Below are 72,089 nucleotides of genomic sequence, written 5' to 3' on the forward strand. Positions count from 1 at the left end.
AAAAACACATTTACAATGGTAAAGGTAAAATCTGCTTCAGAAAAGTGAAATCAGTTCACAAAGGAGGATTATTTTCATTTCTTTTCTTCTTTTTTTTAATGAAGAAATTACCCCTATATAAACTCAAAAAGGCTCAAAACCTTTTCATTCATGTCTCATTCACTCTTCATCGCCGAGCTCCCTAACCTAAAAAAGCAAAAAATCTCTTTCCCTAGGAGAAATTGGCCAAAACTTGAAGGCGTTGTGCGTAGATACACTGCGCTGCACCTTGGAGGAAGGCACTTCGTGTAGGTGAACTGCACTGCGCTTTGGCGTTGCGCGTAGAAGAACTATGTTGCGCGCAGGACAAAGTGCCCGAAACTCACCCAAATTTTCCCAAATTTCAAAATTTTTGCTTTCAAACTCGATCAAATTGCTTTCTAAGGCTGAGGAACAAGTAAGTATATCATTTCCCTCTATTTTTTCTTTCCCATTTTCATTCCATGTCAATAATTTCTCAAGCTAGGGTTTGTAGCAAAAATTCCATGGGAAATGCTAGGGTAGAAATGGTCATCACAATTTTTCATCTCCTAAACATGTAAATTGACATTCTACACCTGCACACATGTATGATGAGTCATTTTGACCAGTCCATCCACCTCCAAACCAAGTTTAAACACTAAAAAAACAAAACCCTAGCTCATTCCTAGAGTTATTTTGGCCAAATCACATCATAAACCTTCTTGGTCTCACTTACAAGCAGCCACATTTGTTCACTACTTTCCTCACTCATTTCCATCAGTTTCTCAAAGCCATCTCATCTTTCACAAAACCCCTCCCATCATTTTGTCAAAATCCCTCACATATCACTTCATTTTCATACTCACCTCACATCTATTTTCACTTCCTACATCTAGGATTTTGTTTCATCATGGAGATTGATTCTTCACGAGAGAGAAAGAGACAACACAAAGGAGGGAGGATTCTCAAATATGAACCATCAAATTGTAATCAGATCAACTCCTATCCTTTCATCAAACAATGATTTGAAGATGTTCACTTTTTGGAATTTTGGAAAAGAGTAAGTGAAGCAGGGTTTTATGAGCAGCATTTGGTAGCTACACACGTGAAAGGGGAGATTGTTGTCATTGCTGGTATTGAGTTTAGCTTCTCAGTGGCCTCCATCTCACTAGAAACTAGTTTACCAGACAATGGCAAACACTGGTTCAAGGGAATGAGTCTAGATCTTGAAAACTACAAGCCCTTCTTAAAGACTCCATACAGAGACACACATACTCACCTTATGCCTTTCAGATATTTTCTTGAGAAGTATGCCCCTTTAATGAAGACCATCATGAGGTTATTTACTTGTGAAGGTGGATTCTCAAGGTTGTATTCATGCCACATTCACCTCTTAATGCACTTCACATGTCAAAAGCCACTCAACATGTGCAATTACTTGTTCAGGAGTATTTCAAAAATGTCTGAGAAGATACAGTTGAAGGATAAAGAGCACTATCCAAGCTTGTTTCATCACAATCTCGTCAAAACCATTGTCCTTCATCAATTGACAGAGAGGGGTATGGCTTGGGAAGCCTTTTTAGAAACAACTTTAAAATGGCATGAGGAAAATGCAACATCGTGGTCCCCAAGCACACCAAAAAAAAAAAAGAGATGGGGTCATCTAGCAAACCAGCAGAGAAGATTCAGCTACCTAGGCCAGAGGTCACCAAAGTGTATAAGAAAGGGCAGAGGCTTGTGTTTTCTTCTCACAAAGAGAAAGGGGCCAAGCCTTCTTCATCGACAAAACAAGTATCGACAGCAAAGGATAAGAAGACTTTGAGCATGAATTAGAGATTATTGATTTAGAAGACGAAGATGAGACTTCAATCATGAAGTAGACTATCAAGGACAAGGACTACCAAATCAAGGAGCTGGAAATAAATATGGAAAGAGAAAATTTCATTATATCATTCCTTGAACAAGAAAACAGTCAACTCAAAGCAAAAGAGTTGATCTTAGAAAAGGAAAAAGCCAAGTTATTGCAGCAGGTTGGAAAAGGCAAGGAGATCATAGAATCAAGCGAGCATGAAGGATCAAAAGGTACAGGAAAGAGGAAAAGACCAAGAACCAGAGGTCCCAAGGAAGCTTTGCAAGAGGAACAAAAACAAATATTGCTCAATGAAGACCTTGACCTAGAAGAGAGGATTGTCCTAAAGGTACATCAAGACAAAGAATATTGGCTCAACAGGGTGAATGAACACTTGGAGAAGCTCTTGGAGAAGGCAAACAAAGATAATCAAATGCTCAGACACATGGCACATCACTATCAAGCTCAAAACATGATCGCCAATTTCAAAGTGAAACAACTCAAAAACAAGCTCAAGGAGACCAAAAAAGATCAAAAGGATGAGGGAAACTTGGAGATGCTTGCTAAAGCATCCATGAAGCTATTAAGAACTCATTTTTACACCTTCCCTCCAATTTTGAGCCAATTCTGAGCATTTTGAGTTTTTGGGCAAATTTTGGTCTAAATTCAAAAATTTGACCTTTCTAGAAGCAACGCTGCGCTTTTTCCTCAGGAATCCATTTGAGGAAAGGTTTACATTTTTAGAAAGTTCTTGGCATCCTATAAAAACCCATTTGCCCAGATTTTGCAGAGGTGGCTTAGTTTGGGAGAAAACGGCAAAAAACTAGCATTCTAGACCATTTTTTATAAGCGCTGCACTTCTAGAGTGACCTTGGGAGAATGGATTTGTGAAGGTCTTCCCGTGCTCCAAATTCATAAATTAAAACTATTCTAGAAACTAGAATTGAAGGGCTAGTTGACCATTCTCTCATATTTACATTTTGACCCCTAGAAGCCACCGGAAAATCAGCGCAAAATTGGCATTGTGCTTCTGCACTTTCTGTGTTTTTAATTGTAAAATTTCACTGTGTAAAATTTCTAGTTTCTAGTCTGACTTGGTCAAAGTCAAGATTCTCTATGTAATGGCACAAGTTACGAGGATAGGTGATGTAGGAATGAATAAATGCATATCATAGGTTGTTTTTGATGTTCATTAAGCCTCATAAAAGAAGAAAACTCCTAATCAAACTCTTCATGAGGTGTTTGAGTTGCACCTTCTCACTCTCACCTGTTGGTTGAGAGAATCTTGGAGTCAGCTCCTCCACCAAGGAATTCGACTGTTGAAGGTGGGTAAGTGGTCTAGGAGAGTCTATAAGTATCATTTCACTTTAGGAGAAGAGGGTTGAACTTTTGTGAAGGAGACTTGCATTGTAATCATCTTTCAGCTAATACAGACATAGGTTGTAGCTATTTTCAAGGAACTCTAGCCCAATGAGTTCATGGTGCTTGTAATTCATTCTTTTTTTTTTCTCGTGGTCTAAACATCTTTATCTACATTATATCTCTTCTTTCTATGAATTCCTTGTGATAAAATACTCATAATTCTTGTTTTACAAGCTCTGTTATCTAGTTTTCATGGTTATGTGTTTTGTCTTCCTAAGCTAATGAAATCATGTTTATTTATGCTCGTTAGTTTTTCCCACATTATATCCTCTATACTACAGTGAAAAATACTCAAAATACACCATGGCTTCTGACATCTAGCTCCTTCTTATGCTTGCTCCTGTATTCCCACAACTTAGACCTACTTGTGGCTCCAAACACTAAGTTCAAAAAACCCTTTAAAAAACCAAATTTTCACAAACAAATACACATATCTAGCCTAAAATTCATTTTCTTTAAATTCATATCACTGATAAGAGATTTTAGAGAGATCCCTCTCATGCTCAGTATGGCTAGCTATTGAGCTGAAGTGGTTTGAGGTTACCCTTGTCGATTTCCTTTTCAGCGTAGGAGATTGTAAGGACTAAAATTTTTGGCGTCGTTGCTGGGGAACAATTGTTAAATTATCCCTGGGAAAAATCTTAAGAGATTTCAAGAACTGGTTCTGTACCTCTCAGTTTCCAGTATTCGAAGATAGGCTGAATTCATAAATCTCATCAGTTTAGGGTGTATACATTCTGGCTTCCAAAAGGCATACCAGGTCAAATCCTGACCCAAATCCACCCTTTATTGTTGAAGACCCTGAAAGACTGCTCAGAAAAATTAGACTACCTATCACTAAAAGCGCAGTTCAAAAAATTAAAGGAACAACTTCTATGCCTAAACACCTATTCGCCTTTGAGCAAATTCCATTCGAAGAGCAGGTAGAATTATCACTTACAAGGTCTAAGTTTGACTCCTACATCTCTTATACAACACTAGAACCTTTAAAGGTTGAAACCCACTCTCTTTCTTCAGAATCTTTGTCTACTAAGACTAATCATGAATTGTGGATAAACTTTGATAAGCTTCAAAGCCTTGCTAAACAACTCCAAATCACAACCAAAAAAGCTTTTGTTCAATACCAACTTGAATACTTAGCCATAGCTTCATCCTCTTTTACACCTACAAGCTCATCTGCCACATCTCCTAAAGCTTCAGTTTCATCATCTTTCTTGCCTCCTTCGTTCGTTCCATCCTTGCCTCTACAAACCATTTTAGTAGTTCCATCATCCTCATCACAACCTGTACTTACACAACCCATACTTACACAACCCATTGTAACACCTTCACTTTCTCTAGCAGTCATGGCAATATTTGCACCTATTTTACTACCTACTCAACTTGTTGCTTTGCCTCAGAACTATGGTCAAATACTTCCTTTGTTTGATGGAAGTGCAAAAATTACAGCGCAACAGCATGTTGACAAGTTAACAGACTTCATTGATTTAGAATAAATTGATGAGGAGAATGCTAAAATGAGGATTATCGCTCAGAGTTTCTCAGGAGATGTTAAGAAATGGTTTCAAAGTCTAGTTGCAAATTCCATTAATAGTTCTCAAAGATTGACTGAATTATTTGTAGCTCGTTGGCAAGAGAAGAAAAATCCATTACAGATATTGGCTGAATATAATTCAATGAAAAGGAACCCCAATGAAACAGTTCAAGAATTCACATCAAGGTTTAATATAGTGTACAATTCTATACTTGATCATATGAAACCTCCTCCTGGTTTGGCTCTTCTTCATTATCCTAATGCTTTCTATCCAGAGATGGCCTATCAGCTCAATGAAAGAGACCCAACTACCCTTGAGGAGATGCAGCGGAATGCAATCAATGTTGAAGCCAATTTTCTCATTAAGAAGTAAAAATCAAAGCCAAAGAGGGTAGAAAAGAGAGTTGTTTTCAGAGAAGAACCTGCATCATATTTTGATGCAAAGCTTGACAGCCTAATAAAAACTATGGAAAGGATGAGGGATAAAATATCTATAACTGATCGACAAGCTGAACCATCAGTGAGGAATCCTAACTTTTGCCGACAGCAGCAAGAGCAGTTCAGAAATCGACAGTGAGAACATCGAAATCAAGATCCTCAAGGTCAAGTGAAAGCTCCATTTCAACAAAACTATACTGAAGGCTAGGAAGAATATGAAGAAGAAACTGTAGAAGCAAACCACTTCTTTCAAGAAGATGAACTGCCTACTTTCCTAACAGAAGAAGATCAGTTTTCTTAACACTCTTTTATACCAGATGACCAAAAATTTGTACTTGCAAGCGAAGATCTGTGGGTTGATAGGACTGAAGAGTACCAAAGAGGATATCAGAATGCCCTCAATCATCTCCAAAAGCAGTACAATTTAAGAAATAGAAATGTATCTGTTACTATAATTCATAAAAGACAAAATTTTCAAAAGGATGCACCAAGCAAAGAATCCCCTCCTAAAGGCCAAAATAAAGATAAATCTATTGTCACACAGAATCGGGATAGAACTAATGAAGCTTCCACTAGCAATGTGAGTAAGGACAAAGAAATGCAAACTGAAAGCCAAAAGAAGGAAACTCAAGCTAAAGGCCAAACAGAAAGGAAGGACGTCACTTCAAAAGAGGTAGAAAAGAAATCTAATCTTTTTAGTTTGGAAAATGAAATTTCTAAATTAAAGATAGCAATTCCCCTCACTGAATTAGTAAGGAATGAAAAATACAAATTCCATATTGCAAAAATGCTTAGGGTTGATCAGATGTCTGATACAGTCAATGTAGTTGATGATGAGCCAGTTATCCTCTTTGGTCCAGCCTTAGAAGGAGCTCCTGAAGATTGTGAAATTCCTCCTTTTATCTGAGTCTTAAAATTCATGACCTTATCCTTTAGAATGTTATGCTAGATTCTAGCACCTCTCATAATTTGATGCCTAAAGCCATCATGGATAAACTAGGACTGAGCATCACCCGACCTTACCATGAGCTTTATTCTTTTGATTCTAGAAGAGTGAAATGCCTTGGCCTTATTAAATACTTGGTAGTGTCCTTAGACCAAATCCCAGCCAAAAATGTACTTATGGATGTTGTAGTGGCTAATACTCCTCCTAGGTTTGGCATGTTATTTTCGAGATCTTGGGGAGCAAAATTAAAGGGCACTCTGCAGCTTGACTTTTCATACACCACTATCCCTGTTTTTGGACAGCTCTGAAAACTTTATAGAGAAAAGAATATGAAATTTATGATCAACAGTAAGGAAAATCCAGTCAATCATCCTATACATGCTATTCATACTGATCTTGACTCTTTCATTCTATTTAGTGATATGGATTTTGTTGATGATGAAAGTCAATTAGTAGAAATGTCAGAAGTTCCCAACCTAATGGGCAGCATACATGAAACTATCATAGTAGAAAGTAAAGAGGTTGGTGCGGAATCTAGACAGCCTACAAATCCTATTGACGAGATTCAAAGAATAGTGCAGAAAATAGAAAGTTCTGAGCTAGCCATTCAAGATCCTAAAAATCAAGAAATTCAGTCTTCATAAATTCTTTTTCCAGATGAACAAAATGGTCTTTGGACCATGGAGTTTGATGGTGCATCAGGAAGAGAAGGAGCGAGAATTGGTGTTTGGATACTTGGGCCATTGCATCAGCCAAACAAAATCCCTCCAAATAGGAGAATGAGTTCTTACAAGCTGGCATTTGAATGTTCAAATAACGAGGCAAAATATGAGTCATTGATTGTTGGCCTCAAAATTCTGAAAAAGTTGGGAGCAAAGAAGATTTCTATTTATGGTGACTCTGAGTTAGTGATCAAGCAAGTCAAAGGGGAATACCAGGCCAAACACCCAAGAATGAGAGCTTATCGCAATGTTGTACTTGATATTCTCAAAACTTTTCCAGAATATACATTATCTCTTATTCCTAGAACTCAAAATCTCATAGCTGATTCACTTGCCACTACAGCCAGTATGGTGAAAATTCCTTTTCATTCTAATCATAAATACTCCATCCATGTTAAGCATCACCCAGCTATCCCAGATAACATGAGGTTTTGGCAAGTATTTGGTGATGATAAGCAAATAAATAGTTTTCTGCAGTTGGAAGGAGAGTTTCATAATTCTCACATTGATGATGCATACAATTTTGATGATTCCCACATTCATTTAGCTGACACTGAAGTATTACAACTCAAGGACAACAACATTCCAAGAGGCTTGGTGCCTTTGGAAGAGTTATTTGACAAGGATGATATCGCCAAGAAGCCCACCATGGTTCCTACTGAAAAGGGAGTAGAAGATGTTAACATTGGCACAACTGAGAATCCTAAATTGGTCAAACTATCAAAGTCTCTATCTCCTGAAAAAAAAAAAAAAAAAAAAAAAAGGTAAGTACATGTCTTTAATGAGGGAGTTTTCTGATGCATTTTCTTGGGATTACTCTGATCTGAAATTTTATGATAAGAGTATCATTCAGCACATCATTCCTATAAAGCCGGATCATAAGCCATTTCACCAGAAATTGAGAATAATCAACCCCAAGTTGTTGCCATCAATTGAAAAAGAGGTAAATAGACTTTATAAGTCTCGAATAATTGTTCCCATTCGATTTTCTGAATGGATGTCTAATCTAGTGCCTGTGAGGAAAAAGACCAGGGAAATTAGTCTATGTATTGATTTCAGAAATCTCAATAAGGTGTCCCTGAAAGACAACTATCCCCTGCCTAAGATGGATCACATACTTCAGGAAGTGGTGGGATCCTCTAGGATGTCATTGCTTGATGGATACTCTGGGTACAATCATATTCTGGTACACAAACACGATCATCTCAAGACAGCCTTCACAATGCCATGGGGTACATTCATGTATGCCAAGATGCCTTTTGTGCTGAAGAAAGCAGGAGCTACCTTTCAGCGGGCTATGGACATAGCATTTGCAAATGAAAAAGATATATTTCTGGTTATTTATCTTAATGATCTAACAGTAGTTTCAAAATTTGATGAAGATCACTTGCATCGGTTGAAGATTTTTTTTCAAAAATGAAGAAAATTTGGCATGTCACTTAACCCAAAGAAAAGCTTGTTCACCATGGAAGAAGGTAAGCTACTAGGACACATCATCTCTAAAGATGGCATCCGCATTGATCCTACCAGAGTGGAGGTAATTCAGCAATTAGACTTCCAAGGAAAAAAAAAAAGAGATTCAGTCGTTCAATGGGAAAATTAATTTTTTGAGGAGATTTATTCCTAATCTAACTGAGCACTTGAAAGAAATGACAAATATGTTGAAAATGGACAGCGAGGTAAAGTGGTCTTTAGAGGCTAAGAAATCATTTCGTGTGGTAAAGTTAGCATTATCTACTACTCCTATTCTAATTAGCCCAGATTATACCTCAGATTTCATAATTTTTTCTTTTGCTTCTGAGCACACATTAGCAGCAGTCCTAATGTAGAAAAATGAGCAGCCTATATCATTCTTTAGTCGCACTATAAGAGATGCAGCATTGAAATACAATATCATTGAAAATCAGGCATTGGCATTGGTAAAAGCCCTCAAGGATTTCTGAGTTTATATTCTACATTCACATACTATTGCTTATGTCCCTACTGCAGCGGTGAAAGAAATTCTTGTACAAACAGATCTAGAAGGCAGAAGAGGAAAATGGATTGCAACAATGCTAGAATATGACTTGGAGATTAAACCTACAAAGCTCATCAAAGGACAAGGGTTAGCCAAGCTTATGGCAGAATCAAATCTACATGCACTGGATATTAATTTGATGGCTGCATTATCAGAAGAATCAGAAGAAAAGGACCCTTTCTTGCAAGTGTCTGATATGTTCATGTCTTCACCTTGGTACTCTAACATTGTCTACGTCTTGCAACACTTGAATCCTCCTCCGGAATTTCCCAAAGGTAAAGTTAGAAAACTGAAACTCAAAGCTTCAAAATATTGTATTCTAGATGGTGTTTTATTTTGGAAAGATCTTGGAGGTGTGCTGCTAAATTGTTTAATAGAAAATTAAGCTAAAGATATAATGAAGGATTTTCATAAGGGACGTTGTGGAGGTCATCATTTTTGGAAAACTACAGCAAACAAGATCTTAAGAGTTGATTTCTATTGGGCCACCCTCTTTTCTGATACATACAAAACAGTCATGAGCTACCATGAATGTCAGATTTTTCAAGGAAAGAGGAAACTTCTACCATTACCACTACAACCAATTTTGATTTTAGCTCCTTTCCAGTAGTGGGGCCTTGATTTCATTGGCAAAATCCATCCATCATCTTCAGCACAACACAAATGGATATTAATAGCCACCGACTACTTTACAAAGTGGATTGAAGCTATCCCAACCAGGAAAGCTACTGATTCTGTCATCATTCAATTTCTGGAGTCTAATATCTTGTCTAGATTTGGCTGCCCACAGAAAATAATAACAGACAATGCTGCTGCTTTCAAATCAAAAATAATGGTGGATTTTTGTGCCAAATATCATATTGTGCTAGGACATTCCACTGCATATCATCCACAAGGGAACGACATGGCCGAATCTTCCAACAAATCTCTGGTCAACATCATCAAGAAGGTCCTAGAGGCAAACAAGAAGAATTGGCATAAAAAACTCATCAATGCTTTGTGGGCGGATAGGATCAACACCAAAAAGTCAATAGGTATGTCTCCTTTCCAGCTGGTATATGGATTTGACACAGTATTTCCGTCATCTCTTGTTGTCCCAGTAATGAAAATCCTACAAGAATTGGATAGTGAAACTAATGACATACAAAGGAGAATAAACCAGATGATTCATTTACAGTAGACAAGAGAATAAGTTTTTCAGAACACATCCAAACTCTAAGAGAAAATCAAAAAGATTTATGATCGCAAAACCAAGGAGGACAATTTCAATTTGGGAGATGTAGTCCTTCGGTGGGATGCTAGAAATGAAGACAAAGGCAAACATGGTAAGTTTGAGAACTTATGGAAGGGACCATACAAAATTTCTGCATTCAGAGGAAAGAATGCTTTCTTGTTGGAAGAGATGGATGGAAGAGACTATTCAGGAGGGGCGACCAATGGTAGGCTTCTCAAGCACTACTATGTCTAAAATCCAGAAAAGTCATCATCATTGTACATACTAGTGTGTATTTTAATTCTAGCATTTTAGATAGCTATCATTAGAGTTTGAAGCCCGAAGTGAAGGCCCTAAGGCTCTTTGAGTCAGTACTGTTTTCATTTTTTTTATTTTTAGTTCTTTTGTCAACAAAAGAAAATCAATTTTTATGCATGTTGATTCCATTGCCCAATGAATAAGGCTACTTGGTCTACGGAGTTCTTGACACCTCCAAGGATCTACCGTCCCCAGTTGGACCCAATGTTAATGTCAGTCCTGTTAGCCTATCACCTGGATCAAAAAAATGCTTTTTCCATGATCTTTTCAGGCTTTTATCATCAAATTTTTTTGTTACTAGGTTTACACAACAAATTTGGTCATTGCATGGTCAGTCCAAGATGGAGTCATTGTCTGAAATTTCACTCATGCTGGTTGCTCATCATACACCATGAAAATGGGTCAAGTCATCATCATCATTCCATTAGGTCTTAGGTCATCCGTTAGGTCACAAGGGTCTCCAAAGTCCACCATTTCTATAATAAAAAAAAAAATATCAGAAATAAGTCAAACATGACAAAGCAAAGATTTGAAGAATTGAAACATGATTTATTCACATTTTCATGACATCAAAGTTTCAAAAGAAAGAAGCACCAGCACTCAAGAGATGCAAAAATCACATTTACAATGGTAAAGGTAAAATCTACCTTCAGAAAAGTGAAATCAGTTAACAAAGGAGGATTAGTTTCTTTTCTTTTCTTTTTTTAAAAAGTGAAGAAATTACCCCTATATAAACTCAAAAAGGCTCAAAACCTTTTCATTCATGTCTCATTCACTCTTCATCACTGAGCTCCCTCACCTAAAAAAGCAAAAAATCTCTTTCCCTAGGAGAAATTGGCCAAACCTTAAAGGTGTTGCGCATAGATACACTGCGATGCGCTTTGGAGGCAGGCGTTGTGTGTAGGTGAACTGCGTTGTGCTTTGGCACTGCGCGTAGAAGAATTGCACTATGAGAAAGACAAAGTGCTTGAAACTCACCCAAATTTTCCCGAATTTCAAAATTTTTGCTTTCAAACTCGATCAAATTGCTTTCTAAGGTTGAGGAACAAGTAAGTATATCATTTCCCTCTATTTTTGCTTTCCCATTCGCATTCCATGTCAATAATTTCTCAAGCTAGGGTTTGTAGCAAAAATACCATGGGAAATGCTAGGGTAGAAATGGTCATCACAATTTTTCATCAACTAAACATGAAATTGACATTCTACACTTGCACACATGTATGATGAGTCATTTTAACCAGTCCATCCACCTCCAAACCAAGTTTAAACACTAAAAAAACAAAACCCTAGCTCATTCCTAGAGTTATTTTGGCCAAATCACATCATAAACCTTCTTGGTCTCACTTACAAGTAGCCACATTTGTTCACTACTTTCCTCACTCATTTCCATCAGTTTCTCAAAGCCATCTCATCTTTCACAAAACCCCTCCCATCATTTTGTCAAAATCCCTCACATATCACTTCATTTTCATACTCACCTCACATCTATTTTCACTTCCTGCTGCTAGGATTTTGTGTCATCATGGAGATTGATTCTTCACCAGAGAGAAAGAGACAACACAAAAGGAGGGAGGATTATCATATATGAACCATCAGATTGCAATCAAATCAACTCCTATCCTTTCATCAAACAATGCTTTGAAGATGTTCATTGTTTGGAATTTTGCAAAAGAGTAAGTGAAGCAGGGTTTTATGAGCAACTGACAGATTGGGTAGCTACACACTTGAAAGGTGAGACTATTTTCATTACTGGTATTGAGTTTAGCTTCTCAATGGCCTCCATCTCACTAGCAACTGGTTTACCAGACAATGGCAAACACTGGTTCAAGGGAATGAGTCTAGATATTGAAAACTACAAGCCCTTCTTAAAGAATCCATACAGAGACACACATACTCACCTTATGCCTTTCAGATATTTTCTTGAGAAGTATGCCCCTTTAATGAAGACCATCATGAGGTTATTTACCTGTGAAGGTATATTCTCAAGGTTGTATGCATACCACATTCGCCTCTTGATGCACTTCACATCTCAAAAGCCACTCAACATGTGCAATTACTTGTTCAGGAGTATTTCAAAAATGTCTGAGAAGATACAGTTGAAGGAAAAAGAGCACTCTCCAAGCTTGTTTCATCATAATCTCATCAAAGCCATTGTCCTTGATCAGTGGAAGAGAGAGGTATGGCTTGGGAAGCCTTTTTAGAAACGGCTTTAAAATGGCATGAGGAAAATACAGCATCTCAGTCCCCAAGCGCACCAAAACAACAAGCAGAGATGGGGTCATCTAGCAAACCAGCAGAGAAGATTTAGCTATCTAGGCCAAAGGTCACAAAAGTGTATAAGAAAGGGCAGAGACTTTTGTTTTCTTCTCACAAAGAGAAAGGGGCCAAACCTTCTTCATCGACAAAACAAGTATCAGCAGCAAAGGATATGAAGACAGTTGAGCATGAATTAGAGATTATTGATTTAGAAGATGAAGATGAGACTTCAATCATGAAGTAGACTATCAGGGACAAGGACTACCAAATCAAGGAGCTGGAAATAAATATGGAAAGAGCAAAGTTCATTATATCATTCCTTGAACAAGAAAACAATCAACTCAAAGCAAAAGAGTTGATCTTAGAAAAGGAAAAATCCAAGTTATTGCAGCAGGTTGGAAAAGGCAAGGAGATCATAGAATCAAGCGAGCCTGAAGGATCAAAAGGTACAGGAAAGAGGAAAAGACCAAGAACCAGAGGTCTCAAGGAAGCTTTGCAAGAGGAACAAAAACAAATATTGCTCAATGAAGACCTTGACCTAGAAGAGAGGATTGCCCTAGAGGTACATCAAGACAAATAATATTGGCTCAACAGGGTGAATGAACACTTGGAGAAGCTCCTGGAGAAGGAAAACAGAGATAATCAAATTCTCAGACACATGGCACATCACTATCAAGCTCAAAACATGATCGCCAATGTCAAAGTGAAACAATTCAAAAACAAGCTCAAGGAGACCAAAAAAGATCAAAAGGATGAGGGAAACTTGGAGATGCTTGCTGAAGCATCCTTGAAGCTATAACAAACTCTTTTTTACACTTCCCCTCTAATTTTGAGCTAATTCTGAGCATTTTGAGTTTTAGGGCAAATTTTGGTCTAAATTCAGAAATTTGACCTTTCCAAGGCGCTGCGCTTTTTCCTCAAGCATCCATTTGAGGAAAGGTTTACATTTTTATAAATTTCTTAGAATCCTCTAAAAACCCATTTTCCCAGACTTTGGAGAGGTGGCTTAGTTTGGGAGAAAAAGGCAAAAAAGTGGCAAAAAACTAGCATTCTAGACCATTTTTTGACAGGCACTGCGCTTCTAGAGTGACCTTGGGAAAATGGATTTTTGAAGGTCTTCCAGAGCTCCAAATTTAGAAATTAAAACTGTTCTGGAAATTAGACATGAAGGTCTAGTTGACCATTCTCTCATATTTGCATGTTGACCCCTAGAAGGCACATGAAAAGTAGCTCAAAGTTCGCACTGCGCTTCTGCACTTTCTGTGTTTTTAATTGTAAAATTTCACTATGTAAAATTTAGTTTCTAGTCTGACTTGGTCAAAGTCAAGATTCTCTATGTAATGGCACAAGTTACGAGACTAGGTGATGTAGGCATGAATAAATGCATATCATAGGTTTTTCTATGTTCATTAGGCCTCATAAAAGAAGAAAACTCCTAATCAAACTCTTCATGAGGTGTTTCAGTTGCACCTTCTCACTCTCACCTGTTGATTGAGAGAATCTTGGACTTAGTTCCTCCACCAAGGAATTCAGCTCCTTAAGGTGGGTAAGTGGTCTAGGGGGGTCTATAAGTATCATTTCACTTCAGGAGAAGAGGGTTGAACTTTTGTGAAGGAGACTTGCATTGTAATCATCTTTCAGCTAATACAGACACAAGTTGCAGCTATTTTCAAGTAACTCTAGCCCAATCAGTTCATGGTGCTTCTACTTCATTCTTTTTGTTTTCTCATGGTCTAAACATCTTTATCTACATTATATTTCTTCTTTCTATGAATGCCTTGTGATAAAATACTCAGCATTCTTGTTTTACAAGCTCTATTATCTAGTTTTCATGGTTATGTGTTTTGTCTTCCTAAGCTAATGAAATCATGTTTATTTATGCTCGTTAGTTTTTTCCACATTATATACTCTATACTACACTAAAAAATAATCAAAATACACCATGTCTTCTGACATATAGCTCCTTCTTATGCTAGCTCCTGTATTCCCACAGCTTAGACCTACTTGTGGCTCCAAACCCTAAGTTCAGCAAACCTTTTAAAAAGCCAAATTTTCACAAACAAAAAAACAAATATACATATCTTGCCTAAAATTCATTTTCTTTAAAGTCATATCAATGGTAAGAGATTTCAGAGAGATCCCTCTCATGCTCAGTAGGGCTAGCTACTGAGTTGAAGTGGTTTGGCGTTACCCTTGTCGATTTCCTTTTCATCCTAAGAGATTGTAAGGACTAACAGGAACAACGGGACAAACAAACAACTTAAATGGAAAAGCATAGAAACATGGTCCACCACTATCCCAATCCATCAAAATCCATGAAATATAAAGAATAAATAATTGGTTCATTTTCACAAAGCCTTAAAGTTTGATCCTACATATTGTATTGAGGTGTTCTTCCATTTATTGAAGGTATTAAGTGAAAATGGAAAACTCAGAAAATAAGATGGCAGTTTTAATAGAACCTGAGATACAATTCCATATCCCTTTTATTATACTTCATAACTTTGAAAAAATGAATGAATGGAAAATAAAGGGGTAAGGAAAATGCGAGATAAATTAGTAACTAAAGCAATTTTGCATGGTGATGCCAAGGAGAAAATAAAGGGAGGAAAGTAAAATGATGTCAACTTTAAAATGATAAGTGGGAAAAAGGGGGAAATCTCTAATTTTTGAAGAAATTAATACACTGCATACAAAATCCTACAACTTGTGAACAACTTGGGCTATTTTGCATGGTGTTTCAGGGATAGGGGCAAGGGGAAGGGTTTCAAGGATGGCTAGAAGTTAACCCAAAATTTCAATGGGACAACCAAAAATATTTTTAAAAAATAAAATTTTAAAGAAATATAAAATTTAAAAACAAAGATTCTAGAACATAGTTGTATAATATAAGTCAATAAAAGTAACTTCCATAGATAATAGATCTAATGTAACTCAATAAAGTAACAAGTCTTAGATAATATATCTTAAATATCTTGTCTACATAGATATTATAACCCTCCCAAAAGAAAGAGTTGATATAGGATACACAAACCTACCAAACGTGGGAGTCAAAACTGTGAAGGAATTAGCCATCATTACAAAAACATACTGCATAGTATTCAGGCATGCAATGCATAGATAACCTTTGTCCATGTTTGAATGTAGAACAACTGGGTGAATATTTTTATTTGAAAATTAGAACCAAATGGGAACTAGTTTCGATAGTGGGTATTCAAATGTCCTAAGAACCATCCCAACAGATCTCCCAAAACTCTCTGTTTTTGGAAAGAACCATCTAGAGGATCTAAGATAAGCCCCTAAAACCATCATAAGACGTCTCCCAAACATCCCATTTTGTGGAAATAAGTATTTATACAATGTGGGAGAGGATCACATATCCTCAAAGATGTCTCATTCAAAATAGGGAATTTCCCCTTGCAATCCCCAAGGAGGGGAAAATCTAGAGGACGCATCCTAGAAGTAGGGACAAGCCCCCCTATGCAACATAGCCTTCAATGCATAATCCACATGATACACTATAAATTGTTCTAAGAGAGTGACACACTAACATATGAACTCATGACCAAGTGTAGAAATTGACCTATATATCCACAAGTAGAATGTATGTAAGGAAAATATGAAATCATTCCACACATGCATGGAAGATGATGTCTATCATATCTAATTAAATTTTAATACTAGCATCCCTACAATTGGAGGGCCTAAATTAAGGAAACAATGGGAAAAAAAAAAAAAAAAAACTTATGATTAGATATATTTATTGTACTCCCTACAAAATGCAAGCAGATTATGGATTAAAAATTTACAACCATGATTACATAAGAACTAATTACAAGTTTCAGGGGACCCATACCCATGGGCTTCGGAGAAGTAATGAAATGTTTTAAAATTTCCACTAATGGTTTTGAGAGCATCCAAAACATTCCAACTGCTCCATTCTCAGATTCACACCACTCTTTTGGGTGCTTCTTGCAAACTACCAACCTTAGGGATAGTTTGGACACTGCTTACTTGCATATCCCTACATGTGACACCACTATTGGGCATTTAAATGCTACCTACAATTGTTGTCACTAAACCCTGCAAGTAAATTTATTAATTTCCTACTGATAATCACAAAAGTAGGTCAATGGAACTGAAGAAGAGTGCAATCAATATGACTACAATGTAGGAGTGCAAGTGCATAACCTAGAAAAAATTCAAAAAATAACATATAGAGATAAAGAAATTATTGGTAATGTTGTTGCAACACATATATAAGAGACCGTGGTATAATACAAAATAATCAATGGCCTGCTAAAAAAGAATGAGTGAGTGAGATGGTAAGGTCTTGCAATGGAGCTAGATATGTCAGGGGCTCCTGAGTCTAATGATTGATGGCAAGGAAGGTGAACTGGGTATAGGTGCACTGTCAAAGTGCCCTCGGGCCAATAGTGGATCTGATTGTATGATCCTGGGGGGGGTGTATGAGCAAGGGATACTCCTAGCATCTGTGGTCAAAAGGAAGAAACTTTGAATAGGTCTCTGGCCACTCCTATGGGATTGGGATGTAGCCAGACATGTCAGGAGCACCTTGTTGGGGAATTGTATGGATTTGATCCCTCCGATGCTCTAAAAACCTATGAAACTAATGTATGATTCAACATCATTAAACTAGTCTCAATAGTATTTGTCGATCTCCCCAACAGGAAGGATGAGAAGGGACCCAAGATCTCACCCTTTTTAATGTCTAGAGAATTTTGAACCTCTACTTGTTCTATGTACCTCAAACATTACAATAGTTATTCACATCACACCTCCACCTCTACTACCCAAAGAGGTTCCTTCTGATGCCACAAATGTGCATTGTTTTTTAACATTTTTGGACGTCTCAAATCACATTTTCTTTAAATTATTCCTTTTAAATTTAGTTTTATTTTTAGCATGGTACCTCGTATTACTGTGCTTTTTTCTGAATGTTTCAGGTCTAGGAAACATTCTACCATATGTTTTCCCATTTCCTAGTCAGATAATTTTAGAAATATTTTGCTTGTTGTTGACAGTGATGTTTGTGTGGAAAAAACACTTTCCACTGAATAAGTAATCTAGTGCGCAGTTCATGGAATATTTTGTTAGGAATATTTCTCACTAAAAAATCATATTGATTGTTTGCATATTCATTTGCAAGGTGTTGCAAAGATTTTTCTTATGAATGGAATTAGGTATTCCCTACTACATTGGACTTTTTGACCGCTTAGAAGTATTATAGATTCATGAAGTCATAAAGTATCACCTGATGAGATCATATAAATGAGTGAAATCATCATTGTTGACTAATCATGCCACTCTTCTTTATGGAATACCAATAATCTAATGGTACTGCTATCCATTTTGTATTGCTTGATACCACCTGCATTCTTCCTTTGTTACGGACAAATTTAGCCACCAAATCTTCTATTGTTGGTGGAACAACTGTTATTGGATATGCCATATGAAGGATAAGGTTTTTCCCTTATTAAAACTAGTGAAATCTAACTGCAGTTTCAATCTTATAAACCTTTACAATTTACCTTCATTTTTCTTCAAATTCTATTATTAACATCAAATAACTTGTAAATGCCACTTGCCTTGGACTTCTCTTTACTTGGTTCTTCTAGCCTTTCATCATTACTAACTTGTCCACAAGTATTAATATTCTAATATTTTGTGTAATCATGAATGTTATTAATATGTAATAATTTGATATGTATTTATCTATGGACATTTCATGCGATGGGGACATGATATGGGCATTAAATCCCAATTTAGATTTTTTGATGACTAAGTATTTCATCACAAAACAAAATTTTGGCATGCACAACGTGCATATGTAAAAATGTAATTTTCACTACACTTAATGGAAATTACGATTTTCCTTCAGGAAAAAAAATGTAACAAGGTACATACATGGGAAAGATATGTTCCTATGTATTTTTTAATTTCTTTCCTATTTTTTGGATTTTTTCTGTATTTAAAAAAATAAATATATATATATATATATATATATATATATATATATATATATATATATAGATTGCCACTTCCAACCTTCCATTCCCTTGAAATTTAGACAAAGCCTCTAAATATTCCATATGCTCATACCCATATCGCTGACATTCCCTCATTCTAGAAACTTGTACAACTTACATTATGGCCCATTTCCATATTGTAAATGCAACCACCAAGAAAACTGTCACTGGAGTGAGGTCTCTAACAAATCTCGAATGGCTAGGAGGAAGGGGTGTTTTTCCTTTTTGGGGGGGATGAGATGGGGTGGTTCCCACGAAATGAACTACCATATACCCCATTATATATATATATATATATATTCTACACCTTATCATAGAACCAATCTCAATCTCTACATAGTTCTTCAACATGTGGTGACAACATAACAAGCGAAAACCACTGAGTGATTCACCGCAATACTATGCTACTTTCATATGAGAAGGATGTGGATTTAAAATTAGATATTTCCATCATAAATAACATTGTGCCATGGTATATAATGCGATCTCATCTTTAAAAAAGTGATTCAAGAATATATGAAGTTACTTTTTGTTCCAAATAAACACTTTACATGCTTCCTATGCCCTCTTATATACTACTTCTACATCTTGCCATAGAAGCAGGCTCTACATCTACATACTTGAATATATATACATGCAACATAAAAAGGGATAAGATTTAATGAATACTATGCTAGCTTCATACAAAAAATAAGGGTATGAAGTTGCAGTTGAAATTTTCCATGATAAAGAAGTTTTTGCAATAGCATATAGTATTATATTGTTTGACAACAAATGATTGTTCGAAACATATGAAGCTGCTATCTATCCTAAATAAACATCTTGTATGCTACCTTTAACTTTCTACTGGATAACCACAATGCATGAAGGCATTTTGATGAGAAACTTATATAGTCTCTTAGTTTCATAAGCTAATGACCTATTAATGTAAAAATCATTAAAAATTGTCCCATTAAAGGAGAACAAAGAAAGGATACTCCAAATCCTCAAGTGACTCAGATCCCTCCTAAGGATGAGATGATTAAACTTCACTTTAACATAGCAACCAGATGTAACCTTGGGTTGGCAAGGGTTGGTGGAGTCCCTAAAGATAAAGAGGGAAGAATATTTATATCTGTTAGGAACTCATTTTCTTTCTACACTACCTCCCACCACTCTTCTTCCAGTAAATTCAAGTTGAAACAACCCTCTACCTGTTTCCTTGCTACCACAGTTGCACAAGAATTGATCTTGTGGAAACCAACTTTCAAGAGAGAATTAGTTCTAATAATTCTATAAATTTTGAACCAGAGTTAAACCTTGCTCTAATACCACTTGATGCATGATATGGTTCTATAATTCCCTAATACAACGATAGAACTATATTGGCACTCGCAAAGTGCAATGACCACAAAAGTAGTGTACTTAAGCAGTCACAATATATAGATGCTACAAAACTAAATATGATATAATTAATAATGGAAATAACATAAAACAAAAGGACAACCTAACCCCTTATTGAATAATATGTCGATTTGGGCTTGTGAAATGCAATCTGGAGGTTGTAGTCTCTCCACAATTCATACTGTTTGAGACTAGCATGATCAAACTGCCAATCAGTCTTAGAATTCCCTAAACATGAGATGGTATTCATTCTCTTCTTCTTCTTTTAGTTTATTGGAGATGAACACCTTCTTCTATTGTAGACCTACAACTAAACCTTCTTTTCTCCCATTGCAAATTGTTGGAACTAAGCTCTCTTCAGTTAATTCACTAGATTTACAACTAACCCTCAAACCGTTAATTTCACATGGTATTCCAACAATCTCAGTGTGAAAATTCCTACACTCAAGGAACCCCTACTGCAGCAAATTTGAATCTACTTCACCTACTTGATTTTAATATACATTATCAAGTTATTATTTGAATACTGAAGAAAATTACTTTTGCAGCCTACACTTATTTGATATTTGAATACATGAAACAAAAATGAGCAAAGAAAAAGATACATAGGACACACTTATTTTTGGACACAACAGTCCCCGGAAAACCCAATGCGGGAAAACCGGTGCAGCAGTTCTGATGGTTTATTATTATGCAGGAGAAAGATCTAAATACAAATCTAGGATGCTCCTCTAGCAATCATTTACAGAGAAAAATACAGGCAGAAAGTCTGAGTGAATTTTACCTCACTTCACCTGGCATAATTTCCGCTGATCTAGCACAAAACTAGCTAACCCTGACTATTTTTGTGTTGGCTCTGTAGAAGCCCTGTGTCACCTTCTCTTCCCTCTGCATAAGCTCTCCCAGTTTTTCCAGAAGTTCCTGGCAATTCTCGATAGTTCCGGCAATTCTGATAGTTCTCAATAGTTCCTGACATTTCCCGGTCGTTCCGATAGTTCTCGACAGTTCCAAATTCTAAGTTATAGGAAGCTTTTCTGCATCAGCTCTCCTAGCTACTACATTGTCTCTGGGTCATCTCTCTCAGCTATTCTGATTACCAATAGTTTCGGTTGTTTTGACAGTTCTGGATTCTGCATCAACCCTATGTCAACTTCTCTGCTCTCTGCGTTGGCTATCCTGACTATTCTGGTAGTTCCTGGTAGTTCTGGCTTCTGCGCTACCTCTCTGCAAGCTCTCTTCGCCTCTCTGTCAGTATTCTCTAGAAATTCCTTCTCCTGGATTTTCACTGCCCTCAGCTACAAGATCTCCCCAATCGATTTCCCTCCTGAGAACTTCTCACCTCATAAAATCGATTTCCTCATTCTCTCTATGTGTGTTTCCAAATTAACCCCAAGCCTCCATTTTATACTTTTCCTGTTGAGTCTTCAACAGCCGAGATTAAGTCTCTAATAAATGGGTAAGATTAAAACATGACTTGATCTGCCTTCTAGATCATTCTCACCCATATTTTGATCAATACCCATTAATATTTTAATTTCCCTAAGTTTAGACTTAGGGACCCCATTAAAAATATTAATTATTTTAATAAAATACAATCCGGGTGGAATTTCACTAAATGGTTTCTGGATTCTTTGGAACTCATGTGCCTTAGCCTCTCCGCCAAATTTCAAGGCTAGAGCAATTTCGATGCTACCAAAAACTAACACTCAGTGGCACTTCACCTCCTCCTGAGTTGTCTCAATGAATTCCCAGGGGTAGTGCATGGTGAATCTCCCTTTGACTGTCTCAATTAATTCCCATGCATTTGTCTTTAGCAATTCTATAACTGTGTGTCAATTCTATAGCAACATGTGATTTTTGTGGAAATGCATGGATCCAAAAAAGTTTTGTAGCAGAGGCAACTTGTTTATTACTCCTACTAAGAAAATTAACTAAACAATGAGAAATTCAAATCAGAAGATAATATTTTGATACTAATTACATGAGCCCAAGGATGCTAACTTTATGTGGGATAAACACCTCCAACAGGGATTCTCACATTCTATTGTTCATCTTCTTATTCATCCTATTGGAATTGGGCTTTGATTCCATTCATCTTCACAATGATTCATCTGCATCATTCTATGTCCAACATTCCTCATGATTCTCCTTTCCTAGTTCAGATGGATTCTCCTCGGGGATGTTTTTGGGGTTGCTCTAATATCAAAACTGATGCAGTTTTTCTGACTGTACAATACACAAATTTAGAGCTAACTCCAAATGGGTGTGGATCCTCTAGCTTCTACAGACACATATCTGAAAATGTGTAGATTTACACACCTTTTTCTAGCCCACAGGTAAGTCCAATAATACTCTCAAGATATGAAAAAGTGTTATTAGCAACTAAGAAATACACTTTGGCACACAACATTATAATTGGAGGAATCAAGAGATATTTAACACCTAATTCTAGCAGATCATCAATGAACATGAATACACAACCTGTGGCATCATAAACACAATCTCTTTATTTATTAGCTCCTCCTCTAATATTTAATGCAACATATAGGTCAAACCATTATTTCCAGCCAATGATTAATGCCACAGGCATACTAAGGCCCCTCTGAGCACATTATCTCTCTATCTTTGTTACATAGAGGCAAGTTTGTCCCCTTATACATAGACTACAATCATTATATCCTAAATTTCCTGAAATAAATACATCTAAACCCCCAAACACCAACGCTTTCACATTTTTTGGGTGTTAGAGACCCACTACACAGTGAATACAAAGAAACGACAATAAAACTTTACTCTTTTAGGCCATTTCTATGTGTAACACATCACATATAAAACCATCATAAAGATGATAGAAACAAGGCTGAATCCAATTCTAAGCAGTTTGATATTGGAGTATAAGGGAGGTTTTGTTGCAAGGAGGAAATCGCAGACAATCTGTTTCCGGTACAAGAATCCACCCATTCTATCAAGGTTAAGAAAGAAAGTGACCTGTTATTGAAAATGGACCTGGTCAAGGCATCTGACATAGAAGTGGGATTTTCTAAGGGAAAATTTGCTAAAATTTGATTTCTATTTAGAGTGGGTGAATTGGGTACTTGAGTACTTATCAACTAGATCTTTTAATGTTCTCGTAAATGGAGGCCCTTACAAATATTTGAAGCAATCAAGAAGTCTAAACCATGATTTTCCATTATCCTTCTTTGTTTCTAATATTTATAGAAGCCATGGGAAAGGCCTTATCACAAAAGCAAGAGAACTAGGGAGAGTTAAGCCTTTAAGGTTTCCTCCAAAATAAAGCCCATGACTCATGCTCAATTCATGGATATACCCTACTACCAAGAGAAGATAATTTTTTGGGAGGCAAGAAACATACTAAGAATTCTGTAGACTTTCAAATATACATATGGTCAAAAGATAAAGTCTTATAAAATAAAAGGTTTTTAGGATCATAGCCAATCAAATAATTTAGATAAAGATTGATGAAATTATGGGTTTCTAAAAAAAATGATTTGCCAACAATATATCTTAGTTTTCCCCTCTAACAAATTGTAGAACATGGGAGTGGGCACAAATTGTTGATAATATCATACTCATGTTGGATCCATAGATAAACAAAAGTCTATGTATGACAAAGATATTGATTCTTATCCAATCGGTATTTCCAATGATTCCAGTCTTTCAAAAATTAGTTTTAAATTAACACTTCCAAACTCTAAGGGAGGTCCCAAAGTTTCCCGCAAAAATTCAACATGTTTTCTAACTCCGATTAAAAAGATTTATTTGGTGGTCTTGTTGTTAAGATTCTGACTTGGAATATCTATCACATAGGCACTGAATTGAAAAGAATCCATAAGGGAAAGGTTCATTTAGAAAAGCCTGATATTGTAGTTATTCATGAAACAAAACTACTAGAACTTACGAAGCAAAGAGATTGATCACATCATTTGAATCTTTTGTTTGTCATCATATCTACAGGGAACAAAACACCACTGCAGACCAGCTCTCCAAAGAGGCAGCGCACAGAATAGGTGAAGATTGGTGGATCCAAGAGGAAGTTGGCGACACTTTTTATCAGTACTATCATCGGCCTTTTGATGAACATTTGGAATGATGGGCTATAAAGCCTATATACACATGCAGTTTTTTGCTTATTCCAGTATGTAGATACAGCAGAACAGTACATCTTTTTGTTTTATTTTCAGCAGTATATATTGCTCTCTGCGAAGAGCCAGCCATAATTTTGAACATAGTTTTGACTTATTTTTGATGCTCCCTGCGTGGAGATTTTGTTTATAGCAGTTTAAAAAATGAACTCGACAGGCAAAAGCCTGCATATGGATATGCTTCGGCATCTGCAAAATGTAATTTTCTTAACCTTAATGAAAATTACGACTTTTTCCCAGGGGAAAAAAAAACTACTAGAACTTAGAATGGATATTGTGAAATGTTATGTGTGCGGATAGGCAACATGAATATACAAAAATTGGCTAGGCAATCGAGTGGAATATCAATATGGATGAGTCCTAGGTGTAACATAGAGGTTATCTCCAAGGAAGGTTTTGGATCACACCACCTTATCTTTCTCTAGAGTGTGGTATCTTAGTTTCTATGTGACAAATGTGTATGGACCTAATTTGGTGCTTCTAGGAGCCAAGTGATAGCAACTTCTTGCAATGGAAAGGGAAAATATCCCAAACCTACCATGGACCTTGGCATGAAATTTATTAGGGGTGCTCATAAAAAAAGGAGGGTTGACAAGAAAAAATAACTCATTATTAGAAGATTCCATTAAATACAAATTCCTCAGTAGATGCGGAACCAAAGAATGTTAAGGAATAACATAAGAAAAGGGTAATGTTTTGTGTTGGAATGATTGAATAGATTACAAATAAGTGAAGATTGGCATGATTATAAATTTAAAGTTGAATCTTTTAATCTAAAGGAAGCATTACCATCTCAGGGGAAAAAAAAAAAAAATGTTTTCAAGTTTGTGAATATGTAGTTCACCCAACCTGATTTGGAAAATAAAAATGCGGGAATGGTGGGATGAGGAAATAATAATATTGTTCATGGGATTAAAAAAAAAAAAACTGCATAAAAGCCATTAGAATCTTAAAATAAGGGAATAAGCAGACTTTCGGAAAGATCTACAACAAAAAAGTAGAACCCGAGGTTGAGATAAATCCATGAAAAAATAGAAGAAAATAAGGTTTGCTAGATTAAAAAAATGCTCTAAAGTAAAATCAGACAATATATATCAAAGGGAGGAAGATTTTTGGAGGCAGAAATCAAGAATTATGTATCTCAAGAAAGGGGAGAGAAAAAAAAAGTTCTTCACAAAGCCGCCCAAAGCAGAAGAATCCATAATAGAATCTCCCAAATTATCAAGGAAAACAACAGTGTGATTAAAGGACAAATATGTAAGGACATGGGTTTTTTAAGAATTTTTTAATGGAGCCTAGTGACATAGCCCCTGAAAGAAATGTGGTATGTGAAAACATATCCCAAATCTTATGAGCATCGAGATCAAAAAAAATCTTAGGGCACTCATCGTTGAAGAAGACTATAAGAAGTGATGTTTCATTACAAAAAAATAAGGGAGCAAGCCTTAATTGATTTTGAGCTAACTTTTATCAAAACATTAACACATTATAAAATAACTTCTTCAGGTGCACTAGAAGAATTAACAAAATTTGGGTGACTTCTCAAAGCTTTAAGCTCTACTTTTGTTACACTTATATGTGGCAAAGAATTCACAGGAATCTTGGTTCATGGTCTTGTTGTAATTTCTCTTCTTGCCATTTGGTTCCAAAATCCATTCCTAGTTCCTCATGATGTGCGTCATGCTCTACTACCCCTGCATCGAGCACAAATCTATATAGACCCGGGTCTGAGACTCACTTCCCAATTTGTGAAGCTTGAAGTTGCATATCCCCTATTTCAATATTTCAGAACTCAGTGATTTGTGTGCATTTGATGGATCCTCAAGCTTAGGAACCCCCAGGTCAATATCAAACCCAAATCTAAATGGGTGTGTGCAAACGTCATATTCATGCCGTCAATGCATTGTCTATATTTAATGTCCCAACACGTGTACATACAAAGACTACAATGCCCACCCATGTCCAGGCTATTAGCATGGACCTCAACTCTTTCTTAATGCAACTAAGGTGGATGTGATTGAATTTCCATCTCTCCAAACGTACACAGTAAGGATTACATCAATAATCTTTAGCACTATCTGTGAAAGGATAAACTACTAAGGACATTGTGGCATAAACATATAAATGTAAAAAAGATGAAGCTTCAATAGAAAGAATTCAACTTTTCATCAGGAATAGAATCTATTCAGTAGAGGTTGAATGGGGCTCCAAATTACTCATTGACATTCTGGTAGGCAAATCCATGGGAAACTAAAGTGATTAGTTTATAAAAAATAGGATAACCTAACTTGAACAAGATAAGGCTAGGATGAACATCTCTTTTGGCCATAGTAGAAGGTCAACCAATAAAATTGTAGATTGGATAGTTAATAAAGCCACTGAGAGGGAGAACCTTAAAATTATTAGAGCTGATAAAAATCATTCAAGAGGCATTGGTGGGAGATCCAACTGGTCATCCTCTCCAATTCATCTTAAGCCATGAATTATCAACTCCATCCATCCATCCCTCACTCCTCAAACTTTAGGAGAGGATGAAGCTACCAGTAATTATTAAAATTATATTATCCCAAATCAGGTGAATGTCACTTGACGTAAAAGAGTTGAAGGGTTTGCAAGGAAAAATTACATACCACCCTATGTGTTCTCACGATCCATAATTTATTACCAAAGCCTATAAGAAATAGGTATCATCTCATGGAGAACTTTGATCCACCCTCATTCTTCTATATAAGTATGAGCTCCAGGAGAATGATGAAAACTTCCTCTCAGCACCTTCACAGTGGTAGATGGCAGAACCAACCTACCATAATGTTGGATCAATTAAAGGAGTAAAACATATTATGGGTACATTGTAGAGATGTAGGGCCCTACTTAGAGGCTATGGAGAAGTAGTTGAAGAATGTAATCATGTCATTGATGTTGGTATGAAGCTGAACTATGAGAGACATTTGTGGTCCTCCAGAGTTTGGAATTAAAGTAAAAAATATAAGAATAGAATAGAGGACAGAGAATAAAAAATCTCCAGTTTTAAGAACAGAGATCTAAGAGTATTTAAACTCTCAATTTGAAGGCAAATTGAGGTTGGGAGGTGACCTAAGAGAAAAAATTGGAAGAGAATTTAAATCTAGAATGACAAGTACACATATATATTGAAGAATAAATAGTTTGGATGATAAATGTCACCAAAAATTAATTAGTAAATCCAAGCATAAAACCCACCGTGGGGATAAAATGTTTACTTGGCTTTTCAAATTTGAAAAAATGATTTCAAAAGATGGGATCCCAATATCTAGACTCTAAAGGATATTCATCGAGGCCAAAAATTGAAGAGATGTGATTTCTTCTATATCAAAATCTTAGAATGATAAAGCTCCTTAATTCGACCTCCCTGTCACCCAGAAGATGTAATAGGAGGATGAAATTATAACTCTATAGTTTTCCATCTATAATTTTTTGTCTTCCTTGATGAAGTAAAGTTAACACTATTTCTCCTAGATTTATTGGAACTCTATTAGAATGGAGCAGGGAGAAGTATCAAAAAAATGGGGGATGGAAGAAGAAGCCTATGTCTAAAATGGCTAATTCTAGGAAGCCATATCCTATGAAAAAGAAAAGGAAAAAGTCCTTTTTTTCCCATGAATTGGAGCAATTACACAAGTCAAGTCTTGATAAGGCTTTGAAAAAAGACATCAATAGATGCATAAAATAGTGACTTTGGGAAGAAACCTACCACAGAAATCAGAGAAACTACAATTGAGGTGACCCCAATGAATCCAAGCTAGGTGCAACATCTATAACTGAGGTGGTATCCCAAGACAAGAAAGCAATCATCAAGCAATAGCAAAGGTAGGAGAAAGGATGGTCTAGATGAAAAATAAGGGTTGCGCATGACAAAATGAATTAGAAGAAGATAGATGAAATGAATGATAAGCTTCACAAGAAATAACTGGACCCAACAAATTCCATTTAGTCAACCATATTAGAAAAAAAGTGACTTAATTGTGTGGAATTATGCCTCTTTATGTCACAAATACATCTGTGAAAGACCTGTCTTTGGGTGGTAATGTCATTGTCTCTAATATATTTTTCCATGTGACATCCTTTTGTAAGAAATCAAAACTAAATCACCACTATCACTCCAAAATAAGTTGATAATGACATTGTTGTCTACCCAAGGAGGTCATCTCCCATTACCTCTATTGACTTGGTATCATTCATGCATCTCCTTAGAGATGTTCATTCACTATCAATATCTATTCACATTCATGGTCCTAGTTTAGCTAAAAAGTATAATTACAGAGTTTTACTCATTGAAGATGGATATTTATCCTAGTGAAAATCTAGATAAGGAATCCACAATAGTAAGTTCCTCCTACTTAAAATTCAACCATCTATTAGTAAACATGACTATCTATGATAGGATACACTTCACAGTACAAAATTATCTTGATATGGAATGTAATTATGTTTAATTAGCAGTATTTAAGAGGTCTGAAAGGAAAACTCCCTGTAAAGATCATTAACCCTCATGGGACTCCATCTTTTTATGGTGTTGAAGGAACCTTCAATTTTTTCATGCAAGCCAAACCTTATCTTTTTAGCTAAAGCATAAGCAAGCATGGTGAGATCTCTATTGAGAAGAAAAAAATACCATAGGATGGCAAAAAAAATAATCAATATTATATGAATAGGTTCTGGTTATTTCCTTGAGAGTTCAAGCTAAATACTATGGCAATATGTTTTTTGTTTGTCATGAGTTAATTAGCTTCTAACTATTTTTTGGGTGTTCCTATTTTAAGGGTTACTTTCCATTATGATATTTGTTTAAGGAAATTCATATAATGTATGGAAAGAGTTAAATGGCATACCACCATAGAAATCCAAACCAAAGAATCACCAGGCTCAAGTTGAGGCTATGCAAGTAGCAAGGAACTGACATAGTTGATTTCCCAAAGGCATCAAGCAAGAAATAGCTAGAATGGAGAAGGAAATTAGGACTAAGAAGAGGGAGGAACCCACCTTTGAGATATCTAGTTCGAGTTCCAAACTACTAGTCTAGAGACACAAGTTTTCTAAATGATAGAAGTGTATATGATTAAAAAATCCCTTGTTGTACAGGATGTAGAGGGAAAGGGTGAACAATAGTAGGCCATCATCTAGGACTTGAAATTTCTATATAAGAAAATTGGTGCAGTATGCAAGATTGTTTAATTTGGAAATAATGGTTCTAGGTAGAGAAACAGACCAACAAGCTCTAGTTACAGCCAAGGAACAAACTCCTACATTGGAGGGAACCTCATCCAACCCCATCAAGTTGTATGAAAATTTGAAGCCTTGATTTTGATCCAAAAAGGGTAGCTCCTTTTTAGGTATTCTGAACAATGACGAAATATACTCTTATTTCACTTTCCAATAGTTATAGCGAGTTTTTATAAATATTTTCCAAATAATATGTATAACCTGTCAAAAGAATACATAACACACTAATGTTGGGTATCATATACCCTACAAGTGCTTCACTTAACTAAACTTGGCTTCTATTGATAAAAACTATTTCCTGAGCATGCCAAACTTTCTCAGTCTCATCCTTAGCTCTCTGACACAGATCTTCTTTGGTCTCCAATCTCACAAATTCCAAATATCTTATTGCTCTAATACAGTTTTGTGAGATAAAGTTAGCAGATCAAGAAACAATTTGATGCCTCATTGTGCAAAAATAACCTATAAAGGGGCTAGAATAAGAAAGAAGAGTGTAAAATAACATTAGTTCTTTATTCCAGGTGATTCTTTGTTGATCAATTTTCTCAACAAATGTAAAATTTAGAAAAAAATTCTCATATTTCAATAAGAATCATGATTTCTAGATACACAAGATCATTGAATGAGATTTGGCATTTTGGTCCTTAGGTGCAACCCGCTAGGGGAGAGTCCAATTACAACCCTCTAGAGGAAACTCACATAACTTTACATCTTTGCTCTAATTTATAGAATTTAAGAATTTCCTCACTTTCGAGATCAAGTATGTCTCTCATCAACTCTTTGTTGATGACACAATTCAACTTGGACAAAATCTACAAACAAACGCTAAATGTTGTCCTTATAAAACCAAGATGGATTTGACTGATAAAAATGCCACTATCTATGCCTGAAATCATCTCCATTGCTAGGAGAGAAACTTGAAAATCTAGGAGATCCATTTAAATAAGGCTCTAGGAGCTTTCAGATCTCTAGGAATGCCTATCCGAAACAAAGTAAAAATAACTGCGAAGCAATAGTATAGAAAAAAAAGAGTCAAGGACTCAACCCTTACAAAAGAGATGGTTGTACCAGGGAAGGGTGCTCCATATCTTGAATGCATGTTTCAGTGCATTCCTTATCTTCTATTGGAGAATCCATGTACCTCTAAACATGTTCTTTAAGAGATAATAAAGGTTCTTAGAGAAGATTCCCGTGTAGAATTTAACAAGAGGAAATAGTAATCCATCATTTAACAAAAACTATGAATGTTTGGGAGTATAATTGACCATTCAATATCTAATTGTACATGAGGGTAAAGGCTTGTGTTCTATTGGAGTTGAGGTTAGGAAGAAGGTACTTGAAAGTTTGACTTCCCCAAACACCAAAAGATGTGTCGAATTGTAGTTCCATATAAGATTTTTCATACACACATTATAATTCTAAGTTAGACCCTTGAATCTAAATTTTGTAGAAGAATGCTTACCCAAATAGATATTTATGTTAAAGGCTTGGAGTTAAATGTTTTATATGATGAGTTCCCATCTTGCTACATTCCCATGAAATATTTATTTTCATTTTTTCTAATTGATATTGACAGACAGTCTTAAGTAAGTGATTCATATTCCATAAAAGAATTATAGAGATGATTGAACCAGGTTACAAGAAGTCATAGTTCATTCCATTGATCAAAAGAACAAGTTCTTAAGGAGGCATGGAAAACTTTCATGCTTAGAATTGATGCGTGGGACCATCTAAGTAGCAAAGGTGCTTACATTCAATTTCTGATATTGGAAAGTTTAGCCAAACTATATTCTGAACTGAAATCAAAGAATTATCACCATTCTATTGCTATCATTTTCTATTGTCATTTCTCATGACTGAATTATATTGCCACATTCAGAACAATATGTTGTTTTGATTTTAATTCTCTATGCTTCAAAATTTTTGCAAATAAAGATGCATTGATCTAATGACATCCAAAATTTTCCTAAAAATTAACTTAAAATCCCTTAACAGAAGAGAATTAGCATCATTCATAGAAAAATAACTTGATTTTTTGATCATCATTGCAACCTATTCATTGTAGTAGTAGTATTCCACAATAATGAAAACTAAGGTGACGAATAAAATTTCCCAAGCTGTAAATAACTTTTGACTGTGGGAATAGGAAAATATCTGAACTAGTCCTTATTTCATGCTTTACATGGAATTATTGAATGACCTGAAAATCATACCTTTAAAAAAATTGAACTCTAGCTAGCCACAGTTGCATGATATAAGTTACAAACCATCAATCCAAGTCTCCCTCTCTTGCTTTAGACATAAGAGTATCACCATCATCCTCTTCCCTCACAGTAGCTAAGTTGTTCCCTTGAACATCATTTCCCTCGTCTGGTCTGCTAGAAACAGTCTCTCCATTGTTTGCAGGACCGAAGCTTGTTTCAACTTGAGCTTGCTGAGTTGTTGAAAAGGAAGCCTTGAATGGCCCCACAAGAGAGACCTCGAAGTTCCTTCTTGTCCCTCTACCACTACCATTGATATCCATATATTCTCATCAACAATCATTTTGAAAATCCATTGGGTTCTCCAGGAGCTGGTGATTGTGGCTCATCTGTAGCATCCATGTTGGGAGTGTTATGTCTCATTATTGATTCTAGTCAGGTGCCACCTCATCCAATTATTTTCCTTTTTAATGGTGCAGAAGAGATTTTCTGTTGGCATCTCATGGATTTATGAAGACACATAAATGGAAGGAAACAATCAGAGCTTTTATAAATGTGGAAGCATTTGGCATAGGAGTACTTGATTTAGTTTGTCAATCCGGTCCTGGATCATGGCCTTCTTTGGTCTACACCAAGTCAACAGTTTATGATGCACAATGCAACACAAGATATTTTTCCTCTGATTATTGGAGATACAGATTATCAAATATTTGTTGAGGACTATGGGGATATCCCAGGATTAGATATTATATTCATCATTAGAGGCTATTTCTATCACACTAGATATGACAAGCCGAATAAAATTTTTCCTAGAAGCATACAGGTTTGAGGGGAGAACTTAATCAGCTTATTGAAAGCACTTTCAAGTTCCTTCTAGTTAAGAAATGCTTAGGAAAGAGTTGATCTCATGGTTGCATAAAATAGCACCCAAGAGGATCAACCAGTTTTCTTCAACTATCTTTCATGGTTTATGGTTATTTATTCAAAGAAAATAGCCAGGATATTACATGTTTTGCCTATGATCTTTATTCTTCTTGCTCTTGTATTTTCCATGTCTTCCAATTTCATGTGTCTCTCCTAGCTCACAGGTCTTTGGTGTATCTTTAAAGATATGGTGTTGCATGTAGTGGAGCGTATTTTAGCAGTAATTATACTTGTATGCACATTCTTGCCAGGCAATTCTTATTGCCAAAGGAAATTTGCAAAGACTCATTAGCTAATAATATGCCTAACATTGATAGGCTTCTAAAGAGGAATGGGTGAGCCACTGGGGAGCAATCACCTTTTATGCTACAATTACTTGTCTACTTGTATACTGGACTTGGTTGGTGGGAAGTAATTTTTGTTTTAACATGGCCATTTTTCACTATCTCTGAAAAATTCTTTGGTCGAAATTTTCTTAGGTCACTCATGGATTACATTATTCTAGTATTTTTGCCTATTTCATTTTCTCTCTACTTTGGTGGAGTTTTTTTCCAATTTCTAATTTAAAAGATGGGAATGTTTGGTCTGTGCCAGAACCCTATGGATATATTGTTTTAGTTATTATTGTTGGCTTTGTGACTAGAATTATTGTTGGGTGGTGTGTTGGTCTATTGATCCCCATTGTGGGGAGTTGGTTATCAAATCTTGTACCACTACAGTTGCTTGTACACTTAGTTGATCCCTGATGTGGGGAGTTGGTTAAAAATCCTGTACCACTACAATTTCTTGTAAACTCAGTTGATCCCTACTATGTGGAGTTGGTTAAAAATCTTGTACCACTATAGTTGCTTATACAACTAAGCGTTGTTGAAATGTCATTATCTTCTCAAGTTTTCCCATATAGTGTTGTTGGTCAAAAGAGGCTTATTTTTCAATGCATGTTCCAACTATAGGGAACAACTTCTTACATTCTTTGTATGACTTGGGAATTATAGATGCTAATACATTGCTTTTTGTATTGAAAAATGCACCTATGCTATCTGATTTTGAGGAGAATAAACTTGGTGGAACTACAAAAACATTAGCCTTTTCTAATTTCAGTGAGGAACTTGTGGTTATAAAAGGTGGCCTCATTGATGGTAAAGTTATAGGGTTGACAATGGATCCAATATATCGATAACAACTAGGGCAATGGCTAGCTACAATAGGATTCTTTCTAGAACAGAAGTTTGGTTGCCATTAGGACAGGAAGGATGCTTAGCATAAGGGATTTTATACATCACCTTGGGGGGGATGCTTTCTCCTTTGAAATGTGAATTCATAACTTGCAGGATTTATAATTTACTTCTGCAAGGTGGGTACAATATTAGGTTGGAGAGAAATGAAACAAATATTGGGCTGAAGTTCAGGTAATAGAAATGTCAGTATCCCATTGTGGTCTTGGGATCCATGGATTTTATGAGGGATGGTTTCAATCATAGTGTATTTCTTTGCGGTATCGCAGAGTGTGACAATAATGTTAGTTTCAAGTTTGTTAGAGAATTCTACAGGCATATTTGATATTCTGGTACTGATATTCAAGTTCTAGATTGCTTGATTGAAAATAATATTGAGAAGGAAGGACTGTAATGTCCCTTTCCAAATGACTACTTTTGGTTGAATGACCTGAAAATCATATCTTTAAAAAAGATAAACTCTAGCTAGCTACAGTTGCATGATATAAGTTACAAGCCATCAGTCCAAGTCTCCCTCTCTTTCTTCAGACATAAGAGTATCACCATCATCCTCTGCCCTCACAGTAGCTAAGTTGTTCCCTTAAAAATCATTTCCCTCGTCTGGTCTGCTAGAAATAGTCTCTCCACTGTTTGCAAGACCATATCTTGTTTCAGCTTGAGCTCATTGAGTTGTTGAAAAGGGAGCCATGAATGGCCCTGCAAGAGAGACCTCAAATTTCTTTCTTATCCCTCTACCACTACCATTGACATTAGCTTCTTCACAGGCAGGAAATAGAACAACAACACCACCACCAAAACCTTCTGGTTGATTTGGGGCAATAATACTAGTACCAACCATGGTATTTCCAAATCTCATTTTAGGCCCAAAAGATTCATTATTACTGTTATTTGATGTTCCCATAATACCCCATGAAGAAAATCCATCAATATTTCCACCTTGCCCATCTGATGTGCCGCCAGAATTCTAAACCCAAGGAGAGATTTTCCCACGGGAGCAAGCTTGCTCATACTCCATGTCATCTATGGGCATCTCATATTGAAAAACTAGACAAGAATTATGTTGTTCAAGCCACGGAAAAATGAAAACAGAATGGTACATGTGTTTATAGGGCATCTATCTTACTTCGGTGCCCACTTCAAATCCTTGCGTACTGCACACTGTGTAGAATCGGTAACAAAAAGGTATTGGGTAATTTTAATGGTGGGCATTGTTCCTATGGAAGCTTTAGAGGCGAGAGGTGTACCATACCTTTTGTGTTCATTTTATGCCAGTTGTTGTATAAGCTTATCCAAACCAATCCCAAGGAAATAATCCCCAAATTTATTAGGTAATCTGCTCAGTCGCGCCCCTGTGCTGTTATCAACAACGAATTCCACATTCCCCCCACCCAGACCCATCAAATTCTGCATCATTTTACCATGAGTAAACATCATAGGATTGAACCCACTGCGAGCCATCCAAATTCATACCCCTCCTCCGCTCCCTCTCCACTCCTCATCTTTGGCATTACTATTGTTGTTTTTTTCATCATCATTCCCATGTTGGAAGAAAGCAGCAAGGGATTCCATCATTTGGGTTATGCCATGATCAGTTGTAAGAGTTGTAGAATGACCCCCAACAGGACCTGGTCCAGCTTGCCATGGCTGGAATCACAATCCCCCTTGCTTCTGCCCCTGCCCTCCCCCAGGTGTATATGGGTGATACCCAAAATTTGGTGTTGGTCTCTCCCTTTCTTTGACAAAGCCTCCATTGCAATGGGGGGAAATTATTCCCTCCTCCCATGTATCAATTCGGATACTCCTTTGGCACTGATGACACCAGTAACTTTTCCCCTCACTTCTGGATGACATCCTTATCTATTAAAATTGGCAACTAGGGCCAAACTCCACATAGGTCATCTTATTTATGACAGCTGATATTTTTCTTGGATTCCTCTCTCCAAGAGGTGTAGGATTTATCTAAAGATCATCCAATTCTGACATGTACAAATGAAGTTACGAATTTATTTTGATTATTGTCAAATTTTCAAGGTCGTCCAACAAACTTATGTAGGCTCAGAAGACCAAAAATCACATCTATTCATCCTCAACGTTGCATATAAAGAGAAGGCGACTTAGCCTCATTTGGACACACTCATATTCACACTTCTCTCTCTCTCATCATTGATTAGGTACAAATTTTTGGGCCTGTCTATCTCCACACGTCCGAAATTTCAGTAGAGTGAAATTTAAGGAAGCCGAAATTTCAAGAGGTCGAAATTTTAGGAGGCCGAAATTTCAGGAGACCAAATTTCTAGAAATTTTGACCAAGCATTGACCAACGTGTATTGACCTCCTTTGACTGCATTTTTGTGAGGGATATCTCTGTTTTGGCAGGGTGCATTTCTGGGCACAGAAATCGAGGCTAAACAATGATTGTTGACCAACGTTGGCTGCAAGTAGGGTTGACCGTAGGTGGGTTGTTTGACCAGACTTTGGACTGGGCTGAATTTAACTATTTTGAGGGTTGTTTTATCTTGTTGTTTGGAGGCTGAAGCTGAGTGAAGTTGATCGATTTGCTGAGGGTCAAATCTACCTTATTGACCAACGTTGACTTTTCTGGTTAGGGCTCTTTTTCTGCTATTATAAATTATCAGATTTGTAAATTGTACTATCTCTCTCTGCTGAACTATTGAAGACTAAAAGAATATTAGTTCAAAGGTTTCCCCGCATTGGGGATTGTCCCTGGCTAACGCCACATCTTGTGTCCTCTTGTCTTGGCTTGTCTTCTACTATTTATGTTTATGTTCTATCTGCATTTTAATATCATGTTGATGCAATTGATAATCTGAATATTGATACTAGGCTAATAAAGAAATTGAGGTAAAATTTCACTAAATCATAGAACATACCATTTTTGCCTAAAATTAACATGGTATCGGAGCTGAGGTGAAGACAAAGCCCAAGCAAGAGTGAAAGATAAATCACCAAAGATAGTTGGACAAGGACAAAAGTTTCAATGGGTTCCTCATCCTACTTCCCGGATGAAGACAAGCTCCATGATAAATATGACTACAATGGATGGAATATGTCTATTGATTTGACCTTGGAAGAAAAAGAAGTGATGAAATATGTGCAAGGTAAAATCCCTGAACCTCCTTCAAATGCACAGGCTACTGCGAAGACCAAGTATAATAGCGTTGAATTCAAAGAAAAGAAGATTATCAGGGATTCCATGGACAAGCATATGGTGGCCTACATCTCTGAATTGAAGACCTCCAAGGAGATCTACGACAAGTTGGTCGACTTGTTCAAGGTTAGTAATTCTCAAATTCTATTTCTCAATAATAAGTTGAAGGATATTAAGAAGGGCAAGGACAAAGATATTCAATCCTATTTCTTGAGGATTACTGAGATCAATAATGATCTACTCTCGATTGGAGAAGCCATTCCTAATAGGAAACTTACTCTCACCACCCTTGGAGGACTCCCACCTCAGTGGTATGTATTTAGAACCATTATACTCAACAATGATCGAATTCAGGGTTTGAAGAATTGATGTCGAGATGCATTCAAGAAGAAACAAGAATGGTGGAGAAAGAAATGCTTTCTAATAGAAGAAACCCCATTGCATTCCCCACTTATGCCAAAAAGGAGAAATAATGCAGGGTCTAAAGGTCATTTTTGTGGAAAGCCTCGATCTAAGGGAGGAAGGAAGGGCAGGTGCTTTGTTAGCAATAAGTTTTGCCACTATGCAAGGGAGTGTCCAAATAGAAGGGACACATCACATGATGATGATCACAATCATTCCAGGGGAAACTTCAATAATAACAATCAAAGGAGTGACAAGTCCAATGACAAAGGAAAAAGGAATGCGGGACATCAAGGAAATGGTCAACCCTCCAAGAAATCAAGGAACTCCATGTATGAAGAATCAAATGTTGTTAACAATAAGAAAAAAGAGTACTATCTTATATTAGCCCTCTCCACTGCCTCTCCTCCAAACACTTTGGGAAATTGGTTGATTGATAGTGGTACCTCAAGGCACTTCACCGGATACAAGGAATCCCTCTCTAATCGGATAGAAAAGGAGACAAACATGGATATCATCCTTGGAGACGATGCCACCTATCCCATGAAGGGAGTAGGGAATGTTACCCTTTAATTGAATCAAGGTAACACTATTCATTTGCAAGAAGTACTATATGTACCTGATCTCAAGAAGAACTTGGTGTCCATTTTAGGCATGGAGGACAAAGGATTCAAGGTGGAATTCATCGATGGGAAGGTACGTGTTTGGAAAATAAATTTCAAAAATTCTTTTTCTCTTTGGTTCAGGGTTGACACTTTGTATCAAGTTGGAGGAAGTCCAATGGGAGCCATGTCTTGCGACACATCTCTACAATCTAAACTATGGCACTGGAGGTTTGCCCATCAATATAAGGCCCTACCTGATATGAGACAGATGGTGATAGCTATGCCCGAGTTCAAAGTAGAGCATGAAGGTGTATGTCCGGGATGTGTCGAAGGAAAACATACAAGGGGACCATTCCCCTCAAGTAATAGCAAGACCACAGATATATTGCAATTGATCCACTCTGACATATCTGGTATGATGGCCATAAACTCTTTGGGATGATACTTATATTATCTCACCTTTATGAATGATTATTCTCGCAAGACCTGGATCTACTTCATGAAGAAGAAGTATGAAGTGTTCACTTGATTCTGACACTTCAAAGCCTTGATCGAAAACCAATTCGAGAAGAAAATCAAGATATTGAGGACTAATAATGTGACCAAGTACGAATCCAATGAATTCCAAGATTATTGCAGGGAATCTAGCATTAAGAGAGAAACTACAATGCCATACACTCTTGAGCAAAATGGTGTGGTTGAAAGAATGAATCGCTCTATTGTAGAAGCAGTTCGTGCCATGCTTCAAGATCAAGGCCTTTCGAAGTTCCTACGAGTTGAAGCTGCAAATACTGCCATGTATGTTCAAAACGGATGCCCTCATCAAGCATTGGAATCCAAGACTCCCAAAGAAATGTTTACTGTTAAGAAACCAAATGTCTCTCATTTTAGAATTTTTGGAAGTCTCATATATTTTGATGTGCTGAAATAGAAAAGAAGAAAATTGGGTGCATCTGGGAAGAAAGGAATCTTTGTGGGCTATAGTGAAAATTCTAAGGGATATGGAATTTATGTGGCTGGTCAAAATGAAGTTGAGATAAGTGATGATGCCACCTTTGATGAAGTTATGTCCCTCAGAAAGATCAACAACCTTCCTATCATAAGGAAGGACAAAGAAGATGACACAGGAAATCAGGGTGAAAAAGAGGACGAAATGATGCCTGATGTTGATGAACCTATGGATCCTATTGATCCACTCGCTCATGAGCCTTCCTTCTCCAAAAAGAGACCCTCATGGCTTAGGGAGACTCTCTAAGATGCCAAGAGACACATTGCACCAAGGGGGACTTTTCGTGAAAGCAAGAAGCCGAACAAGTATCAAGGATATTTGATTGCCATGAGCACTATCATTCAAAATGATCCTTCATCATTCAAACAATCCTTGAAGAATCAAGTATGGAAGGATGTTATGAATGAAGAATACGAGTCAATTATGAAGAATTATGTCTAGGATGTGGTCCCTAGACCCCAGGATAAATCGGTTGTCACCTCTAAGTGGCTCTACAAAATCAAGCATGGAGTTGATGGAAGTGCATACCCTTTCATTCACAAATGTAAGAGGGAGTTGGCCTCTAAATTTGAGATGAAGGACCTAGGACCGATGCACTATTTCCTAGGGTTGGAGGTATGGAAAAATCCAATTGAAATTTTCCTCTCTCAAGGAAAATATGTTGTGAAGATATTGGAAAGATTTGGGTTGGTGGACTGCAAGCCTGTGACTACTCTGATGGAACTTAACTTGAAAAAGTCATGTGGTAGTGCTTCCGGACCTAAATTTGGAAATGCTTCTGAGTATTTTCAACTCATAGGAGCATTGATGTTCTTGGTGAACTCTTGTCCGGACATATTTTTTGTAGTTAACACATTGAGCCAATATATGGTTGAGCCTCATCATATACATTGGATTATTGCCGAGAATCTTTTGAGATATCTTCGGGGCACAATCACTCATGGACTGAGATACACTGTCGGAGGTGTGAGGCTACATGATTATTCTGATGTTGATTGGGATGGAAGTGTGGTGGATCACAAGAGTACTTCTGGATGTTGTTTTTCTTTGGGTTCTGCTTCGATATCCTAGATGAGCAGGAAGCAAAAATCAAGCATGGAGTTGATGGAAGTGCATACCCTTTCATTCACAAATGTAAGAGGGAGTTGGCTTCTGAATTTGAGATGAAGGGCCTAGGACCGATGCACTATTTCCTAGGGTTGGAGGTATGGAAAAAGCCACATGAAATTTTCCTCTCTCAAGGAAAATATGTTGTGAAGATATTGGAAAGATTTGGGTTGGTGGACTACAAGCCTGTGACTACTCTGATGGAACTTAACTTTAAGAAGTTGTGTGGTAGTGTTGCCAGACCTGAATTTGGAAATCCTTTTGAGTATCATCAACTCATAAGAGCACTGATGTTCTTGGTGAACTCTTGTCTGGACATATGTTTTACAGTTAACACATTGAGCCAATATATGGTTGAGCCTCATCATATACATTGGATTGCTGCCAAGAATATTTTGAGATATCTTTGGGGCACAATCACTAATGGATTGAGATACACTGTCGGAGGTGTGAGGCTACATGGTTATTCTGATGTTGATTGGGATGGAAGTGTGGTGGATCACAATAGTACTCCTGGATGTTGTTTTGATTTGGGTTCTGCTTTGATATCCTAGATGAGCAGGAAGCAAAAATCAAGCATGGAGTTGATGGAAGTGCATACCCTTTCATTCACAAATGTAAGAGGGAGTTGGCTTCTGAATTTGATGAAGGGCCTAGGACCGATGCACTATTTCCTAGGGTTGGAGGTATGGAAAAAGCCACGTGAAATTTTCCTCTCTCATGGAAAATATGTTGTGAAGATATTGGAAAGATTTGGGTAGGTGGACTGCAAGCCTATGACTACTCTAATGGAACTTAACTTTAAGAAGTTGTGTGGTAGTGCTGTCGAACCTGAATTTGGAAATGCTTCTGAGTATCGTCAACTCATAAGAGAACTGATGTTCTTGGTGAACTTTTGTACAGACATATGCTTTGCAGTTAACACATTGAGTCAATATATGGTTGAGCCTCATCATATACATTGGATTGTTGCCAAGAATCTTTTGAGATATCTTCAGGGCACAATCACTCATGGACTGAGATACACTATCGGAGGTGTGAGGCTACATGGTTATTCTGATGTTGATTCTCGATCCAGTAGAGAATGGTATGATACATTCTCGATCACTTCTTAGTCTTCATAGTTCAGCAGATCAGAGTAGTGCATTGATGGCAGAGATAGTACAGATTGGTGGATGGATTAGCAGATGGAGTTCTCCCTAGTTGAGAGTGAGTGTTAAAATTGGCAGTTAGGGCCTGTGGTGAAGTAAAATTCTAAGTGCGGACATAAACAATTCATCTAGCCTGATAGCGGATCTAGCCACAAACAAAACATTATATGGAAGGTTTCCTTAGGTTAGAACCAATTAAGAGGGCCTACCTCTTAGTACACTTATCCCATTTGGTGATGGCCTTTCTTGCTTGCTCCAGCTATCTCTCATTTCCTTCTTCGAACACCTGAAACAGGTAAACAACAACAACCAACAACCGTAATAATAGACACATTGTAATTCAACCTACTTAACAAGTCAAGAAACATTAAGTCATAAACATGTGAGATGACACATTATGTAGGAAATCAATCGATAGCTGCATATATATTAAATCAAGAAGAGATTACAACCATTGTCTTGACGTTTTTGTTCTCCTCCGACAAAACCAGGTTCCCACACACTTCCGTTAGCATTCCATGATGGCCTCAACAATGATAGTTTTAAGGTTCTTCCCTCTAGTCTTCACATGTCTCCCTCACAAACAACTAGAGAGCTACAATTATGAATAGCTTGTTGTTTACTCCAAACTTAATTAGCACTAGCACACCAACATTAACACTAGCTTGTGCTTGGGAAAAAGGGAGGTTTATATAGCATGAATGGATGGGAGATGGTTCCTCTTCTCATGGGAGAAGGTCTTATCTCTTGAGGTAGTTCCATCCTTATAGGGGAAAGGAGCCCAAACTAACATCCTCGACTCCATCTAGCCCAACCATTTACCAGACTTCCATTACGAAGCTTCTAGAGTTGGAAGCTTCAGCTCCTTATTTAAAAAACTTTCCAAAAGAGGATCGGCATGACTGGAACAAGGCTTAGTCACTCCGGTCGGTGCTAGGGATAGTTCTAATCCCTACATATCAGCGCGAGGAGGACACTAGTCATTAGCATCGGTCTTGTAAACTGGGAAAAACAAAATATTTTTGGGAAATGATGCAAAAGGGAATTGTTTTGCTCATGAAGAGGGACACAATGGGACTTTCTTCATGAAGAGGAAGCATGTAGGGTTCACTATAGAGGTCCTCCAGGATCAAGGAACAAGGAGTACAGGGACAGTGACAAAATATTGTGTAACAGATGCCCCCTAGAGCGTGAAGGCCGAACTAGAGTGAGGGATGAAATGCTTTATGAATCAGTGCGGGGAACCAGAGTCTATCATTGGAAAACCTGTAAGCAAGTACATATACATATACATAACTAAAAATTTTATCAAATGATACATGAATCGTGGTATGGATGCAGCCATTCATAGAATGATCATGTAAATGGATCCAGGCATAGGCGCAGCCATCTGATAAATAGGATCATGTCGAAACCAAGGCATGGTCACAGCCATCCAATATTGAGAGAGACATGTATATCAACATGATCATGTCACACCGCCTTGCAACCTGGACTTTTGTAATCTAAGCCGAGGGTCTTGTGCTCCAACATGACCCGATCAAAGTACAAATACTAACATGTGAATAGATGTGTTGACGTCGGACATGTTAGAAAATCACTTGATTACTAGCGGATGATGTGAACTGTTAACAAGTGCGAGAGAAACCACCAATAATGAAAATGGTCCTCAAGGTACTATCAGCACAATTCACGGAATGTGAATAGAGGAACTGAAGTTGAACACCCATGGAATCACCTGATCGAAAGAAAATGATGTGAACTTTTCGTCGAGTGTGAAGAACTTTCCATTATGACATGCAAACTCTAAATTACTAGAAGGGAGTCTCTCGTTCAACTTCCTGGATAATGAGCTAAAGTCAACAGGAAGCAACCATGTTGAAGGAGGGACATAATGTATCCCACATCATGCAAAACGATTTTGGATGATACAGAGAATGAGGAGTAATTGTAACTGCAGAAGGACAACTCTTAAACATATCGGCGACACGACTAGAAGTTTGGCAGCTTTTGGATCTATAGGATCAGTGGTCATGATGACATGGCAGAGATCCAATGGAAGGAAAAAATGAACGGCCCAACCTTGGAAGGTCAACGAAAAAAGGAGCATATCCCATCCCGACATGAAACAGAAAGTGTCATGTTCAAGAGTGAGTTGCCGACATAACTGATTAGATTTCCGAATTTCCCCCCACCATTTCTGTCAGGAACCCCAATTATTTTTTAATCGCAATCTTGAATGGGATAGCATATGCTTTCACTGTAAGTTCATCCTTCAGACGAATCCAACCTAGAAAGTTTAACGAGCGCTAGGAAGAAGAAGCTCGTGTTCGTCATGGTGACGAATCCGATTTCGTTTAATATTTTAACGAGTCTGACAACGATGTAACTCAGTATCTTTTTCATGTTTAGAGAGCTTAAAAAATACACGGAAAAGAAAACTCCACATGGTCCCTTTTCGTACATTTGTGTCTCTCGAGCCCAAAAATGTAGAAAACGATCCTTGAGAGAACCGCTTGACCATTCTAGTCAAGGAGTACCTTTTTTGTAAATAGTGCATCCCAGCTCGAAAAAGGGGTAAATGTATACTAGGAGCATGACATTTCGCATCCGTTAATGAGTTCAAAACGACAAGTGCTCGACTATATTTTCGTGTTTAAAGGGTCAGAAAAGAGCTTGAAAGAGGACCCCCATTTTATTCTCTTTTACGAGTCAAAAAGGAAAAAACTCGGCAATCTTTTCATTTGAGTTTTACGAGTCGCGAAAAGAGCTGAAACGTGACTCGACATCCTCATCAAATATCCATCACCTGTTGCTGCGCAAAAAGGGTAAAGTGAATTATCCAATTCTTGAGGCAAAATAGGTCAAAAATACTTTAAAACCCTAATATTTCATGAAAAACTGAATAAAAGGAGGGAAAAGTAAATATATTTTACCATTTACCATTTTACCTTGTTGTGAAAAACTTTTCACCCACTTTTGCCCTAATTTTTCCGGATCAGATTGCGGGAGATCCAAGAGGTCATTCACCGAGCCGCCAGCTACATGTAAGAGCCAAGTCCCTAAGCTCCATTTCCATACTGCGTATTCCCATTTTCATCCATTTTTTGGATTTCTAAGGAAGGTTTTGGCAAAAGTTTCTCGCCCTCAGTCAGTGCGATTTCCAGGCACGAAATTGCGCCGGCCGAGGGTAATTAAAACACACAACTGTGCCGTCGGTGCAACTGTTTTTAAAACAAGCGCGTTGGTGCCATGAACAAGGAAAAATCCATTTTCCTCTCAAATCCACCATTTGAATCCAAATTTTACTTGCCAAAAATGATTATTGACTTGAATACATGGTTTTTGCAAGAAAGAATCATCGAAAATGGTAGACTGGAAAGAATGTGAGCATGAAGATGTGGACACCCAGGCAATGAATGATCCAAATTGCCTGAATGCCTTGAGGAATTGTGGGCTCCTCAAGTTCTTTCTCACACCAGGGATGCGGGCTCAACCTGAGCTGCTTCGATACCTGATTAGTTTTTGGAACATAAATCGAGAAATATTCATCATTAGTAACCAAGAGCTAGAGTTAGAAACTTCATACATATATTTCATCACGGGACTGTCCCGGAGAGGGGAACCAATCAACCTATATGGGTCATGACCAATCGGGGCAATCATATCCATGCTACTTGCCAAACATTTCCTAGAAGCCCTCAAATCCAAGAGCGGAAAGATTGAGATTGCCATTATGCGAGATCTGACACTGAGAGTGCTATTGTTGACTATTAACAGAGTGGCAGGGTCCCAAGCAGTGCATGAGACTAACAAGTCGAAATTTCTATATGCTATAAATTGTACAGCACCGACGATATTCAATTGGGTGGAAGCCATGAAGATCAACATAAAACGTTAGCTGACAAAAGCTAAGGCGGGGAATCTAAACCAATTTTGCTTTGGATCTGTACTAGTGACCTTTTTCTTGGAATGGATTACGTTGTTCCAGTACCAATTGACTGAGGTAGATCTGTCGATGCCACGAGACCCACAGATGGCCCGTTGGAGTCATTTGATGCTTAGGATCACTTGGGGCCAACATATGTCCTACAGGCCCGCCTTCTTTCATGGCTACGACAACAGCTGATCATAGTGGAGGACTAGCCATACAGCGGTACCGACTTCCGCGGAGATCTGAAAATGTCACTACCAGATGGGGAAGATTTTGACAACGAAGGTAAAAAATCAATTTTTTATTTTGTGATTTTTTAATTGTTTTTTATATATATGCATTTATAACATTTTGTTTTATCAATGCAGATGTTGGACCAGAGCGTCCTGTCGGGATCTCCCCGATAGACAGGTGCGTCTCTCACCAGTTTGATGTTGCTCCTTATCAAGAGGGGAGTGACAACGAGGAGGTGATCGTGAGGAACCTTGAGGGGTTGACTCGTGGTATCCCAGAGTATGCCAAGGTGGGAGACATCCCACGCCAGTACCAGAGGCATACGGTGGAAGTATCAGACCGAATCGGCCGATTGTTGACCTGTGTTGAACGAGTAGTTTCATGCTACCACGATCACCATGCTGATTAGTTCCCTGGTCTAGCATTTTACATTTTTAAGGCTTGCGTGCCACAGATACATGAGGCCTGCGAGCCGTCGATGTTATTTTCACATATTATTTTTTGGGGTTTTGATGTATTAAACATTATCACCATATATGTGTGTGTGTGTGTGTGTGTGTGTGTGTGTGTGTGTGTGTGTGTGTTGTATTTTCTTACTTAATATGGTGCAAATTATTTTCTTTGGCTTTTCTCATGTTTCTCAAATGTCTATCCAACACATAATTAGCTAATGCATATGTCAATGTATTCATGCATCTAGGAATATGATGATATGTAATGTAATCAAAATTTATTTCCAGTAGATGAATACATAGATACATTCTCAATATCTGAGGGTTTCTGATGGAATATTTCCCGTTGAGTTGAAGGAAAACAAGCTGTGAATCCAAGTTGACAACCAACCCCCAAATGTCAAGAGTGATGGCTTCTAACAACAATTCGATGATTGTGCTATATTCAACAATGTTATTAGTTATGCGACCTAAACAAATACCTTGAAGATCAATCAACTCACCATGAGGGTCATAAATGGCCCATGTCGCGGAGGATAGATTCTAGGTACTACGAAAAGAACCAATGTTGGGAGTCATAGATATCTGCAAAGCAGGGAAAAACATAGTAAACAAAAAGTTGTTTGAAAACTAACACATGAAACCACACTACACAAAAATGAATGACACACTAATGTACATAAGTAACCATGAAAGATGACCTAAGAATAGTACTTTTTGAGATAAAGCCCATTTAGGAGCTTGTCCAAAGGATTGCCTTCATAATCAATTAACTCATAGGCCCCTTTTTGCAAAACTCATTTAACAATGTAGGGCCCATGCCACATGGGTTCAAACTTGCCTGCCCCCAGCTTATCATTAGCTTGATCGTATGGTAAAACCAAATCACCCTCATAGAATGCGCAAGGGAAGATCGACCGGTCAAAATGGGACTTGACTCACTTCTTTTGTGCTTCGATGACCAAAGCATCGAGACGACAAGTCTCATCCAGCCGTTCTAAATATAATAGGTGCTCTTCTTGAGGTGAGGTTTCGGGGAGAAGTTCGATCGCTAGCTTGAGTGAAGTAATTTTGCATTCATTTGGTAACGTTGCTTCCATACCGTAGACGAACTGGAATGGGGTGAAACCAGTTGCGTCTTTGGTCGAGGTTCGGTAAACCCATAGAGTTGAAAAGAGCATGATATGCCAATTAGACTTGTGCATCCCAATAGTACGTTGAAGCATTGTAACCAAAACTTTGTTCACAGCTTCAACCTGACCGTTGCCCTGAGGGTAATATGGGGTTGAGCCATCGTGGCACAAACCCAACATAGAGGTCAGCTCAGCAATCATGTAATCTCTCAAATGGGAGCCATGGTCTATGACAATGGCTTGAAGTACGCCAAACCTAGAAATAACATGATTGAAGAGAAATTGAGTCGTCGTTTTACCGTCTACAGAATATGTAGGCATTGCTTCGGCCCATTTGGTGAAATAATCCACAACAACGTTAATATAACCATGCCCCCAGGCCGAATAAGGGTTACATGTCACATAGTCAATTCCCGATTTGGAAAGAGGACCAAAAGTAATAACGGGGTGTAGGTGAGTGGGCAAGGTGCGCATCTTGCGTTGGTAAATTTGGCATTCATGGAACTTGCGAACAACAAGGATGCAGTCTTTAAAAATGGACGGCCATAAATAACCAGCGCGAAGGATTTTTTGAGTGGTAGCATAGCCAGACATATGACTGCCACATGCCCCATAATGGCAATCATTGAGAACTATCTTAGCCTCCTCGAGAGTAAGACATCGGTGAAGAACTGAATCGACACCGACACGATATAAAGTATCTCCAACAATACGGTAGGGTTGGGAGTGATGTCGAATTTGTCGATGATCATCCTTAGTCAACGTAGACCAGAACATGGACGTATGGAGATACACAATGATATGATTGTACCATGGGTCAAGGGTGTTGATCAGGAAAAGAGTCTCATCCCAAAGTTGTTCATCTGCACCAGTGAGGAGAGCTATAAAAGGAAGGGAGCAAATCAACTCAGCAAAAACTAGTGATTTCTGAGATTTAGCAGTGGTAAACACGAAATCAAATTCTTGCAGGATGATAATCCACTTATAATACTTGCCCTCCAGCAACTAACAAGTCGGGATGTAGGTCATGGGGTTGCATTCAGAAATCATAGTAGTAGTGCGTAAGAGAATGTAGTGTCGAAAGCGTTGAACATCTTGTACGACAGCCAAAGCCAACTTCTCAACATGGGCATAACGCGTTTCGGTGTCGAGAAGATTATGACTAAGGTAGTAGATGACATGTTCATTTCCTTTGTCATCGTCTTGTACCAAGACCATAGCAATGGTGCTAGGGGTTGCGGCTAGGTAAAGGAAGTAATCGCAATGATAATCTAGGGGATGCAGCAAAGGAAAATTTATGAGGATAGCCTTGAGGTCATCAAAATATTTTTGGGCAACCTCATCCCAAACAAATGGCATTCCTTTCTTGAGCAATCAGGTGAATCCTGAAGCTAGCCCAACATAATTGGGTATGAAACGATGGAGGAAATTTGCTTTTCCCTACAGGCTCTACAGTTGGTGCAATGAAGATGGGGGGGGTTAAATTAACAATGGCCTCAACTTTAAGCGAATCAAGGAAAATACTGTTCTTGGAAATGATAAATCCGAGTGGTCATCTAGATTCAACACAAAAAACAAATTTATACGGGTTTAACCAAATGTTGTAGTGTCTACAGCGAAGAAAAATCTGTCGCAGATGGTCAGGGTGATCTTGGCGCTTACAAGAATGAGCAGGAAGGTCATCTAAGTAAGGTTGAATGATGTTGTGAATGTCATGAAACGCATTGGACATCGCCCTCTGAAATATAGCCCCAACATTTTTTAGGTTAAAAGGAAGCTTTTTGTATGCGAAAGTACCCCACAAATAAATGAAAGTTGTCTTTTCTTGATCAACCGGCGCAATGTTAATCTGGTTGTAACCAAAAAAATCATCCATAAAGGAAAAAATTTCGCTCCTAGCACATTCATCAATGGTCTAATCAATGAAGGGTGTGGGATATTCATCCTTAGAACAGGCATGATTGAGATCATAGTAATTGACACAAATGCAGATCATGCTTTGTTTCTTTGTCACTATCTGTAAGAGGGATTGGATAAATGATTCCAGCTTTGAGAATTTTTTCAACTTCACCCTTGATAGAGGCCGCTTTCTTAGGGTTCACTAGGTGGAGCCGTTGGCGAACGGGCTTCACCTGAGGATAAATTGGGATTTTGTGCACAACAATGCTAGGATCAATGCTAGGCATTTCTTCATATGACCATGCAAACACATCACAGAATTCTTGAAACAGACAAGTATAGAACTTGATCTCATCCAAAGAACAAGTTACCCTGATATGGACATTTTCAATGATACCAGGCTTAACAAAAATATCAATTGGCATTGTTTGGGTAATATTACCCAAATTTCCTTCCGGCCATACTTCATGAGTCGGGATCTGTGCCGAAAACAGTAGGGAAGGAGACTGAGAAGAGAACTCCTCGAGACTAGTAGTCATGACTATTGAGCGAGGAAGGAATGAGGAACGATGATGAGTATCGTTCCAAGGTGTTTCCTCGAGAGAAATTACTTCTATGATACTCCCGTCAACAAGAAAAGTCTCGGCTAAGGGATCAGGAGATTCCAAAGCACCAAGCCATGGCGATTGAGAATATATATCAAGAGAAGTGCTTGAAACAGGAAAATCAGAGGATGCGGAACTTGAGGCCGAAACAATTTCCATGTAATTGATTTTGGTAAGACTAAGTGCCATAACCTCGCCCCAAGTATCAACAAGATCTAGTGAAGGTATGACCCAAGGATCAGATTTGACCGAGATCATGTTGACAGAGGAAACATGAGGAGGTGGGAGTGGAAAAATTCCAATCAAGTCAGAATCTTTAAAGACACCTTCCCCCACACTCTCATAAGGAGCACCAGTGTGCTTAACATACGAAACATTGCCATCCAAGGAGGAAGAGGCAAAGAAGGACAGTTGGTTGACTATGACGATCTTCCCTTGATGGGGAAAACAAATCACGTGGAATAGGGAGGAGGCACAGCATTGCATGGAATGGGTCCAGCTCCGTCCGAGTTGAACATTATAATTGAGATTAGCGTCAAAAATCTCTACCTCGACGTGTACTATCTTGCCCTCCAAAGTAATGGCAAGGTTGGGTAAGACACCAAAAGGTCGTGAATCACACCCGTCGAAAGCTTCCGAAGTGTTAGGGGATTGGTTCAAAGTAGGAGAACCAATTGCCTTCCAGCATGCGACTGACATGATGCAAGTTGAAGCACCTTCATCGATGACAGTCCTATGAATGGTTTTCTCATTGATGATTACCTGAATGAGAAAGGAAATTTGATGAGACAAGCATGGAACGTGGTTTTCTAGATCAAAACATATTAAATTGGAATTGGTAGGGTCAATACCCCCAATAGCTGACAACATGGATTTCCGCTGATATGAACAGCTTTGGAGTACCTCGATAGTAGACATAGTTGATGGTGCCTGAATCAAATCTTCAACAATATTATAGTGATAAGCAGCTCGAGCATTCGGATTGTAAGAGGACTTTCTTAGCCCACCTCGAGAAGGTGGTCAAATGGTGGAATCAGGGTTAGGGCGCTCGATATGAAGAGGGCTAGAACTCAGGGCCGAAGAAGAAGGGGGGGCCTCTTTCTCCTTCCTGGGTATCGGAGTAGGAGTTTGATATATTTTGATCTAGTAGCCACATTAATAGGCGTACTCATCATGAACACTTAGGATCCTGAGGAAGCAGATGATTGAGGTTGGTCTACCATTTGAGCCTGCTGAGATGGAAATGTCTCTTTCAGGACAGCTGGGGTCCCTTTAAGAAAACGACTAACTTCAAACCGTTGGGGGCAATACTTAGTATAGTGATCCTCCTCGCAAATGAGGCATGGATACTTAGGCTTCCGTTGTGAAGAATCACCAGCAGACGACTTAGGAGGACCCTGTTTTGCATCGAATTTACCCTTTCCTTTGCCTTTCTTTTTACCTTTCGAGGATTTATCCACTGTGGTAGACTATATAGCGTGGACCTATGAGGTTTTACCAGGGCCAGATGAATTTTGGGAGGAACTATTGGAAAAATTGTTTGAGACCGACTTCTATTTGGAAGAAGACTTGGCAGGTGTCTGGGACACTGAACCAATGACTCCATCAACAGGAGGTGTAGCCTAGGACTTTGATGTCGTGGGATCGGATGATGGCCACGGAGAATTGGGTAATAACTCATACAAAGTGCCAGACTGAGAATAAACGAGATCTAAGTATTGGGCACCAGCAATGGCTTGTTCTTCGGTAACGCTTCCACCCATAGCTATATTGCGAGTAATTGGAGCGACAAATGACTCGGTAAACCATTCGGTGAGCAACTGATCATCAATCTTGAATTTGATCAGGCGATGTCTACGTCTCCATTCATGGATGTGATCGAAGATGTGTGTCGTAGTATCTTTCTTAAGCAATGTGAGCAAATAGGTGCCAATTTCATAGTGAACTGGCAACTGGAAATGCGTGAGAAAATCCATGGCTAAAGAGTTGAAGTCATGGTAAGTACTTTGAGGAATCTCGATGTACCACTTGGTTGTAGCACCTGTGAGGGTTCATTGGAAAAGACAGAGACGAATAGAATCATCAACGTAAGAATTTGAATAACACCAAAGGTGATACGTCATCACATGGGCCTGGGGATCTTCTTTTGCTTTCCCATCGAACTTAGGAAAATCGCTCGGGATCTTGGACAGAAGTGGAGGCTAGTATGGCGAATGAAGAATTGGATCATTCATGAGTCGAGACACATCTGGAAACTCTAGTGTGGCCAAGAATGGCAATGGAGTATTGAAAGGCGTTGGAGGTCAATAAGCAGGTCCAACTGGAGGAGCCCATCCTTGTTGGTAAGGATTTTGGCCCCATAGTTGAGGGTTTTCGCCATATGGAATTTGATTTTGCCCCCATTGTAGCTTACCTTAGCCGTAGGGAGGATCTTGACCCTGAACACCTTAGAACTATCTGATCATAGGTTGTTGATAAGCAACATACAGGTTAAGAGGCTGTTGAGCTTGTTGGCCTTGGACATATGGATATTGCACCTGTTGTCCCTGAACATATGGGTTTTGAACTTGTTGCCCATGAACAAGAGGATTTTGGACCTATTGTCCTTGGACATAAGGATTGTGCACTTGCTGCCCCTGAACATAGGGATTCTAGACCTGTTGCCCTTGGACAAAAGTATTTTGTACCTGTTGCCCCAGGACATTAGGACTTTGGGCCTGTTGTTGCAGGACTTGACTATGGCCTTGTCCTTGCAAGGGTTGACCCTGTTGATATGTATATAAGGGTTGTTGCTACCCGGGTTGGCCCTACAAGGATTGACCTTGTGGATGCAAAGGTTGTCCCTGCAGCTACAGAGGTTGGCCCTACAAAGACATAGGCTGGGAGGTTTGCAGAGCATACTGCATCTATTGCTGCATGGTTGGTTGCAACTATTGCGAGGCTTGCCCCTGCGGTTGTTGTAGTTGTCCTTGCTGCGGTATCATCTGCCCTTGTTGTTGCATGGACGGCCCTTGCTGCAACAAAGGTTTCCCTTGTTGCTGTAGAGGCTATCCTTTTTGTTGCAAGGGTACTTGAAAAGTTCCCGAAAATTTTCCAAACTAAATATGGCCATAACCACCCTGAAAAGTGGATGGACCATGTTGAACATGCTACCCATACTAAAGGATGTAAGGCAGATTGACAATTCCTTGAGAACCATATGGAATGTAAGGAGCTTGGCACTGAACCTAAGCCTCATAAGGTTGTTGATATTGGAAATTTCTTGACCCATACGGACCAACGGGATTTTGGACCTATTGGTAGTGGACATTGCTTGATCTAGTAGGACCAACAAGGTTTTGGATAACAACAGAAGAAAGCTGGTCCACCCCAACCATGTGAGCCTGTGAGATACTCACACTGGTGGTGTCTGACATCATATAAACACTCAAATTCTGCCCCCCAAGTGGTGGCACAGCTTGTCCACTTACTAGAGAGATCAAAGAACTAACAATAACATTCTTCGAGAACGTCGGTTGAACTCAATGGGTGACTGGGACAGACAAGAAAAGGGGGTTTGGAATGGTGGGTTGCACCGGGGCTGAGGCAATGGCCTGTTGGGAGGTCAGATTCACAATGAACGAACCTGTAGTAGGCATGGCTCCAGATTCCCAAACAGGGTTGTGATAAAGTGATGAGGCACTAGGTGTACCTGAGACCAATTATGCTAAAGTCATATAATTAGGCGGAAAATCCTGATACACACTGATGGGAATGCTCCCCATATAGGGGAAACCTTCAGGAGGAAATTGATGTTATTCCTCTTCAACAATGTGTGGAGTAGAAACTTCTGATTGATCCAGAGAGGTAACTGGAGCATCGCCTTCAGGTTCCATAGCTGGGAACAAAAGACGATGAATGACCAAAGATGTACGGGGAATAATTCCAAAGTAATACCCGACTGATCATACGAATTGTACAAATGCTGCGATGATATCACAACAGGGTCGAACAAAAGAATCAAAGGATATATAACCAGTCCAAGCTAACTGTCAGTAGTCGGTGAACTCTCAAGAGTCTGGATGGGATTGTCCGGAGATTCTGGGCCAATATCAACAGGTGACCCAGTATCTGAAGCAAGCGAAGGATGAGATGAGAAAGGTTGAATGCTCAGAATGATTCTGAGTTCAACACCTTGGTCCTTGAGTGACTCTGGTAATTCAGGAAAAGGCCCCTCAGACAATCTTTCAGACAGAGGAGAGGAAGAGAAACTAGGTGAACCAGATGGTTCAACCACGATGACCTTGTCTTAGTTAATAGGAAAAGAGAGATAAATTTCAAGGCTTTAAAATGTACTTTTATGGAAAACTCATGATTTGGTCTAGAAATTACTAATAGGATGTTATAAGATCATAGGCAATCAATTTTTAAGACGCATAAATAAACTAGTGCTCTTTCATGTTTTAAGACTCGAGAAAGAAACAAAGATGACTCTATCACTTTCGATTGGAAATTAGCTCAAAAGGACAAGCGCTCAAACGATCTTTTAAGTTCAATGAGTCAAAACGATCAAATGACTACTTCGGATGATCTAGGTAAAACAGATTACTAGGCAACCATGAACTGTAGAATACCTCCCGACATACTGAGAAGTACGGGCATATGATCTCCCCGAATGCTATGTTCAGTGTATCACATTTGCAAGGCGGAAGACTCGACTTCCTATGGATAAAGGATTGCATCCTAGAGGGGTCTCCCATCATATACTTGACAGTACGGGGGGCACAAATCCGTACTAGTGTTGTCTAGTACTGAAGCTAACGACAGCTGCTAGGTTTAAAGACGTCGGAACACGTCTCTAGCCTAGACCTTCTAGATGTGATCATTAGGTTTCAAATGTGTTTTAGGTTAATTGAGTTTATTTTAAAGTTTATCTTGAATTATGTCTCGGTTTTTAGGCCTTATCAATGTGACTCGAAAAAGCCCTAAATGAAGCTAAATGAGACAAGACCCTTTGAATTTGATGAATTGTCTACACTAGAGAGTGTAGGAAACACAATCAAATGCAAACAACCAAGCAGCCAAAAGAAAAATGATTTTTCACTACTTCAATTTTCGAGAAAATAAACTAATGAAAAATACATTCCAATTCCCAATTTCCTAACAAGTACACTTGAACAGTCCTTCCAAAAGCAAAGAGAATTATTTTTCTTTTCAAATGCCAATGCAATCCTAGTCTTCAATGATGCTAACTACCGTAACATATTGATGCAACAAACTAGAATTTTGTACTTTTCATGAAATGACAAAATGAATTTCTCATAAAACACTTCAATGAAAAAGTTTCGAGACAATTGATTCTCAAGCAAATGAAAAACACGAAAAGAGAATCTCTTTCAAACTAATGAAACAATGACTTTACCAAAAATAAGACAAGAAATGTGATCTATGCCAGAAGAGAGACGTTTAGACAAGAAAACGAAACTCTTCAAACTTGCGTAATGGAGGTCAACGCCATAGAAGGACCATAAATGAAATGTAAGGAGTAAATGCACCAACAACTTGACTCACTGAATTCACAATCAGTTGAATGGATGACAATCTAGATTCCCTAGTGCCGCTAACCATCCAATGACCCAAGAAATCATGTGAAAAAATGGAAAATCAACAAGCAAGTAAATCAAATGAAAAGCAACTTTTGAGTCAGGGAGAAGATGTCTAAACAACTTACAGGGTAGAAATCATGAGAGAAAAACACATTGGCCAAGATCTGGGGTGAAACCTAATCTTCACTTACAAGCATCGGTGTGACTGCCTAACTAACAAAAAGCACCAGAAGGGGGTCGGGGCGACTGTTTCTCAGCATATCACGCTGATTGGCGCGACTGTCAGTGAAATAAGTGGGCTAAGAGAGGATGCAAAGAAAAAAATAAAAATTTTCAAAAGTTGGGACTAGACTTGCTACTATGAATTTCAAACCCAGAGTAATAAGCAAAGCAAAGAAAACAGAACTAAAGGGAAATGGTGAAACTAGAAAAGTTCACACAAAACCATGAAATTCCAAGAAAACAAACATAAGGATTGGTTCCCCAGCGGAGTCACCAATTTGTGGTGAAGTAAAATTCTAAAAGTGGACACAAACAATTCCTCTATCCCAATTGCGGGTCTAGCCACAAACAAGACATTCTATGGAATATTTCCTTAGGTTAGAACCAATTAAGATGGCCTACCTCTTAGTACGCTTATCCTGTTTGGTGATGGCCTTGCTTGCTTGCTCCAGCTATCTCCCGTTTCCTTCTTCGAACACCTGAAACAAGTAAACAATGGCAACCAACAACCATGATAATAGACAAATTGTAATTCAACCTACTTAACAAGTCAAGAAACATTAAGCCATAAACATGTGATATGACACATTATGTAGGAAATCAATTGATAAATGCATATATATTAAATCAAGAAGAGATTACAACCATTGTCTTGACGTTGTTGTTCTCCTCCGACAAAACCAAGTTCCCACACGCTTTCGTTAGCATTCCATGATGGCCTCAACAATGATAGTTTTAAGGCTCGTCCCTTTAGTCTTCACACTAGCAAATTTACACTTCTCCCTCACACACAACTAGAGAGCTACAAGTATGAATAGCTTGTTGTTTACTCCAAACATAATTAGCACTAGCACACCAACATTAACTCTAGCTTGTGCTTTGGAAAAAGGGAGGTTTATATAGCATGAATGGATGGGAGATGGTTCCTCTTATCATGGGAGAAGGTCTTATCTCTTGAGGTAGTTCCATCCTTATAGGGGAGAGGATCCCAAACTAACATCCTCGACTCCATCCAGCCCAACCATTTACCAGACTTCCATTACGAAGCTTCTAGAGTTGGAAGCTTTGGCTCCTTATTTAAAAAACTTTCCAAAAGAGGATTGGCGCGACTGGAACAAGGCTCAGTTGCTCTGACTAGCGCTAGGGACATTTCTAATCCCTGCATATCGAGACGAGGAGGACACTGGTCATTAGCATCGGTCTTGTAAACTGGGAAAAACAGAAGATTTTAGGAAATGATGCAAAAGGGAATTGTTCTGCTCATGAAGAGGGACACAATGGGAGTTTCTTCATGAAGAGGAAGCATGTAGGGTTCATTGTAGAGGTCCTCCAGGACCAGGGAACAGGGAGTACACGGGCAGTGAAAAAATGTTGTGTAACATGCCAAAATCCACATGGGTAATCTTATTTATGACAACTGATATTTTTCTTGGATTCCTCTCTCCGGTAGGTGTAGGATTGTTCTAAATATCATCTGATTCTGACATGTACAAATGAAATTATGAATTTATTTTGATTATGGTCAAATTGTCAAGGTCGACCAGCAAACTTATGTAGCCTCAGAAGCCCAACAATCATGTCTATTAATCCTCAACATTGCATATAAATAGAAGGTGAATTAGCCTCATTTGGACACACTCATCTTCACACTTCTCTCTCTCTCCTCATTGATTGGGTACGGATTTCTGGGCCTCTCTCTCTCCACAGGTCTGAAATTTTAGGAGGCCGAAATTTCAGAAATTTCAGGAGGCTGAAATTTCAGGAGAGCGAAATTTTAGGAGGCCAAAATTTCAGGAGAGTGAAATTTTAAGAGAGCGAAATTTTAGGAGGCCAAAATTTTAGGAGACCAACTAGACAGTTTGACCAAGCGTTGACCCACATGTCTTGACCTCCTTTGACTGTGTTTTTGTGAGGGTTATCTCTATTTGGGCAGGCTGCATTTTTGGGCACAAAAATCGAGGGTAAATGTTGACTATTGACCAATGTTGACTGCAACTAGGGTTGAGCACAAGTGGGTTGTTTGACCAGAATTTGACTGGGCTGAATTTGACTATTTTGAGGGTTTTTTTATCTTGTTGTTTAGAGGCTGAAGTTGACCAATTTGTTGAGGGTGAAATCTGCCCTGTTGACCAGTGTTGACTTTTTTGGTTGGGGCTCTTTTGTTATTGTTATAAATTATCATATTTGTAAATTGTACGATCTTTCTCTATTGAACTATTGAAGAATAATTTTGATCAAGGATTTCCCCACATTGGGGTTTGTCCCTGGCTGGTGCCACATCTTGTGTCCTCTTGTCTTGGTTTGTCTTCTATTGTCTATGTTTATGTTCTATCTGCATTTTACTATCATGTTGATGGGATTGCTAATCTAAATATTGATACTTGGATAATAAAGAAATTGAAGTAAAATTTCTCTAAAGCATAGAACATATAATTGTTTCCTAAAATTAACATTATCTGTATCCCACCCAATTCCTCCCTTCCTCCCCCCTGCTACTTCTTAGAGCATGCAATCCAATAGCATCTGCATGCTGGTGACATGCATCCTCTTGACTCTAGAAAATGATATGCATCGAAATTCTTTATTTAGTCCACTGCAAATGGACCCAATGCACCCTGACACATCGAATCTCAAGTCTGATTATATTTGTTCCCACGTGATTTGTTTCTTGAGAAGCACAATCATTGCTCGGCTTTCCACCTAAACGCATGATTGATCAGGTTTAATGAGTCACAATAATAATAATTATTATTATTTTCTTTATTCCTTTGACAAGTACATTACATGATGTCTCAAATACATTAAATGAAGACCTGAACCTAGTTACATTTTCCAACATCATGGTCTCTTCCCACATACTGTAGTTTTCTGCACCTGAAATTTTTTCTGTCAAAGCATTTGACACACCATGGATAAGGGATGATTCCAATTGCACACAAATTTCACAAGTTCAATCCTGTTAGTTGAACTCAACATCAATTTAACTTTGCTTTGTTACCAAAGGATAGTTTTATACAGAGACATAACTGATAAAAGCATAACAAACTATAATAAGAATCAATCAATCAAAATAATACATAACACAATAATGTTGGGTTATATACCCTATAAGTGCTTCGCTTAACTTAACTTGGATTCTATTGATAAAAACTATTTCTTGAGCATGGCCAACTTTCTCGGTCTCATCCTTAGCTCTCTAACATAGATCTTCTTTGGTCTCCAATCTGACATATTCCAAATATCTTATTTCTCTAATACAATTTTGGGAGATAAAGTTAGCAGATCAAGAAATAGTTTGATGCCTGATTGTGAAAAAATAACCTATAAAGGAACTAGAATAAGAAAGATGAGTGGAAAATCACGTTAGTTATTTGTGCCAGGTGATTCTTTATTGATCAATTTTCTCAACAAATGAAAAATTTAGAAAAAAAAATCTCATATTTCAATAAGAATCATCATTTCTAGATACAAAAGATCTTTGAATGAGATTTGGCATTTTGGTCCTTAGGTGCAACCCGCTAGGGGAGACTCCAATTACAACCCTCTAGAGGAGACTCACATAACTTTACATCTTTTCTCTAATTTACAAAACTTAAGAGTTTCCTCACTTTCGAGATCAAGTATATCTCTCATCAACTCTTTGCTGATGGCACAATTCTCCTTGGAGAAAATCTACAAACAAAGGCTAAACATTGTCCTTATAAAAGAAGGATGGAGTTGACTAATAAAAAATGCCACTATCTATGCCTGAAATCATCTCCATTGCTAGGAGAGAACCTTGCAAATCCAGGGGATCCATTTAAAGAATGCTTCAAGAGCTTTTAGATCTCTAGGAATGCCTATCTGAAATAAAGTAAAAATAACTAGGAAGCGATAGCAAAGAAAAAAAGAGTCAAGGACTCAACCCTTACAAAAGAGATGGCTATACTAGGGAAGGATGCTCCATCTCTTGAATGCATCTTTTAGTGCATGCCTTATATTCGGTTGGAGAATCCTTATACCTCTAAGCATGTTCTTAAAGAGATAAGAAAGGTTATCAGAGAAGATTCCTTTTTTAAACTGGTGTAGAATTTAACAGGAGGAAATAGTAATCCATCATTTAACAACAACTAAGAATGTTTGGGAGTATAATGGACCATTCAGTATCTAATTGTACATGAGGGTAAAGGCTTTTGTTCTATTGGAGTTGAGGTTAGTAAGAAGGTACTTGAAAGTATGACTTCCCCAAACACCACAAGTTGTGTTGAAGTGTAGTTCCATATAAGATCTTTCATACACACATTATAATTATGAGTCCTTGGAAACTAAATTTTGTAGAAGAATGCTTACCTGAATAGATATTTATGTTAAAGGCTTGGAGTTCAACGGTTCATATGATGAGATTCCATTTTGCTACATTCCCATAAAATATTTATTTTCGTTTTTCTAATTGATATTGACAAACAATCTTAAGAAAGTAATTCATATTCCATAAAAGAATTATAGAGATGATTGAACCAGGTTGCAAGAAGTAATAGCTCATTCCATTGATCAAAAGAACAACTTCTTAAGGAAGTAGGGAAAACTTTCATGCTTAGATTTTGTGCATGGGATCATCTAAGTATCAGAGGTGCTTACATTCAATTTATGATATTGGAAATATTAACCAAACTAGATTATGAACTGAAATCAAAAAATTATCACCATTTTGTTGCTATCATCTGCTATTGTCATTTCTCATGACTGAATTATATTGCCACATTCAGAACAATATGTTGTTTTGATTGTAATTCTCCGTGCCTCAAAATTTTTGCAAAGAAAGATGCATTGATCTAATGACATGTAAAATTAACTAAAAATTACCTTAAAATCCCTTTAACGGTAGAGAATTAACATCATTCATTGGAAAATAGCTTGATTTGTTGATCATCCTTGCAACATATTCATTGTAGTAGTAGTATTCCAAATTAATGAAAAATAAGGTGACGAATAAAATTGCCCAAGCTGGAAATAAATTTTCAATGCAGGAACATGAAAATATTTAAACTAGTCCTTATTTCATGCTTTACATGGAATTGTTGAATCACCTGAAAATCATACCTTTAAAAAAGATGAACTCTAGCTAGCTGCAGTTGCGTGATATAAGGTATGAACCATCAGTCCAAGTCTCCCTCTCTTGCTTCAGACATAACAGTATCACGGTGGTCCTTTGCCCTCGTAGTATCTAAGTTGTTCCCCTGAACATCAATTCCCTCATCTGGTGTGCTAGAAATAGTCTTTCCATTATTTGCAAGACCGAAGCTTGTTTTAGCTTGAGCTTGTTGAGTTGTGGAAAAGGAAGCCCTGAATGGACCCGCAAGAGAGACCTCGAAGTTCCTGATTGTCCCTCTACCACTACCATTGACATTAGCTGCTTCATGGATAGGAAATATAATAGCAACACCACCACTAGAAGCTTTTCGTTGATTTGGGGAAATACTACTAGTATCAACCATGATATTGCCATAGCTGATTTCAGGCCCGAAAGATTCATTATTACTGTTGTTATTTAAGGTTCCCAAAATACCCCATGAAGGAAACCCATCAAGATTTCCACCTTGCCCATCCAATGAGATATTTTCCCACGGGAGCTAGCCTGCTTATACTCCACGTAATTTGTGGGCATCTCATATCGTCAAACTGGACAATGATTATGTTGTTCAAGCCATGGAAGAATGCAAACAGAATGGTACATGTGTTTACAGGGCATCTGCCTTACTTCAGTTCCCACTTCAAATTCATCCTTCCATACTGCACACTGTGTAGAATCCATAAAAAGACTTCGGTGCCCACTTCAAATTCATCCTTCCATACTGAACACTATGTAGAATCCATAAAAAGGAGGTCTTGGGTAATTTTAATGGTGGGCATAGGACCTATGGAAGCTTTGGAGGCGGGAGGGCATATAATATAATTATAAGTTTTTAAGAATTTAAAAAATATTTAACTTTTAATATATTATGTTATGATAATATATTTTAAATGAGATTGGATATGATAATATATTATAGATGAAATTGGATTAGAGTTATTGTATTTTTGTAGAAATAAATATTGATTATGTAAACAATGTATAAATTTTACTTTTAAATACTATTGGTGTTTTTTTAACTAGGTAATCCAATAGGTGATTTAGAGATTCAAGTATTTCAAAAAAATGCACAATTTTTTAAATAAATTGTGTAAAATCTTTTAACATAAAGAAATATTTTTTAATAATAAAAAAATTATTTCTTAATTTTTTTATTATATTTATTTTTTATGTTTTTGAGTTTGTTAAAAAAAAAATAAAGTGTTGTATAATGTTTGTGGATGATTGTTGCTTTTCATAGTTTTACATCATTTTTTTCTCTTATTCCATTATTCTTACCGTGCTAAATCCATAATTTGTTGGAGTAATAATTTGGAATGTGGTCAAACTAGCAACTACTGGTATAACAACAAGAGTATATCCAACAACCAATAAACTAGATATACCAAGAATTTGTCTAACAGGCATGAGAAAGTCTCCCAATAGTCCTCAATAACATAATTTAGTTGATAACAATGGAAATCGTGAGAATCAAACAGATTTCATGGGTACATCGGGACAAATGTCAAATGGAGATGAAAAGGGTATTAGACAATGCTTAGCCTGACCAATTTAAAAAAGGGACACCTTTGGTGTAATTAAGGCTTTTCATATACAATGGATTAAAGTAGGGAGGGGAGATTATGGTATTGAACCAATTATTTTTAATTAAAATTTATAAGTCATGTAAATAGAAGTAAATTATCTAAAATAATTAGTGGTAATTTATGTCCATGGGGCATATAATAGATGATGACATGGTGTATTGTTAAGGCATTTCGTGGTGTTAAGGTCACTGATTTGAAACTCTGTAGGTAAAAATATGGTCATGTTAAGGGTGGGTGTGGCCTAGGCTAGGTGATCATGTCGTGTTGCAAAAGGAGGTGTTGGCCCACTCCCATTTTCGATAATTTGTTAACCTTTGAATTTAATTCCTTGAGAATGTGATCAAATGATATAATCCTAAAGATTCTAATAAGCTCCATAATTCTAATCATCCTCTGATCCAATAAAGAAGTGTATAAGGAAGTATAACCTTTCATCCACTCTATAAAATCCTTTGAAACCCCTATCACATGTAAGTTTATATTGTTGAAGTGACACAATTAAAATGAGTAATTTATATTATTGTAGTTCCTGTTAGGTAGTCATATTTTTGTTTCTAGACTAAATTAGTCATTCACGTTAGTCATTTTCAGTAGTATTACTTATTAGCTAGTCATATATTTTAACTCGAGACTAAATTAGTCATTTATGTTAGTTGTTTTTAGTTGGGTCTCTTAATATTTCTAATTTTTTGTAGTTTTTCACTTGAAAAAGTTGTGGTAACTAACTTTTTTAGTCACTTTGTAACTAATTTCACCATTTTCTACTAGTGAGTTTTGACCCTGTAAACGACATTTTTTTGGGGTCCGTGGCGGGCCTGTAGCTATACGTAGGGGCCTGTGGAGAAAGCTATAGTACTCGGCAAGACCTTTCCAACAAGGTATCGTACATGCCAAACAGAGATAATATGACCAAGTTATGACCCCGGGAAGTTGGATGCGCAACTAACCCCAACGGGGCCCACAAACTCTTGGTGTTACATCTCCTGGGGTTAGGGTTTTGGTTGTTTGGGGTTTTCTCATGTTTTCCAATAATAAATAGGCCCTTGAGCCTCATTGTAACATAGTTCAGAGGCATGTAGCTTCCACATCTCTTCCTAGAGATAAGCTACCATTGCCCGAGCTATCTTATTTCCATTCTGTTTGTAAGCATAGTTCAATATTTTTCTATTAATGAAATGAAGTATTTTTTTGCTACATCTTTGTGTTTATGATTATATCTATAATTTGTTGCATTCCCTTTTAAGTTTGGATTAGTGGTATCAGAGCGATCTACTCTTTCTCTATTTTTCTTTGCATGTCCCCAATGAGTTCAGGGTATAAGGAGTTAGGGCTTGATCTGGTTGAACCATTGCAAGATCAACCTCGCAAAACCTGACGACCTCCCTTAGCGAAATAAAAGAAAGACGAGGGGGTAGGAGATCCTTTCAAAATGTTGCTCAAGGAAACCCTCGAGTGAAAAAGGGATGCGATGATGCATAACTATGCCCAGATCCATTGATGACTACCCACGGGCAATGAATCTTCATCCAGTAGCCACTCTAGAGGCGCCACTCCTTTTAAGGTACAAGTTAAATTTGATATTCCCATATTCAAAGGCTTGATAGATGCAGACGTCGTAGATAAATGGTTAAATCTATTGAAAGGATATTTTTAAGTTCATGACTTTTCCAACTAGGAAAAGATTACTTTTGCACTTCTCAAAGCCACCCCACATGTTAAGGATTAGTGGGAAACCTACTGTGAACAAAAGGATGAGAGTGAACCCTCACTGTTTTCAACCGCACCGACTTGGAATTCTTTCCGAGACGTCATCAAGGAACAATATTACCCTATCAAGAGCTATGAAGACAAATACATAAAGTGGGCCACGCTACGATAGGGAAGGGACCAAGATGTGCAAGAGTTCACAAATATTTTCCATACCCTTCGCATGAAGCTGGGTATCAAGGATACTGAGCGGCATTTGGTTTTCAAGTACCATGATTGTCTACAAAAGTACATCCAAGATGAGATGGAGTTCCTATACATCTCCTCCCTCAGCATGACGTATCGGTATGCTATCAAGATTGAGCAAAAGTTTACACAAAATAAGCGAGACCTTGGATCTACAAATCCAAAGCAAGGAAAAAGCACCCCCAAACCACAGAACAAAGGACCAAGCCAAGGTGGGGCTACCCAGGATAGCATGTCGAAGCTACAAGCAAAGAAAAACACCAAAAAGTTGAAGAAGGACACGGGAAAACAGTGTGAGTTCCATAAGAGCTCCACTCACAATACAAGTGATTGTCGGGCCAAGCCATCACTGGTGACTGAGCTGAAGGCTTCCGAATCAGATGCAAGTTCTGACTATGAATCAGAACTCGATGAGGGGACTAACAAAGGGAAGCAGATAATTGATGTGGAGCCCAGTGCCACCATGGCCACCACCAAGATCCATAAGATTGAGCCTGAATATCCAGAGGAGGGGGAACACCTCTTCCACTCACAGATGTGGGTGAGGGGTTCTCCGTTGTAGTTCATTGTCAACAGCATGAGCCAAAATAACCTCATTTCAATAGAGGTCATGAAGTGGCTGGACCTAAAGACTACAACACATCTACAAGTGTACACCATTGAGCGGCGTCACCAAGGACAATATCTTCGCGTCAGACAACAGTGTCGCCTTCCCTACAACATCAAGGCCTTCATGGATGAGGTACTATGTGACATTTCTCCTCTTGAATTTTATGATGTATTGTCAAGACAACCATACTTATGGAAGCGACATGTTGTATATGAGTCTAGACCTCACTCTGTGATTATTACTTTGGCTAATTAGTTGTACAGGATACCAGAGGTAGCCCTACCTACCACCATCCCTTTCATCATTGCAAACCAATGCAGTAAGATAATTTCCCAAACCAGCAAATTTTTTTTCCTTATGATTCACTCCCAAGGAAAGAAGAGGGTTGTGGCCACGGCTTCCAGGCATGGCTCCTCTACACAACAACAACGTATGGACAAGGTCATGGAGGAGTAAAGGGATATTTTCGCCTCACCCACAGGGGTACCTCTGCACTGTCAGGTCAAGAAATCCATCGATCTGACCCTGGGAGTTCCACTTCCCAATGGATCGATCTATCTACGCTCTGATTTAGAGAACGATGAGCTTAAGAGGAAGATTCAAGAACTATTGTAGAAAGGGGACATCAGGCCAAGTTCATCACCTTGTGGGAGCCTGATTATATTGGTACAGAAGAAGGATGGGACCCGGAGGCTTTGTATTAACTATCGGACGCTGAAAAATATCACTGTCCGGAATAGATACCCAATCCCGCGGATTGATGATCTTCTAGACCAGCTCAAAGGGGCCAAATATTTTAGCAAGACTGACTTGAAGTTAGGTTATCACCAGGTGCCTATCGAACCCTATGATGCGTGGAAGACTACCTTCAAATCCAAGGAGGGCCTTTTAGAATAGTTGGTCATGCCATTCAAATTGACGAATGCCCCTGCAACCTTCATGAGACTGATGGACGACATATTACGACCCTTCACCAATGCATTCGTGGTGGTGTATTTAGATGACATCTTGATCTTTAGCCAGAGTTGGGAAGAGCACCTCCAATATATTCAACATGTCCTTCAAACCCTATGACAACACAAGTTGTGTTCTAACTTGGAGAAATGCACATTTTCCCTTACCCAAGTTCAATATTTGAGATACATCATTGATGAGAAGGGTGTACATGTGGACCCATCCAAGATACAAGTCATTTGGGACTCGCCAACCCCAACCACTCTAATAGAGCTCTGCAACTTTTTGGGTCTTGTCAATTTCTACTGTAGTAACATGTTGGGGTTCTCTCATATCACTTCACCTTTGAGTCAAGTCACCAAGGGTGGAGAGAAAGCAAAGCTTTCTTGGTTTGAAACCCAACAAAAAGCATTCTCTAAGTTGAAGAATCACCTATGTTCTGCACCAGTGCTCACATTACTAGACCTGCAACAACCATTTGAGATTGAGACATATGCCTTCGACTATGCTATTGGTGTGGTTGTTACTCAGCATGGGCATCCAATGGCTTACCATAATGAGCAACTTTCAGACACAATCCGAAAGTACTCCACTTATGAAAAATAAATGTATTCCATTGTGCAGGCCTGACGTCAATGGAAGCATTACAATATGGGGAAGGAAACAGTCATCCACACAGACCACCGACCTCTACAGTTCATACAGACACAAGGGAAGTTGCAGAATAATCGCCATCAAAAATGGTCCACCTATATACAACAGTTCCATTTGAACATTAAGTATAAGAAGGGAAGAGTTGATTGCCTCAGCCAACAACCGGTCATGACGCTGATCACTGTGCTCGACTCCTATGGGAACGATACATCGAGGTGGCCGCATATTTACAAATGTGATCCAAAATTTGGCAACATATACCAAACACTCCTGGAAGGGAAGAAAGTTTCAAATTTTCACCTTTAGGATGCACTGTTATGCCACCTGGGGCACATCTGTGTTCCTTCAAGTGAGCATGCCAATATGATTTTGGAGGCACACTATAGCCGGGTTGTTGGACATTTCGAAGTAGATAAAATAGTGACGGTATTGTAGAAGTATTTTTATTGGCCGATACTTCATCAAAATGTTGGGAAGTACATTAGATCCTGCACCACCTGCGGCATTGCCAAACCAACCATCAAGAAGAAAGGCCGATATACTCCTCTACCTTATCCTAGCCGGCCTTGGGGATCTGTCTCCATGGATTACATGTCAGACCTTCCTTCTACTAAGCATAACATCGATTGCATTTTCATGGTCGTCGACAGATTCTCTAAGATGGCAATCATGGTGGTCTGCAAGAAGAGTATCACAACAAAGGCCACTACTACGCTCTTGTTTGAGCAAGATTGGGTACACTTTGGGATCCCATAGTCCATTATCTCAGATCATCACAAAATATTCTTGAGTGAATTTTGGTCATTTCTCTGGTCGATGATGGATACAAAACTTACTAAGTCCATGACTTTCCATCCCCAAATTGATGGCCAAACAGAGGTTGTCAACAGGATGATTATACACATTCTACGCATGTACAACTTGAAGCATCCACGCATGTGGGATAAAAGTCTCCTCCATGTCAAACACAGCTACAACAAGGCTCTCCACAGCTCAACGGGCCACCACCCATTTCAGGTAGGGCTGGGATTTCATCCATTATGCCCCATTGTTGTGGCCATACCATTTGCAGCCACTCAGGTAGATTCAACTCACGTTCAGTCCGAAGTTGAGAGCTAAAAAATTCATTGAGCACATTCAACACATCTTCCAATAGGTCCATGATATATTGGATAGATCCAATGCTAATTACAAGCAGTACCATGATCAACATCGAGTGTCGCACAAGTTCCAGGTGGGCGAGAAAGTTTGGCTACATTTGCAGAAGGAGCGCCTTGTTGGACCCCACCGCAAGCTTCACCCGCTCCGATATGGGCCATACACCATCACCAAGGTCGTCGGTGACAATTCCTTCAAGCTCAACATCCCACCGTTCCTTGGTCTGCACCCAATGTTTAATGTAGATTGCCTTCGACCATACTTTCCACCATTATTGGACACATCTGACATTGCAGAACAACTCACACCAACAAAGCTCAACCCAGACTACATGGAACAAGCCACAACTAATCAAATCATGGACACATAGATCAAGAACACTTGACAACAAAGGATACAGTTATATCGAGTTGTCAAAGCAGACCAACTCCTTGACCAGGGCAAGTGGTTCACCAGGGACCAGGTTCAACAGAAATTTCCTCACCTCATGGAGGTTCTGTACGCAATGGGGACCATTGCTTCCTAAGTGGGGAAGAATGATCCAGGTGGATATTGGTGGTCACCCGCCTATTCCACCTAGACCCCCCAATCAATTTCATTTGTTTCCTTGTTCATTTCAGCGTTTATTATTTTTAGTAGTTTTTCGGGTCCTGAACTTCCAGAGCAGTTTTAACCCCCTAAACAGTGTTTTTAGGGGTCCGCGGTAGGCCCATAGCCATAGGCAGGGGCTTGCAGTGAAACCTGTAGTACTTGGAGAGACATTTCCAACAAGGTATCGTACGTGCCAAATAGAGATAATATGACCAAGTTACGACCCCGGGAAGTTGGTTGCCCAACTAACCCCAATGGGCCACACAAACTCTTGGTGTTACATCTCCTGAGGTTAGGGTTTTGGTTGTTTATGATTTTCTCATGTTTTCCAATAATAAATAGGCCCTTGAGCCTCATGTAACACAGTTCAGAGACATGTAGCCGCCACATCTCTTCTTAGAGATAAGCTACCATCGCCCAAGCTATCTTATTTCCATTCTGTTTGTAAGCATAGTTCAGTATTTTCCTATTAATGAAATGAAGTGTTTTTCTTCTGCATATTTGTGTTTATGATTATATCTATAAGTTGTTGCATTCCTGTTTAAGTTCGGATCATTGCCAGAGGAGTTCAATAAAGTCAATCCTCCTACATTCGATGGAGAGATGAAGAAGTCAGAAGATGCATAGGCATCATTGCTTGGGATGAATAAATTCTTCATATTGCATAACTAATAATAGAACATGAAAGCCAAGATAACCAACTTTAGTATCAAAGGGAAAACAAATATTTGGTGGGAAGATGTGAAGAACATTAAGGGAATTCAGGAAGAAGAGTTGATTTTGGATTATTTCGAGAGACTTTTCAAGAAGAAGTACCTATCAAAGAGGTACTATGATGACAAAGCTAGGGAATTTTATGAGCTACAGATGGGTTCTATGACAGATGATGAGTACACTAACAGGTTCCTGGAGTTGTTAAGGTATGCGCGTTACCTCAAGGATGAGAAGGCTAAGATTCAAATATTCATTAGTGGATTTCCAACAACGTATTGAGACCAGATTGAGTTTGATGAGCCTAGATCATTAGAGGAGGCCATCTAGAAATTGAAGCATTGTTATGAGCAGTCAAAGTACAACAATGAGCCTAAGTGTGGTTTGAAGGGGAATGAGAAAGTTAAAGGGACATGGTCACCAAAGCAGGGAAGAGCTCAGGATGTAGGTGAGAAAGAAAATGTTGCTCCTTACAAGAAGTTCAATGCAGTTGAGAAGGGATATGGGTCACAACAAGGAGAGCAACATAACATAGGTGATGGTAGGGGACCATTGTAGTGTTGGATATGTGGCAAAGATCATTACAAGAAATATTGTCCATTATACTAGGGTGGTAGGCCCTAGATCTCTAGTGCTCATGAGGCGCAGACAGTTGGGGATGTGGATCATAAAAATCCTCAAATTTATGTAGTTGTGGACAACAAGGAGGCATATCACTAGGCATACATTTTTGAGATGGAAGGTAAGCTCTATGGTTAAGTTGTTTCTATTTTGATTGACCTTGTATCTAATTATACTTATGTTAATCTTGACCTAGTGGATAAGTGTGGTTTGAGAAAATAAGTGCATGCAGAACCTTGGTTGGTGCAGTTGGCTACAGGTACTAAGAACAAAGTTCATCATTTAGTACATTAGAGGAAAATTTAGCCTCAAAGTGCCCATGAAATTTTCACGTAAATTCCATGTCATAATATGTTAAACCACTCAAAATCCTTTAAATTTAAAAAGAGGTATATGTCCTAAATAATTTTAAATTGTTTAATTTGGGTCTTAGTGAAATATTTTGTTATTAATTTGGGTATTCGTGAAATATTTTATTAATAATTGAATTTAGGCTTCGGTGATCCATATCCTGAAAAGTAAGAAATCTTTCGATAAAAACCACATCATTAGAGTTTTGTCGACGCATTTCGAACCATCCAACGTGGTTCATTGTCAGGAAAAGATGAAGAACCAGATCTTGGCATCAAGTTAAATATATGAAGATATATTCTTTTTAGCCATTATAATATAATGATTATATTTGACTAAATAATATTTTAACATAAGAAAATAATTGTTAGAATATAGATGTTAATATTGAATTAAGGAAATTAATTAATCAAAAGGAATTTTTAATGAAATGAATATCTAAAAATAAAAATAATATTTAAGTCAAACCTAAATAATCAAAACAATAAAACGATTAATAAAATCAATATAATAAAATAATAAAATATAAATAATATCTCGGTCAAACTTAAATAATCAAAACAATTAATTCTAAAAACTTAAAAATAAATAAAAATAATAAATGGTCAAACTTAAATAAAAAATATTTGGGTCAAACCTAAATAATCAAAACACTAAAATAAAAATAATATTTGGGTCAAACTTAAATAGTCAAAACAATTAATTCTAAAAACTTAAAAATAAATAAAAATAATAAATGGTCAAACTTAAAAAATAAAATAATATTCATATTCATATTCATATTAATAATTAATTAAGTGCCCACGGGGCTTTGGATTGACGGTGAATGGGTGCACTGTTAAGGCACTCCTTGCGATAGGTCACCGGTTCAAATCCCCCGTTGGTACTTAGGTAGTATTATATATAAAAAATAATAATAATTAAACAAAGTCTTTCGGTAGAAATCACATAAGAGAATTTTTTGGCTACCAAAAGACTTTGTTTAATACATTATGGATCACAGAAGCTTGAATACAGATAAACTTAATTCATTATGGATCACAGAAGCTTGAACACATAAATAATTAATTAATTAATTAACTAAATAAATAAATAAACCAACAATGAAGAAAATAAAGTAATTAATCGTTTATTAGTAATCAAGATAAAAATACAAATAAATAATAAAAACTAAGAAATTATATATATATAAACTTAAGGAGAAATGGCAGGGATCCAACAACTGCTAATTTTCCAGCCATCGTCTCTATTCGGATTGCTTGGCATCCTTTCAATCTCTATAACTTCCCTAAACTTGCGGTGATGGAAATGATCTATCTTAGCAATGAATCATGCATCTTCAATGCAGATGTGGTGTTTTTCCTTTACTGCATGTTTTGATAATGTTGAGGAGCAGGTCCTCCCATGTTCGATGTCTGCCACATGTTCTTGAATCCTCTGATTTATTGAGCATCTAGTTTCACCAACATAGGGTGTCCCACATGAACAAGGGATTACATAAACACCTTTCATATTCTTAGGGTCCACCGGGTCTTTTACAAATCTTTGGGAACTTTGAATGGTGTTAAGGGGAATAAAGGTTGAAGGAACCTTGTGATTTCTTAGGATCCTTGCGATCTTGTCGGTGGTACCTTGTATAAAAGGAAGGTGTACCCCATAAAACCGATCATTGGGTTCTTTTTTAATCTTGCAACCCATGCTAGCTTTAAGGAAAGCCCTAAGATATTGGAGCATACTATAACCATTATTTTTGAAAACTTGAGGAGATGGGTTTTCTCATATTCAATGTGACTTTTATTAGAAACTTTAAACGTACGAGTGGCTAAAGTGTTGAAAACACTTAGCTTTTGAGTAGGGAAATGATGGGACTTAACGTGAAGATACTGATCCATGTGAGTTTTCTTCCGAAAGACCTGGTGTGAGGATGATCCATTGTCCTTCTTTGAAATAAGGATGTCAAGAAAAGGAAGGCTCCCAGTGATTCCACATTACATAGGAAATTTTATGGAGCCAGAATAATTATTAAGATGTTGGAGAAAGAAATCCAACTTATCTTAACCATGAGGCCAGATGACATAGGTGTCATCCACAAATCTATTCCAAAGCTTTGGTTTGTATTGAGCTGAGGACAAAGCTTTGGATTCAAAGCCCTTAATGAACATATTAGCTGCAACAGGGGAAAGGGGGGAGCCCATGGCAACACCACACGTTTGTTCATAGAATTCCCCCTCAAAGTTGAAGAAAGTAGAGGTAAGACAAATCTCAAGCAATTTAGAAGTATCAAGATCCATGATGCGGCCGATGATTTCAATGGGATATTAGTGTAAAGGGAGACCACATCGAAACTCACAAG

General features: G+C 37.9%; 3 pseudogenes; 2 read left to right on the forward strand and 1 right to left on the reverse strand.

Annotated features, from left to right (window-relative positions):
• Positions 1 to 31,839: 31,839 nt before the first annotated feature.
• Positions 31,840 to 35,781, reverse strand: LOC149180482 (E3 ubiquitin-protein ligase RING1-like; annotated as a pseudogene).
• LOC149180483 (uncharacterized) lies at positions 32,103 to 32,852 on the forward strand (annotated as a pseudogene).
• Positions 32,883 to 33,648, forward strand: LOC149180484 (uncharacterized; annotated as a pseudogene).
• Positions 35,782 to 72,089: the final 36,308 nt, after the last annotated feature.

Source organism: Pinus tabuliformis, chromosome 3_2 (assembly GCF_031772625.1).
Source record: "Pinus tabuliformis cultivar Carrire ecotype Pingquan chromosome 3_2, CPIR1, whole genome shotgun sequence".
NCBI lineage: Eukaryota > Viridiplantae > Streptophyta > Pinopsida > Pinales > Pinaceae > Pinus > Pinus tabuliformis.